This window comes from Podarcis raffonei, chromosome 1 (assembly GCF_027172205.1).
Source record: "Podarcis raffonei isolate rPodRaf1 chromosome 1, rPodRaf1.pri, whole genome shotgun sequence".
Classification (NCBI taxonomy): domain Eukaryota; kingdom Metazoa; phylum Chordata; class Lepidosauria; order Squamata; family Lacertidae; genus Podarcis; species Podarcis raffonei.
The window spans coordinates 131438590-131509771 of record NC_070602.1 but is presented as its reverse complement, the minus strand read 5'-3'; positions in this window follow the sequence as shown (position 1 = coordinate 131509771).

Below are 71182 nucleotides of genomic sequence, written 5' to 3'. Positions count from 1 at the left end.
AAACTATTTTTCCGCCGGTTAAGTTCTCGAGGTCTGATTTCTTGTCCTGTGATAAAAAGCCTTCTGTTTCAATCGCCAAAGCTTTCAGGGGAGCATTTGCAATTGCTGGGCACCATTTTTGAGTGAATTGCCGAAAGTTACATTTTTTCTGAAATTGTGACTCCGGGGCTTAGCGATTTTTCAAAAAAATCTTCTTCCGCCGGTTAAGTTGTCGAGGTCTGATTTCCTGTCCTGTGATAAAAAGCCTTCTGTTTCGACCTCCAAACCTTTCAGGGGAGCATTTGCTACCGTTAGGCACCATTTTGGAGTGAATTGCTGAAAGTCAGATTTTTTCTGAAATTGTGACCCCGGGGCTTAGGGATTTTTTCAAAAAAATGTTTTTCCACCCGTGAAGTTGTCGAGGTCTTATTTCTAGTTCTCTGAAAAAAAGCCTTCTGTTTCGACCGCGAAGCCTTTCAGGGTAGCATTTGCAACCGCTGGGCACAATTTTTGAGTGAATTGCTGAAAGTCAGACTTTTTCTAAAATTGTGACCCCGGGGCTTAGGGATTTTTTCAAAAAACTATTTTTCTGCCCGTTAAGTTCTCGAGGTCTGATTTCTTGTCCTGTGATAAAAAGCCTTCAGATTCAATCGCCAAACCTTTCAGGGGAGCATTTGCCACCGTTGGGCACCATTTTTGAGTGAATTGCCGAAAGTCACATTTTTTCTGAAATTGTGACCCCGGGGCTTAGAGATTTTTTCAAAAAACTATTTTTCTGCCGCTTAAGTTGTCGACGTCTGATTTCTTGTCCTGTGAAAAAAAGCCTTCTGTTTCGACCGCCAAACCTTTCAGGGGAGCATTTGCAACCGCTGGGCACCATTTTTGAGTGAATTGCCGAAAGTCACATTTTTTCTGAAATTGTGACCCCGGGGCTTACAGATTTTTTCAAAAAACTATTTTTCTGCCGGTTAAGTTCTCGAGGTCTGATTTCTTGTCCTGTGATAAAAAGCCTTCTGTTTCCATCGCCAAACCTTTCAGGGGAGCCTTTGCAATTGCTGGGCACCATTTTTGAGTGAATTGCCGAAAGTCACATTTTTTCTGAAATTGTGATTCCGGGGCTTAGCGATTTTTCAAAAAAATCTTCTTCCGCCGGTTAAATTGTCGAGGTCTGATTTCGTGTCCTGTGAAAAAAAGCCTTCTGTTTCGACCGCCAAGCCTTTATGGGGAGCATTTGCAACCGCTGGGCACCATTTTTGAGTGAATTGCCGAAAGTCACATTTTTTTCTGAAATTGTGACCCCGGGGCTTAGACATTTTTTCAAAAAACTATTTTTCTGCCGGTTAAGTTCTCGAGGTCTGATTTCTTGTCCTGTGATAAAAAGCCTTCTGTTTCAATCGCCAAAGCTTTCAGGGGAGCATTTGCAATTGCTGGGCACCATTTTTGAGTGAATTGCCGAAAGTTACATTTTTTCTGAAATTGTGACTCCGGGGCTTAGCGATTTTTCAAAAAAATCTTCTTCCGCCGGTTAAGTTGTCGAGGTCTGATTTCTTGTCCTGTGAAAAAAAGCCTTCTGTTTCAATCGCCAATCCTTTCAGGGGAGCATTTGCCACCGTTGGGCACCATTTTTGAGTGAATTGCCGAAAGTCAGATTTTTTCTGAAATTGTGACCCCGGGGCTTAGGGATTTTTTCAAAAAAATCTTCTTCCGCCGGATAAGTTGTCGAGGTCTGATTTCTTGTCCTGTGGTAAAAAGCCTTCTGTTTCGACCGCCAAACCTTTCAGGGGAGCATTTGCAACCGTTGGGCACCATTTTTGAGTGAATTGCCGAAAGTCAGATTTTTTCTGAAATTGTGACCCCGGGGCTTAGGGATTTTTTCAAAAAAATCTTCTTCCACCGGATAAGTTGTCAAGGTCTGATTTCTTGTCCTGTGATAAAAAGCCTTCTGTTTCAATCGCCAAACCTTTCAGGGGAGCATTTCCAATTGTTGGGCACCATTTTTGAGTGAATTGCCGAAAGTCACATTTTTTTCTGAAATTGTGACCCCGGGGCTTACGGATTTTTTCAAAAAAATCTTCTTCCGCCGGATAAGTTGTCGAGGTCTGATTTCTTGTCCTGTGAAAAAAACCCTTCTGCTTCGACCGCCAAACCTTTCAGGGGAGCATTTGCAACCGTTGGGCACCATTTTTGAGTGAATTGCCGAAAGTCACATTTTTTCTGAAATTGTGACCCCGGGGTTTAGAGATTTTTTCAAAAAACTATTTTTCTGCCGCTTAAGTTGTCGAGGTCTGATTTCTTGTCCTGTGAAAAAAAGCCTTCTGTTTCGACCGCCAAACCTTTCAGGGGAGCATTTGCAACCGCTGGGCACCATTTTTGAGTGAATTGCCGAAAGTCACATTTTTTCTGAAATTGTGACCCCGGGGCTTACAGATTTTTTCAAAAAACTATTTTTCTGCCTGTTAAGTTCTCGAGGTCTGATTTCTTGTCCTGTGATAAAAAGCCTTCTGTTTCCATCGCCAAACCTTTCAGGGGAGCCTTTGCAATTGCTGGGCACCATTTTTGAGTGCATTGCCGAAAGTCACATTTTTTCTGAAATTGTGATTCCGGGGCTTAGCGATTTTTCAAAAAAATCTTCTTCCGCCGGTTAAATTGTCGAGGTCTGATTTCTTGTCCTGTGAAAAAAAGCCTTCTGTTTCGACCGCCAAGCCTTTCAGGGGAGCATTTGCAACCGCTGGGCACCATTTTTGAGTGAATTGCCGAAAGTCACATTTTTTTCTGAAATTGTGACCCCGGGGCTTAGGGATTTTTTCAAAAAACTATTTTTCTGCCGGTTAAGTTCTCGAGGTCTGATTTCTTGTCCTGTGATAAAAAGCCTTCTGTTTCAATCGCCAAAGCTTTCAGGGGAGCATTTGCAATTGCTGGGCACCATTTTTGAGTGAATTGCCGAAAGTTACATTTTTTCTGAAATTGTGACTCCGGGGCTTAGCGATTTTTCAAAAAAATCTTCTTCCGCCGGTTAAGTTGTCGAGGTCTGATTTCTTGTCCTGTGAAAAAAAGCCTTCTGTTTCAATCGCCAAACCTTTCAGGGGAACATTTGCAACCGTTGGGCACCATTTTTGAGTGAATTGCCGAAAGTCAGATTTTTTCTGAAATTGTGACCCCCGGGGCTTAGCGATTTTTTCAAAAAAATCTTCTTCCGCCGGTTAAGTTGTCGAGGTCTGATTTTTTGTCCTGTGATTAAAAGCCTTCTGTTTCAATCGCCAAACCTTACAGGGGAGCATTTGCAAGCATAGGGCACCATTTTTGAGTGAATTGCCGAAAGTCAGATTTTTTCTGAAATTGTGACCCCGGGGCTTAGCGATTTTTTCAAAAAAATATTCTTCCGCCGGTTAAGTTGTCAAGGCCTGATTTCTAGTCCTGTGAAAAAAAGCCTTCTGTTTCGACCGCCAAACCTTACAGGGGAGCATTTGCAACCGCTGGGCACCATTTTTGAGTGAATTGCCGAAAGTCACATTTTTTCTGAAATTGTGACCCAGGGGCTTAGCGATTTTTTCAAAAAAATCTTCTTCTGCCGGTTAATTTGTCGAGGTCTGATTTCTTGTCCTGTGATAAAAAGCCTTCTGTTTCGACCACCAAACCTTTCAGGGGAGCATTTGCAACAGTTGGGCACCATTTTTGGATGAATTGCCGAAAATCACATTTTTTCTGAAATTGTGACCCCGGGGCTTAGGGATTTTTTCAAAAAAAATTTTTTCCACCGGTTAAGTTGTTGAGGTCTGATTTCTAGTCCTGTGAAAAAAAGCCTTCTGTTTCGACCGCCAAACCTTTCAGGGGAGCATTTGTAACCGTTGGGCATCATTTTTGAGTGAATTGCCAAAATTCATTTTTTTTCTGAAATTGTGACCCCGGGGCTTAGGGATTTTTTCAAAAAAAAATTTTTCCACCGATTAAGTTGTCGAGGTCTGATTTCTAGTCCTGTGAAAAAAAGCCTTCTGTTTCGACCGCCAAACCTTTCAGGGGAGCATTTGTAACCGTTGGGCATCATTTTTGAGTGAATTGCCGAAAGTCACATTTTTTCTGAAATTGTGACCCCGGGGCTTAGGGATTTTTTCAAAAAAATATTTTTCCACCGGTTAAGTTGTCGAGGTCTGATTTCTAGTCTTGTAAAAAGAAGCCTTCTGTTTCGACCGCCAAACCTTTCAGGGGAGCATTTGCAACCGCTGGGCACAATTTTTGAGTGAATTGCCGAAAGTCAGACTTTTTCTAAAATTGTGACCCCGGGGCTTAGGGATTTTTTCAAAAAACTATTTTTCTGCCGGTTAAGTTCTCGAGGTCTGATTTCTTGTCCTGTGATAAAAAGCCTTCTGTTTCAATCGCCAAACCTTTCAGGGGAGCATTTGCAATTGCTGGGCACCATTTTTGAGTGAATTGCCGAAAGTTACATTTTTTCTGAAATTGTGACTCCGGGGCTTAGCGATTTTTCAAAAAAATCTTCTTCCGCCGGTTAAGTTGTCGAGGTCTGATTTCTTGTCCTGTGAAAAAAAGCCTTCTGTTTCAATCGCCAAACCTTTCAGGGGAGCATTTGCAACCGCTGGGCACCATTTTTGAGTGAATTGCCGAAAGTCAGATTTTTTCTGAAATTGTGACCCCGGGGCTTAGCGATTTTTTCAAAAAAATCTTCTTCCGCCGGTTAAGTTGTCGAGGTCTGATTTTTTGTCCTGTGATAAAAAGCCTTCTGTTTCAATCGCCAAACCTTACAGGGGAGCATTTGCAAGCATAGGGCACCATTTTTGAGTGAATTGCCGAAAGTCAGATTTTTTCTCAAATTGTGACCCCGGGGCTAGGGAATTTTTCAAAAAAATATTCGTCCGCCAGTTAAGTTGTCAAGGCCTGATTTCTAGTCCTGTGAAAAAAAGCCTTCTATTTCGACCGCCAAACCTTACAGGGGAGCATTTGCAACCGCTGGGCACCATTTTTGAGTGAATTGCCGAAAGTCACATTTTTTCTGAAATTGTGACCCCGGGGCTTAGGGATTTTTTCAAAAAACTATTTTTCTGCCGGTTAAGTTCTCGAGGTCTGATTTCTTGTCCTGTGATAAAAAGCCTTCTGTTTCAATCGCCAAAGCTTTCAGGGGAGCACTTGCAACCGCTGGGCACCATTTTTGAGTGAATTGCCGAAAGTCACATTTTTTTCTGAAATTGTGACCCCGGGGCTTAGGGATTTTTTCAAAAAACTATTTTTCTGCCGGTTAAGTTGTCGAGGTTTGATTTCTTGTCCTGTGGTAAAAAGCCTTCTGTTTCAATTGCCAAACCTTTCAGGGGATCATTTGCAACCGTTGGGCACCATTTTTGAGTGAATTGCCGAAAGTCACATTTTTTTTTGAAATTGCGACCCCGGGGCTTAGGGATTTTTTGAAAAAAATATTTTTCCACCGGTTAAGTTGTCGAGGTCTGATTTCTTGTCCTGTGAAAAAAAGCCTTCTGTTTCGGCCGCCAAACTTTTCAGGGGAGCATTTTCAACCGTTGGGCACCATTTTTGAGTGAATTGCCGAAAGTCACATTTTTTCTGAAATTGTGACCCCGGGGCTTAGGGATTTTTTGAAAAAAATATTTTTCCACCGGTTAAGGTGTCGAGGTCTGATTTCTAGTCTTGTGAAAAAAAGCCTTCTGTTTCGACCGCCAAACCTTTCAGGGGAGCATTTGCAACCGCTGGGCACCATTTTTGAGTGAATTGCCGAAAGTCACCTTTTTTCTCAACTTGTGACCCCGGGGCTAGGGATTTTTTCAAAAAAATAATTTTCCACCAGTTAAGTTTTCGAGGTTTGATTTCTAGTCTTATGAAAAAAAGCCTTCTGTTTCGACCGCCAAACTTTTCAGGGGAGCATTTTCAACCGTTGGGCACCATTTTTGAGTGAATTGCCGAAAGTCACATTTTTTCTGAAATTGTGAACCCGGGGCTTAGGGATTTTTTCAAAAAAATATTTTTCCACCGGTTAAGTTGTCGAGGTCTGATTTCTTGTCCTGTGAAAAAAAGCCTTCTGTTTCGACCGCCAAACCTTTCCGGGGAGCATTTGTAACCGCTGGGCACCTTTTTTTAGTGAATTGCCGAAAATTACATTTTTTTCTGAAATTGTGACCCCGGGGCTTAGAGATTTTTTCAAAAAAATCTTCTTCCGCCGGTTAAGTTGTCGAGGTCTGATTTCTTGTCCTGTGAAAAAAAGCCTTCTGTTTCTACCGCCAAACCTTTCAGGGGAGCACTTGCAACCGCTGGGCACCATTTTTGAGTGAATTGCCGAAAGTCACATTTTTTCTGAAATTGTGACCCCGGGGCTTAGGGATTTTTTCAAAAAACTATTTTTCTGCCGGTTAAGTTGTCGAGGTTTGATTTCTTGTCCTGTGGTAAAAAGCCTTCTGTTTCAATTGCCAAACCTTTCAGGGGATCATTTGCAACCGTTGGGCACCATTTTTGAGTGAATTGCCGAAAGTCACATTTTTTTTTGAAATTGCGACCCCGGGGCTTAGGGATTTTTTGAAAAAAATATTTTTCCACCGGTTAAGTTGTCGAGGTCTGATTTCTTGTCCTGTGAAAAAAAGCCTTCTGTTTCGGCCGCCAAACCTTTCAGGCTAGCATTTTCAACCGTTGGGCACCATTTTTGAGTGAATTGCCGAAAGTCACATTTTTTCTGAAATTGTGACCCCGGGGCTTAGGGATTTTTTGAAAAAAATATTTTTCCACCGGTTAAGGTGTCGAGGTCTGATTTCTTGTCCTGTGAAAAAAAGCCTTCTGTTTCGACCGCCAAACCTTTCAGGGGAGCATTTGTAACCGCTGGGCACCATTTTTGAGTGAATTGCCGAAAGTCAGATTTTTTCTGAAATTGTGACCCCGGGGCTAAGAGATTTTTTCAAAAAACTATTTTTCTGCCGGTTAAGTTCTCCAGGTCTGATTTCTTGTCCTGTGATAAAAGGCCTTCTGTTTCAATCGCCTAACCTTTCAGGGGAGCATTTGCCACCGTTGGGCACCATTTTTGAGTGAATTGCCGAAAGTCAGATTTTTTCTGAAATTGTGACCCCGGGGCTGGGGAATTTTTCAAAAACATCTTCTTCCGCCGGATAAGTTGTCGAGGTCTGATTTCTTGTCCTGTGGTAAAAAGCCTTCTGTTTCAATCGCCAAATCTTTCAGGGGATCATTTGCAACCGTTGGGCACCATTTTTGAGTGAATTGCCGAAAGTCACATTTTTTCTGAAATTGCGACCCCGGGGCTTAGGGATTTTTTGAAAAAAATATTTTTCCACCGGTAAAGTTGTCGAGGTCTGATATCTTGTCCTGTGAAAAAAAGCCTTCTGTTTCAACCGCCAAACCTTTCAGGTGAGCATTTTCAACCGTTGGGCACCATTTTTGAGTGACTTGCCGAAAGTCACATTTTTTCTGAAATTGTGACCCCGGGGCTAAGAGATTTTTTCAAAAAACTATTTTTCTGCCGGTTAAGTTCTCGAGGTCTGATTTCTTGTCCTGTGATAAAAAGCCTTCTGTTTCAATCGCCAAACCTTTCAGGGGAGCATTTCCAATTGCTGGGCACCATTTTTGAGTGAATTGCCGAAAGTTACATTTTTTCTGAAATTGTGACACAGGGGCTTAGGGATTTTTTCAAAAAAATCTTCTTCCGCCGAATAAGTTGTCGAGGTCTGATTTCTTGTCCTGTGGTAAAAAGCCTTCTGTTTCGACAAAACCTGTGAAAAAAAAAATTTCTAAGCCCCGGGGTCACAATTTCAGCAAAAATCAGAAATTCTCCAATTCTCTCAAAAATGGTGCCAAACTGTTGCAAATTATCCCCTGAAAGGTTTCGCGGTGGAAAAAGTAGCCTTTTTATCATAGAAAATGAAATCAGCCCTCGACAACATCACGTGTGAAAAAAAAATTTCTAAGCCCCGGGGTCACAATCTCAGCAAAAATCTGACATTCTCCAATTCTCTCAAAAATGGTGCCAAACTGTTGCAAATTCTCCCCTGAAAGGTTTGGCGGTGGAAACAGAAGGCTTTTTATCATAGGCCAATAAATCAGCCCTCGAAGACATAACCTGTGAAAAAAAAATTTCTAAGCCCCGGGGTCACAATTTCAGCTAAAGTCTGAAATTCTCCAATTCACTCAAAAATGGTGCCAAGCTGTTGCAAATTCTCCCCTGAAAGGTTTGGCGGTGGAAACAGAAGCCTTTTTATCATAGGAAATGAAATCAGCCCTCGACAACTTAACGTGTGAAAAAAAAAATTCTAAGCCCCGGGTCACAATTTCAGCAAAAATCTGAAATTCTCCAATTCTCTCAAGAATGCTGCCAAGCTGTAGCAAATTCTCCCCTGAAAGGTTTGGCGTTGGAAACGGAAGGCTTTTTATCATAGGAAATGAAATCAGCCCTCGACAACGTAACCTGTGAAAAAAATTTTTTCTAAGACACGGGGTCACAATTTCAGCAAAAATCTGAAATTCTCCAATTCTCTCCAAAATGGTGCCAAACTGTTGCAAATTCTCACCTGAAAGGTTTGGCGGTGGAAAAAGAAGCCTTTTTATCATAGGAATTGAAATCAGCCCTCGACAACTTAACGTGTGAAAAAAAAAATTCTAAGCCCCAGGGTCACAATTTCAGCAAAAATCTGAAATTCTCCAATTCTCTACAAAATGGTGCCAAACTGTTGCAAATTCTCCCCTGAAAGGTTTGGCGGTGGAAACAGAAGGCTTTTTTTCATAGGCCAAGAAGTCAGCCCTCGAAGACATAACCTGTGAAAAAATCATTTTCTAAGCCCCGGGGTCACAATTTCAGCAAAAATCTGAAATTCTCCAATTCACTCAAAAATGGTGCCAAGCTGTTGCAAATTCTCCCCTGATAGGTTTGGCGGGGAAAACAAAAGCCTTTTTATCATAGGAAATGAAATCAGCCCTCGAAGACAAAACCTGTGAAAAAAAAAATTTTCTAAGCCCCGGGGTCATAATTTCAGCAAAAATCTGAAATTCTGCAATTCTCTCAAAAATGCTGCCAAGCTGTAGAAAATTCTCCCCTTTAAGGTTTGGCGGTGGATACAGAAGGCTTTTTATCATAGGAAATGAAATCAGCCCTCGAAGACAAAACCTGTGGGGAAAAAAATTTCTAAGCCCCGGGGTCACAATTTCAGCAAAAATCAGAAATTCTCCAATTCTCTCAAAAATGGTGCCAAACTGTTGCAAATTCTCCCCTGAAAGGTTTCGTGGTGGAAAAAGAAGCCTTTTTATCATAGGAAATGAAATCAGCCCTCGACAACATCACGTGTGAAAAAAAAAATTCTAAGCCCCGAAGGGTCACAATTTCAGCAAAAATCTGAAATTCTCCAATACTCTCAAAAATGGTGCCAAACTGTTGCAAATTCTCCCCTGAAAGGTTTGGCGTTGGAAACGAAAGGCTTTTTATCATAGGAAATGAAATCAGCCCTCGACAACGTAACCTGTGAAAAAAAAAATTCTAAGCCCCGGGGTCACAATTTCAGCAAAAATCTGACATTCTCCAATTCTCTCAAAAATGGTGCCAAACTGTTGCAAATTCTCCCCTGAAAGGCTTGGCGGTGGAAACGGAAGGCTTTTTATCATAGGAATTGAAATCAGCCCTCGACAACTTAACGTGTGAAAAAAAAAATTCTAAGCCCCGGGGTCACAATTTCAGCAAAAATCAGAAATTCTCCAATTCACTCAAAAATGGTGCCAAGCTGTTGCAAATTCTTCCCTGAAAGGTTTCGCGGTGGAAACAGAAGCCTTTTTATCATAGGAAATGAAATCAGCCCTCGAAGACAAAACCTGTGGAAAAAAAAATTTCTAAGCCCCGGGGTCACAATTTCAGCAAAAATCTGAAATTCTCCAATTCTCTCAAAAATGGTGCCAAACTGTTGCAAATTCTCCCCTGAAAGGTTTGGCGGTGGAAACAGAAGGCTTTTTATGATAGGAAATGAAATCAGCCCTCGACAACATCACGTGTGAAAAAAAAAATTCTAAGCCCCGAGGGGTCACAATTTCAGCAAAAATCTGAAATTCTCCAATTCTCTCAAAAATGGTGCCAAACTGTTGTAAATTCTCCCCTGAACGGTTTGGCGTTGGAAACGGAAGGCTTTTTATCATAGGAAATGAAATCAGCCCTCGACAACGTAACCTGTGAAAAAAAAATTTTCTAAGACCCGGGGTCACAATTTCAGCAAAAATCTGAAATTCTCCAATTCTCTCCAAAATGGTGCCAAACTGTTGCAAATTCTCCCCTGAAAGGTTTGGCCGTGGAAAAAGAAGCCTTTTTATCATAGGAATTTAAATCAGCCCTCGACAACATCACGTGTGAAAAAAAAAATTCTAAGCCCCGGGGTCACAATCTCAGCAAAAATCTGACATTCTCCAATTCTCTCAAAAATGGTGCCAAACTGTTGCAAATTCTCCCCTGAAAGGTTTCGCGGTGGAAAAAGAAGCCCTTTTATCATAGGAAATGAAATCAGCCCTCTACAACATCACGTGTGAAAAAAAAAATTCTAAGCCCCGGGGGGTCACAATTTCAGCAAAAATCTGAAATTCTCCAATTCTCTCAAAAATGGTGCCAAACTGTTGCAAATTCTCCCCTGAAAGGTTTGGCGGTGGAAAAAGAAGCCCTTTTATCATAGGAATTGAAATCAGCCCTCGACAACTTAACGTGTGAAAAAAAAAATTCTAAGCCCCGGGGTCACAATTTCAGCAAAAATCTCAAATTCTCCAATTCTCTCAAAAATGGTGCGAAGCTCTTGCAAATTCTCCCCTAAAAGGTTTGGCGGTGGAAACAGAAGGCTTTTTATGATAGGAAATGAAATCAGCCCTCGACAACTTAACGTGTGAAAAAAAAATTCTAAGCCCCGGGGTCACAATTTCAGCAAAAATCTGAAATTCTCCAATTCTCTCAAAAATGGTGCTAAGCTCTTGCAAATTCTCCCCTAAAAGGTTTGGCGGTGGAAAAAGAAGCCCTTTTATCATAGGAATTGACATCAGCCCTCGACAACTTAACGTGTGAAAAAAAAAATTCTAAGCCCCGGGGTCACAATTTCAGCAAAAATCTGAAATTCTCCAATTCTCTCAAAAATGGTGCCAAAGTGTTGTAAATTCTCCCCTAAAAGGTTTGGCGTTGGAAACGGAAGGCTTTTTATCATAGGAAATGAAATCAGCCCTCGATAACGTAACCTGTGAAAAAAAAAATTCTAAGCCCCGGGGTCACAATTTCAGCAAAAATCTGAAATTCTCCAATTCTCTCCAAAATGGTGCCAAACTGTTGCAAATTCTCCCCTGAAAGGTTTGGCGGTGGAAAAAGAAGCCCTTTTATCATAGGAATTGAAATCAGCCCTCGACAACTTAATGTGTGAAAAAAAAAATTCTAAGCCCCGGGGTCACAATTTCAGCAAAAATCTGAAATTCTCCAATTCACTCAAAAATGGTGCCAAGCTGTTGCAAATTCTCCCCTGAAAGGTTTGGCGGTGGAAACAGAAGCCTTTTTATCATAGGAAATGAAATCAGCCCTCGACAACTTAACGTGTGAAAAAAAAAATTCTAAGCCCCGGGGTCACAATTTCAGCAAAAATCTGAAATTCTCCAATTCTCTCAAAAATGGTGCCAAACTGTTGTAAATTCTCCCCTGAAAGGTTTGGCGTTGGAAACGGAAGGCTTTTTATCATAGGAAATGAAATCAGCCCTCGACAACGTAACCTGTGAAAAAAAATTTTTCTGAGACCCGGGATCACAATTTCAGCAAAAATCTGAAATTCTCCAATTCTCTCCAAAATGGTGCCAAACTGTTGCAAATTCTCACCTGAAAGGTTTGGCGGTGGAAAAAGAAGCCTTTTTATCATAGGAATTGAAATCAGCCCTCGACAACTTAACGTGTGAAAAAAAAAATTCTAAGCCCCAGGGTCACAATTTCAGCAAAAATCTGACATTCTCCAATTCTCTCAAAAATGGTGCCAAACTGTTGCAAATTCTCCCCTGAAAGGTTTGGCGGTGGAAACAGAAGGCTTTTTATCATAGGCCAATAAATCAGCCCTCGAAGACATAACCTGTGAAAAAAAAATTTCTAAGCCCCGGGGTCACAATTTCAGCAAAAGTCTGAAATTCTCCAATTCACTCAAAAATGGTGCCAAGCTGTTGCAAATTCTCCCCTGAAAGGTTTGGCGGTGGATACAGAAGGCTTTTTATCATAGGAAATGAAATCAGCCCTCGACAACTTCACGTGTGAAAAAAAAATTTCTAAGCCCCGGGGTCACAATTTCAGCAAAAATCTGAAATTCTCCAATTCTCTCCAAAATGGTGCCAAACTGTTGCAAATTCTCACCTGAAAGGTTTGGCGGTGGAAAAAGAAGCCTTTTTATCATAGGAATTGAAATCAGCCCTCAACAACTTAACGTGTGAAAAAAAAATTCTAAGCCCCGGGGTCACAATTTCAGCAAAAATCTGAAATTCTCCAATTCTCTCAAAAATGGTGCTAAGCTCTTGCAAATTCTCCCCTAAAAGGTTTGGCGGTGGAAACAGAAGCCTTTTTATCATAGGAAATGAAATCAGCCCTCGAAGACAAAACCTGTGAAAAAAAAATTTCTAAGCCCCGGGGTCACAATTTCAGCAAAAATCTGAAATTCTCCAATTCTCTCAAAAATGGTGCCAAACTGTTGCAAATTCTCCCCTGAAAGGTTTGGCGGTGGAAACGGAAGCCTTTTTATCATAGGAAATGAAATCAGCTCTCGAAGACAAAACCTGTGGGAAAAAAATCTTCTAAGCCCCGGGGTCACAATTTCAGCAAAAATCTGAAATTCTCCAATTCTCTCAAAAATGGTGCCAAACTGTTGCAAATTCTCCCCTGAAAGGTTTGGCTGTGGATACAGAAGGCTTTTTATCATAGGAAATGAAATCAGCCCTCGAAGACAAAACCTGTGAAAAAAAAATTTTCTAAGCCCCGGGGTCACAATTTCAGCAAAAATCTGAAATTCTCCAATTCTCTCAAAAATGGTGCCAAACTGTTGTAAATTCTCCCCTGAAAGGTTTCGCAGTGGAAAAAGAAGCCTTTTTATCATAGGAAATGAAATCAGCCCTCGAAGCCAAAACCTGTGAAAAAAAAAATTTCTAAGCCCCGGGGTCATAATTTCAGCAAAAATCTGAAATTCTCCAATTCTCTCAAAAATGGTGCCAAGCTGTTGCAAATTCTCCCCTGAAAGGTTTGGCGGTGGATACAGAAGGCTTTTTATCATAGGAAATGAAATCAGCCCTCGAAGACAAAACCTGTGGAAAATAAATTTCTAAGCCCCGGGGTCACAATTTCAGCAAAAATCTGAAATTCTCCAATTCTCTCAAAAATGGTGCCAAACTGTTGCAAATTCTCCCCTGAAAGGCTTGGCGGTGGAAACGGAAGGCTTTTTATCATAGGAATTGAAATCAGCCCTCGACAACTTAACGTGTGAAAAAAAAAATTCTAAGCCCCGGGGTCACAATTTCAGCAAAAATCAGAAATTCTCCAATTCACTCAAAAATGGTGCCAAGCTGTTGCAAATTCTTCCCTGAAAGGTTTCGCGGTGGAAACAGAAGCCTTTTTATCATAGGAAATGAAATCAGCCCTCGAAGACAAAACCTGTGGAAAAAAAAATTTCTAAGCCCCGGGGTCACAATTTCAGCAAAAATCTGAAATTCTCCAATTCTCTCAAAAATGGTGCCAAACTGTTGCAAATTCTCCCCTGAAAGGTTTGGCGGTGGAAACAGAAGGCTTTTTATGATAGGAAATGAAATCAGCCCTCGACAACATCACGTGTGAAAAAAAAAATTCTAAGCCCCGAGGGGTCACAATTTCAGCAAAAATCTGAAATTCTCCAATTCTCTCAAAAATGGTGCCAAACTGTTGTAAATTCTCCCCTGAACGGTTTGGCGTTGGAAACGGAAGGCTTTTTATCATAGGAAATGAAATCAGCCCTCGACAACGTAACCTGTGAAAAAAAAATTTTCTAAGACCCGGGGTCACAATTTCAGCAAAAATCTGAAATTCTCCAATTCTCTCCAAAATGGTGCCAAACTGTTGCAAATTCTCCCCTGAAAGGTTTGGCCGTGGAAAAAGAAGCCTTTTTATCATAGGAATTTAAATCAGCCCTCGACAACTTAACGTGTGAAAAAAAAATTCTAAGCCCCGGGGTCACAATTTCAGCAAAAATCTGAAATTCTCCAATTCTCTCAAAAATGGTGCTAAGCTCTTGCAAATTCTCCCCTAAAAGGTTTGGCGGTGGAAACAGAAGCCTTTTTATCATAGGAAATGAAATCAGCCCTCGAAGACAAAACCTGTGAAAAAAAAATTTCTAAGCCCCGGGGTCACAATTTCAGCAAAAATCTGAAATTCTCCAATTCTCTCAAAAATGGTGCCAAACTGTTGCAAATTCTCCCCTGAAAGGTTTGGCGGTGGAAACGGAAGCCTTTTTATCATAGGAAATGAAATCAGCTCTCGAAGACAAAACCTGTGGGAAAAAAATCTTCTAAGCCCCGGGGTCACAATTTCAGCAAAAATCTGAAATTCTCCAATTCTCTCAAAAATGGTGCCAAACTGTTGCAAATTCTCCCCTGAAAGGTTTGGCTGTGGATACAGAAGGCTTTTTATCATAGGAAATGAAATCAGCCCTCGAAGACAAAACCTGTGAAAAAAAAATTTTCTAAGCCCCGGGGTCACAATTTCAGCAAAAATCTGAAATTCTCCAATTCTCTCAAAAATGGTGCCAAACTGTTGTAAATTCTCCCCTGAAAGGTTTCGCAGTGGAAAAAGAAGCCTTTTTATCATAGGAAATGAAATCAGCCCTCGAAGCCAAAACCTGTGAAAAAAAAAATTTCTAAGCCCCGGGGTCATAATTTCAGCAAAAATCTGAAATTCTCCAATTCTCTCAAAAATGGTGCCAAGCTGTTGCAAATTCTCCCCTGAAAGGTTTGGCGGTGGATACAGAAGGCTTTTTATCATAGGAAATGAAATCAGCCCTCGAAGACAAAACCTGTGGAAAATAAATTTCTAAGCCCCGGGGTCACAATTTCAGCAAAAATCTGAAATTCTCCAATTCTCTCAAAAATGGTGCCAAACTGTTGCAAATTCTCCCCTGAAAGGCTTGGCGGTGGAAACGGAAGGCTTTTTATCATAGGAATTGAAATCAGCCCTCGACAACTTAACGTGTGAAAAAAAAAATTCTAAGCCCCGGGGTCACAATTTCAGCAAAAATCTGAAATTCTCCAATTCACTCAAAAATGGTGCCAAGCTGTTGCAAATTCTTCCCTGAAAGGTTTCGCGGTGGAAACAGAAGCCTTTTTATCATAGGAAATGAAATCAGCCCTCGAAGACAAAACCTGTGGAAAAAAAAATTTCTAAGCCCCGGGGTCACAATTTCAGCAAAAATCTGAAATTCTCCAATTCTCTCAAAAATGGTGCCAAACTGTTGCAAATTCTCCCCTGAAAGGTTTGGCGGTGGAAACAGAAGGCTTTTTATGATAGGAAATGAAATCAGCCCTCGACAACATCACGTGTGAAAAAAAAAATTCTAAGCCCCGAGGGGTCACAATTTCAGCAAAAATCTGAAATTCTCCAATTCTCTCAAAAATGGTGCCAAACTGTTGTAAATTCTCCCCTGAACGGTTTGGCGTTGGAAACGGAAGGCTTTTTATCATAGGAAATGAAATCAGCCCTCGACAACGTAACCTGTGAAAAAAAAATTTTCTAAGACCCGGGGTCACAATTTCAGCAAAAATCTGAAATTCTCCAATTCTCTCCAAAATGGTGCCAAACTGTTGCAAATTCTCCCCTGAAAGGTTTGGCCGTGGAAAAAGAAGCCTTTTTATCATAGGAATTTAAATCAGCCCTCGACAACATCACGTGTGAAAAAAAAAATTCTAAGCCCCGGGGTCACAATCTCAGCAAAAATCTGACATTCTCCAATTCTCTCAAAAATGGTGCCAAACTGTTGCAAATTCTCCCCTGAAAGGTTTCGCGGTGGAAAAAGAAGCCCTTTTATCATAGGAAATGAAATCAGCCCTCTACAACATCACGTGTGAAAAAAAAAATTCTAAGCCCCGGGGGGTCACAATTTCAGCAAAAATCTGAAATTCTCCAATTCTCTCAAAAATGGTGCCAAACTGTTGCAAATTCTCCCCTGAAAGGTTTGGCGGTGGAAAAAGAAGCCCTTTTATCATAGGAATTGAAATCAGCCCTCGACAACTTAACGTGTGAAAAAAAAAATTCTAAGCCCCGGGGTCACAATTTCAGCAAAAATCTCAAATTCTCCAATTCTCTCAAAAATGGTGCGAAGCTCTTGCAAATTCTCCCCTAAAAGGTTTGGCGGTGGAAACAGAAGGCTTTTTATGATAGGAAATGAAATCAGCCCTCGACAACTTAACGTGTGAAAAAAAAATTCTAAGCCCCGGGGTCACAATTTCAGCAAAAATCTGAAATTCTCCAATTCTCTCAAAAATGGTGCTAAGCTCTTGCAAATTCTCCCCTAAAAGGTTTGGCGGTGGAAAAAGAAGCCCTTTTATCATAGGAATTGACATCAGCCCTCGACAACTTAACGTGTGAAAAAAAAAATTCTAAGCCCCGGGGTCACAATTTCAGCAAAAATCTGAAATTCTCCAATTCTCTCAAAAATGGTGCCAAAGTGTTGTAAATTCTCCCCTAAAAGGTTTGGCGTTGGAAACGGAAGGCTTTTTATCATAGGAAATGAAATCAGCCCTCGATAACGTAACCTGTGAAAAAAAAAATTCTAAGCCCCGGGGTCACAATTTCAGCAAAAATCTGAAATTCTCCAATTCTCTCCAAAATGGTGCCAAACTGTTGCAAATTCTCCCCTGAAAGGTTTGGCGGTGGAAAAAGAAGCCCTTTTATCATAGGAATTGAAATCAGCCCTCGACAACTTAATGTGTGAAAAAAAAAATTCTAAGCCCCGGGGTCACAATTTCAGCAAAAATCTGAAATTCTCCAATTCACTCAAAAATGGTGCCAAGCTGTTGCAAATTCTCCCCTGAAAGGTTTGGCGGTGGAAACAGAAGCCTTTTTATCATAGGAAATGAAATCAGCCCTCGACAACTTAACGTGTGAAAAAAAAAATTCTAAGCCCCGGGGTCACAATTTCAGCAAAAATCTGAAATTCTCCAATTCTCTCAAAAATGGTGCCAAACTGTTGTAAATTCTCCCCTGAAAGGTTTGGCGTTGGAAACGGAAGGCTTTTTATCATAGGAAATGAAATCAGCCCTCGACAACGTAACCTGTGAAAAAAAATTTTTCTGAGACCCGGGATCACAATTTCAGCAAAAATCTGAAATTCTCCAATTCTCTCCAAAATGGTGCCAAACTGTTGCAAATTCTCACCTGAAAGGTTTGGCGGTGGAAAAAGAAGCCTTTTTATCATAGGAATTGAAATCAGCCCTCGACAACTTAACGTGTGAAAAAAAAAATTCTAAGCCCCAGGGTCACAATTTCAGCAAAAATCTGACATTCTCCAATTCTCTCAAAAATGGTGCCAAACTGTTGCAAATTCTCCCCTGAAAGGTTTGGCGGTGGAAACAGAAGGCTTTTTATCATAGGCCAATAAATCAGCCCTCGAAGACATAACCTGTGAAAAAAAAATTTCTAAGCCCCGGGGTCACAATTTCAGCAAAAGTCTGAAATTCTCCAATTCACTCAAAAATGGTGCCAAGCTGTTGCAAATTCTCCCCTGAAAGGTTTGGCGGTGGATACAGAAGGCTTTTTATCATAGGAAATGAAATCAGCCCTCGACAACTTCACGTGTGAAAAAAAAATTTCTAAGCCCCGGGGTCACAATTTCAGCAAAAATCTGAAATTCTCCAATTCTCTCCAAAATGGTGCCAAACTGTTGCAAATTCTCACCTGAAAGGTTTGGCGGTGGAAAAAGAAGCCTTTTTATCATAGGAATTGAAATCAGCCCTCAACAACTTAACGTGTGAAAAAAAAATTCTAAGCCCCGGGGTCACAATTTCAGCAAAAATCTGAAATTCTCCAATTCTCTCAAAAATGGTGCTAAGCTCTTGCAAATTCTCCCCTAAAAGGTTTGGCGGTGGAAACAGAAGCCTTTTTATCATAGGAAATGAAATCAGCCCTCGAAGACAAAACCTGTGAAAAAAAAATTTCTAAGCCCCGGGGTCACAATTTCAGCAAAAATCTGAAATTCTCCAATTCTCTCAAAAATGGTGCCAAACTGTTGCAAATTCTCCCCTGAAAGGTTTGGCGGTGGAAACGGAAGCCTTTTTATCATAGGAAATGAAATCAGCTCTCGAAGACAAAACCTGTGGGAAAAAAATCTTCTAAGCCCCGGGGTCACAATTTCAGCAAAAATCTGAAATTCTCCAATTCTCTCAAAAATGGTGCCAAACTGTTGCAAATTCTCCCCTGAAAGGTTTGGCTGTGGATACAGAAGGCTTTTTATCATAGGAAATGAAATCAGCCCTCGAAGACAAAACCTGTGAAAAAAAAATTTTCTAAGCCCCGGGGTCACAATTTCAGCAAAAATCTGAAATTCTCCAATTCTCTCAAAAATGGTGCCAAACTGTTGTAAATTCTCCCCTGAAAGGTTTCGCAGTGGAAAAAGAAGCCTTTTTATCATAGGAAATGAAATCAGCCCTCGAAGCCAAAACCTGTGAAAAAAAAAATTTCTAAGCCCCGGGGTCATAATTTCAGCAAAAATCTGAAATTCTCCAATTCTCTCAAAAATGGTGCCAAGCTGTTGCAAATTCTCCCCTGAAAGGTTTGGCGGTGGATACAGAAGGCTTTTTATCATAGGAAATGAAATCAGCCCTCGAAGACAAAACCTGTGGAAAATAAATTTCTAAGCCCCGGGGTCACAATTTCAGCAAAAATCTGAAATTCTCCAATTCTCTCAAAAATGGTGCCAAACTGTTGCAAATTCTCCCCTGAAAGGCTTGGCGGTGGAAACGGAAGGCTTTTTATCATAGGAATTGAAATCAGCCCTCGACAACTTAACGTGTGAAAAAAAAAATTCTAAGCCCCGGGGTCACAATTTCAGCAAAAATCAGAAATTCTCCAATTCACTCAAAAATGGTGCCAAGCTGTTGCAAATTCTTCCCTGAAAGGTTTCGCGGTGGAAACAGAAGCCTTTTTATCATAGGAAATGAAATCAGCCCTCGAAGACAAAACCTGTGGAAAAAAAAATTTCTAAGCCCCGGGGTCACAATTTCAGCAAAAATCTGAAATTCTCCAATTCTCTCAAAAATGGTGCCAAACTGTTGCAAATTCTCCCCTGAAAGGTTTGGCGGTGGAAACAGAAGGCTTTTTATGATAGGAAATGAAATCAGCCCTCGACAACATCACGTGTGAAAAAAAAAATTCTAAGCCCCGAGGGGTCACAATTTCAGCAAAAATCTGAAATTCTCCAATTCTCTCAAAAATGGTGCCAAACTGTTGTAAATTCTCCCCTGAACGGTTTGGCGTTGGAAACGGAAGGCTTTTTATCATAGGAAATGAAATCAGCCCTCGACAACGTAACCTGTGAAAAAAAAATTTTCTAAGACCCGGGGTCACAATTTCAGCAAAAATCTGAAATTCTCCAATTCTCTCCAAAATGGTGCCAAACTGTTGCAAATTCTCCCCTGAAAGGTTTGGCCGTGGAAAAAGAAGCCTTTTTATCATAGGAATTTAAATCAGCCCTCGACAACATCACGTGTGAAAAAAAAAATTCTAAGCCCCGGGGTCACAATCTCAGCAAAAATCTGACATTCTCCAATTCTCTCAAAAATGGTGCCAAACTGTTGCAAATTCTCCCCTGAAAGGTTTCGCGGTGGAAAAAGAAGCCCTTTTATCATAGGAAATGAAATCAGCCCTCTACAACATCACGTGTGAAAAAAAAAATTCTAAGCCCCGGGGGGTCACAATTTCAGCAAAAATCTGAAATTCTCCAATTCTCTCAAAAATGGTGCCAAACTGTTGCAAATTCTCCCCTGAAAGGTTTGGCGGTGGAAAAAGAAGCCCTTTTATCATAGGAATTGAAATCAGCCCTCGACAACTTAACGTGTGAAAAAAAAAATTCTAAGCCCCGGGGTCACAATTTCAGCAAAAATCTCAAATTCTCCAATTCTCTCAAAAATGGTGCGAAGCTCTTGCAAATTCTCCCCTAAAAGGTTTGGCGGTGGAAACAGAAGGCTTTTTATGATAGGAAATGAAATCAGCCCTCGACAACTTAACGTGTGAAAAAAAAATTCTAAGCCCCGGGGTCACAATTTCAGCAAAAATCTGAAATTCTCCAATTCTCTCAAAAATGGTGCTAAGCTCTTGCAAATTCTCCCCTAAAAGGTTTGGCGGTGGAAAAAGAAGCCCTTTTATCATAGGAATTGACATCAGCCCTCGACAACTTAACGTGTGAAAAAAAAAATTCTAAGCCCCGGGGTCACAATTTCAGCAAAAATCTGAAATTCTCCAATTCTCTCAAAAATGGTGCCAAAGTGTTGTAAATTCTCCCCTAAAAGGTTTGGCGTTGGAAACGGAAGGCTTTTTATCATAGGAAATGAAATCAGCCCTCGATAACGTAACCTGTGAAAAAAAAAATTCTAAGCCCCGGGGTCACAATTTCAGCAAAAATCTGAAATTCTCCAATTCTCTCCAAAATGGTGCCAAACTGTTGCAAATTCTCCCCTGAAAGGTTTGGCGGTGGAAAAAGAAGCCCTTTTATCATAGGAATTGAAATCAGCCCTCGACAACTTAATGTGTGAAAAAAAAAATTCTAAGCCCCGGGGTCACAATTTCAGCAAAAATCTGAAATTCTCCAATTCACTCAAAAATGGTGCCAAGCTGTTGCAAATTCTCCCCTGAAAGGTTTGGCGGTGGAAACAGAAGCCTTTTTATCATAGGAAATGAAATCAGCCCTCGACAACTTAACGTGTGAAAAAAAAAATTCTAAGCCCCGGGGTCACAATTTCAGCAAAAATCTGAAATTCTCCAATTCTCTCAAAAATGGTGCCAAACTGTTGTAAATTCTCCCCTGAAAGGTTTGGCGTTGGAAACGGAAGGCTTTTTATCATAGGAAATGAAATCAGCCCTCGACAACGTAACCTGTGAAAAAAAATTTTTCTGAGACCCGGGATCACAATTTCAGCAAAAATCTGAAATTCTCCAATTCTCTCCAAAATGGTGCCAAACTGTTGCAAATTCTCACCTGAAAGGTTTGGCGGTGGAAAAAGAAGCCTTTTTATCATAGGAATTGAAATCAGCCCTCGACAACTTAACGTGTGAAAAAAAAAATTCTAAGCCCCAGGGTCACAATTTCAGCAAAAATCTGACATTCTCCAATTCTCTCAAAAATGGTGCCAAACTGTTGCAAATTCTCCCCTGAAAGGTTTGGCGGTGGAAACAGAAGGCTTTTTATCATAGGCCAATAAATCAGCCCTCGAAGACATAACCTGTGAAAAAAAAATTTCTAAGCCCCGGGGTCACAATTTCAGCAAAAGTCTGAAATTCTCCAATTCACTCAAAAATGGTGCCAAGCTGTTGCAAATTCTCCCCTGAAAGGTTTGGCGGTGGATACAGAAGGCTTTTTATCATAGGAAATGAAATCAGCCCTCGACAACTTCACGTGTGAAAAAAAAATTTCTAAGCCCCGGGGTCACAATTTCAGCAAAAATCTGAAATTCTCCAATTCTCTCCAAAATGGTGCCAAACTGTTGCAAATTCTCACCTGAAAGGTTTGGCGGTGGAAAAAGAAGCCTTTTTATCATAGGAATTGAAATCAGCCCTCAACAACTTAACGTGTGAAAAAAAAATTCTAAGCCCCGGGGTCACAATTTCAGCAAAAATCAGAAATTCTCCAATTCTCTCAAAAATGGTGCTAAGCTCTTGCAAATTCTCCCCTAAAAGGTTTGGCGGTGGAAACAGAAGCCTTTTTATCATAGGAAATGAAATCAGCCCTCGAAGACAAAACCTGTGAAAAAAAAATTTCTAAGCCCCGGGGTCACAATTTCAGCAAAAATCTGAAATTCTCCAATTCTCTCAAAAATGGTGCCAAACTGTTGCAAATTCTCCCCTGAAAGGTTTGGCGGTGGAAACGGAAGCCTTTTTATCATAGGAAATGAAATCAGCTCTCGAAGACAAAACCTGTGGGAAAAAAATCTTCTAAGCCCCGGGGTCACAATTTCAGCAAAAATCTGAAATTCTCCAATTCTCTCAAAAATGGTGCCAAACTGTTGCAAATTCTCCCCTGAAAGGTTTGGCTGTGGATACAGAAGGCTTTTTATCATAGGAAATGAAATCAGCCCTCGAAGACAAAACCTGTGAAAAAAAAATTTTCTAAGCCCCGGGGTCACAATTTCAGCAAAAATCTGAAATTCTCCAATTCTCTCAAAAATGGTGCCAAACTGTTGTAAATTCTCCCCTGAAAGGTTTCGCAGTGGAAAAAGAAGCCTTTTTATCATAGGAAATGAAATCAGCCCTCGAAGCCAAAACCTGTGAAAAAAAAAATTTCTAAGCCCCGGGGTCATAATTTCAGCAAAAATCTGAAATTCTCCAATTCTCTCAAAAATGGTGCCAAGCTGTTGCAAATTCTCCCCTGAAAGGTTTGGCGGTGGATACAGAAGGCTTTTTATCATAGGAAATGAAATCAGCCCTCGAAGACAAAACCTGTGGAAAATAAATTTCTAAGCCCCGGGGTCACAATTTCAGCAAAAATCTGAAATTCTCCAATTCTCTCAAAAATGGTGCCAAACTGTTGCAAATTCTCCCCTGAAAGGTTTGGCGGTGGAAACAGAAGGCTTTTTTTGATAGGAAATGAAATCAGCCCTCGACAACTTCAGGTGTGAAAAAAATTTTCTAAGCCCCGGGGTCACAATTTCAGCAAAAATCTGACATTCTCCAATTCTCTCAAAAATGGTGCCAAACTGTTGCAAATTCTCCCCTGAAAGGTTTGGCGGTGGATACAGAAGGCTTTTTATCATAGGAAATGAAATCAGCCCTCGACAACATCACGTGTGAAAAAAAAATTTCTAAGCCCCGGGGTCACAATTTCAGCAAAAATCTGAAATTCTCCAATTCTCTCAAAAATGCTGCCAAGCTGTAGCAAATTCTCCCCTGAAAGGTTTGGCGGTGGATACAGAAGGCTTTTTATCATAGGAAATGAAATCAGCCCTCAAAGACAAAACCTGTGAAAAAAAAAATTTCTAAGCCGCGGGGTCACAATTTCAGCAAAAATCTGAAATTCTCCAATTCTCTCAAAAATGGTGCCAAACTGTTGCAAATTCTCCCCTGAAAGGTTTGGCGGTGGAAAAAGAAGCCTTTTTATGATAGGAAATGAAATCAGCCCTCGAAGACATAACCTGTGAAAATAAAAATTCTAAGCCCCGGGGTCACAATTTCAGCAAAAATCTGAAATTCTCCAATTCTCTCAAAAATGGTGCCAAACTGTTGCAAATTCTCCCCTGAAAGGTTTCGCAGTGTAAATAGAAGCCTTTTTATCATAGGAAATGAAATCAGCCCTCGAAGACAAAACCTGTGGGGAAAAAATTTCTAAGCCCCGGGGTCACAATTTCAGCAAAAATCTGAAATTCTCCAATTCTCTCAAAAATGGTGCCAAACTGTTGCAAATTCTCCCCTGAAAGGTTTGGCGGTGGAAAAAGAAGCCCTTTTATCATAGGAAATGAAATCAGCCCTCGACAACTTAACGTGTGAAAAAAAAATTCTAAGCCCCGGGGTCACAATTTCAGCAAAAATCTGAAATTCTCCAATTCTCTCAAAAATGCTGCCAAGCTGTAGCAAATTCTCCCCTGAAAGGTTTGGCCTTGGAAACGGAAGGCTTTTTATCATAGGAAATGAAATCAGCCCTCGACAACGTAACCTGTGAAAAAAAAATTTCTAAGACCCGGGATCACAATTTCAACAAAAATCTGAAATTCTCCAATTCTCTCCAAAATGGTGCCAAACTGTTGCAAATTCTCACCTGAAAGGTTTGGCGGTGGAAAAAGAAGCCTTTTTATCATAGGAATTGAAATCAGCCCTCAACAACTTAACGTGTGAAAAAAAAATTCTAAGCCCCGGGGTCACAATTTCAGCAAAAATCTGAAATTCTCCAATTCTCTCAAAAATGGTGCTAAGCTCTTGCAAATTCTCCCCTAAAAGGTTTGGCGGTGGAAACAGAAGCCTTTTTATCATAGGAAATGAAATCAGCCCTCGAAGACAAAACCTGTGAAAAAAAAATTTCTAAGCCCCGGGGTCACAATTTCAGCAAAAATCTGAAATTCTCCAATTCTCTCAAAAATGGTGCCAAACTGTTGCAAATTCTCCCCTGAAAGGTTTGGCGGTGGAAACGGAAGCCTTTTTATCATAGGAAATGAAATCAGCTCTCGAAGACAAAACCTGTGGGGAAAAAATCTTCTAAGCCCCGGGGTCACAATTTCAGCAAAAATCTGAAATTCTCCAATTCTCTCAAAAATGGTGCCAAACTGTTGCAAATTCTCCCCTGAAAGGTTTGGCTGTGGATACAGAAGGCTTTTTATCATAGGAAATGAAATCAGCCCTCGAAGACAAAACCTGTGAAAAAAAAATTTTCTAAGCCCCGGGGTCACAATTTCAGCAAAAATCTGAAATTCTCCAATTCTCTCAAAAATGGTGCCAAACTGTTGTAAATTCTCCCCTGAAAGGTTTCGCAGTGGAAAAAGAAGCCTTTTTATCATAGGAAATGAAATCAGCCCTCGAAGCCAAAACCTGTGAAAAAAAAAATTTCTAAGCCCCGGGGTCATAATTTCAGCAAAAATCTGAAATTCTCCAATTCTCTCAAAAATGCTGCCAAGCTGTAGCAAATTCTCCCCTGAAAGGTTTGGCGGTGGATACAGAAGGCTTTTTATCATAGGAAATGAAATCAGCCCTCGAAGACAAAACCTGTGAAAAAAAAAATTCTAAGCCCCGGGGTCACAATTTCAGCAAAAATCTGAAATTCTCCAATTCTCTCAAAAATGGTGCCAAGCTGTTTCAAATTCTCCCCTGAAAGGTTTGGCGGTGGATACAGAAGGCTTTTTATCATAGGAAATGAAATCAGCCCTCGAAGACAAAACCTGTGGAAAATAAATTTCTAAGCCCCGGGGTCACAATTTCAGCAAAAATCTGAAATTCTCCAATTCTCTCAAAAATGGTGCCAAACTGTTGCAAATTCTCCCCTGAAAGGTTTGGCGGTGGAAACAGAAGGCTTTTTTTGATAGGAAATGAAATCAGCCCTCGACAACTTCAGGTGTGAAAAAAATTTTCTAAGCCCCGGGGTCACAATTTCAGCAAAAATCTGACATTCTCCAATTCTCTCAAAAATGGTGCCAAACTGTTGCAAATTCTCCCCTGAAAGGTTTGGCGGTGGATACAGAAGGCTTTTTATCATAGGAAATGAAATCAGCCCTCGACAACATCACGTGTGAAAAAAAAATTTCTAAGCCCCGGGGTCACAATTTCAGCAAAAATCTGAAATTCTCCAATTCTCTCAAAAATGCTGCCAAGCTGTAGCAAATTCTCCCCTGAAAGGTTTGGCGGTGGATACAGAAGGCTTTTTATCATAGGAAATGAAATCAGCCCTCGAAGACAAAACCTGTGAAAAAAAAAATTTCTAAGCCGCGGGGTCACAATTTCAGCAAAAATCTGAAATTCTCCAATTCTCTCAAAAATGGTGCCAAACTGTTGCAAATTCTCCCCTGAAAGGTTTGGCGGTGGAAAAAGAAGCCTTTTTATGATAGGAAATGAAATCAGCCCTCGAAGACATAACCTGTGAAAATAAAAATTCTAAGCCCCGGGGTCACAATTTCAGCAAAAATCTGAAATTCTCCAATTCTCTCAAAAATGGTGCCAAACTGTTGCAAATTCTCCCCTGAAAGGTTTCGCAGTGTAAATAGAAGCCTTTTTATCATAGGAAATGAAATCAGCCCTCGAAGACAAAACCTGTGGGGAAAAAATTTCTAAGCCCCGGGGTCACAATTTCAGCAAAAATCTGAAATTCTCCAATTCTCTCAAAAATGGTGCCAAACTGTTGCAAATTCTCCCCTGAAAGGTTTGGCGGTGGAAAAAGAAGCCCTTTTATCATAGGAAATGAAATCAGCCCTCGACAACTTAACGTGTGAAAAAAAAATTCTAAGCCCCGGGGTCACAATTTCAGCAAAAATCTGAAATTCTCCAATTCTCTCAAAAATGCTGCCAAGCTGTAGCAAATTCTCCCCTGAAAGGTTTGGCCTTGGAAACGGAAGGCTTTTTATCATAGGAAATGAAATCAGCCCTCGACAACGTAACCTGTGAAAAAAAAAATTCTAAGCCCCGGGGTCACAATTTCAGCAAAAATCTGAAATTCTCCAATTCTCTCCAAAATGGTGCCAAACTGTTGCAAATTCTCCCCTGAAAGGTTTGGCGGTGGAAAAAGAAGCCCTTTTATCATAGGAATTGAAATCAGCCCTCGACAACTTAACGTGTGAAAAAAAGAATTCTAAGCCCCGGGGTCACAATTTCAGCAAAAATCTGAAATTCTCCAATTCACTCAAAAATGGTGCCAAGCTGTTGCAAATTCTCCCCTGAAAGGTTTGGCGTTGGAAACAGAAGCCTTTTTATCATAGGAAATGAAATCAGCCCTCGAAGACAAAACCTGTGGGGGAAAAAATTTCTAAGCCCCGGGGTCACAATTTCAGCAAAAATCTGAAATTCTCCAATTCTCTCAAAAATAGTGCCAAACTGTTGCAAATTCTCCCCTGAAAGGTTTGGCGGTGGAAACAGAAGGCTTTTTGTCATAGGCCAAGAAATCAGCCCTCGAAGACATAACCTGTGAAAAAAAAAATTCTAAGCCCCGGGGTCACAATTTGAGCAGAAATCTGAAATTCTCCAATTCTCTCCAAAATGGTGCCAAACTGTTGCAAATTCTCCCCTGAAAGGTTTGGCGGTGGGAAAAGAAGGCTTTTTATCATAGGAAATGAAATCAGCCCTCGACAACTTCACGTGTGAAAAAAAAAATTCTAAGCCCCGGGGTCACAATTTCAGCAAAAATCTGACATTCTCCAATTCTCTCAAAAATGGTGCCAAGGTGTTGCAAATTCTCCCCTGAAAGTTTTGGCGGTGGAAACAGAAAGCTTTTTATGATAGGAAATGAAATCAGCCCTCGACAACTTAACGTGTGAAAAAATCATTTTCTAAGCCCCGGGGTCACAATTTCAGCAAAGTCTGAAATTCTCCAATTCACTCAAAAATGGTGCCAAGCTGTTGCAAATTCTCCCCTGAAAGGTTTGGCGGTGGAAACAGAAGCCTTTTTCTCATAGGAAATGAAATCAGCCCTCGAAGACAAAACCTGTGGGGAAAAAATTTTCTAAGCCCCGGGGTCATAATTTCAGCAAAAATCTGAAATTCTCCAATTCTCTCAAAAATGGTGCCAAGCTGTTGCAAATTCTCCCCTGAAAGGTTTGGCGGTGGATACAGAAGGCTTTTTATCATAGGAAATGAAATCAGCCCTCGAAGACAAAACCTGTGAAAAAAAAAATTTCTAAGCCCCGGGGTCACAATTTCAGCAAAAATCTGAAATTCTCCAATTCTCTCAAAAATGGTGCCAAACTGTTGCAAATTCTCCCCTGAAAGGTTTCGCGGTGGAAAAAGAAGCCTTTTTATCATAGGAAATGAAATCAGCCCTCGACAACATCACGTGTGAAAAAAAAAATTCTAAGCCCCGGGGTCACAATTTCAGCAAAAATCTGAAATTCTCCAATTCTCTCAAAAATGGTGCCAAACTGTTGCAAATTCTCCCCTGAAAGGTTTGGTGGTGGATACAGAATGCTTTTTATCATAGGAAATGAAATCAGCCCTCGACAACTTCACGTGTGAAAAAAAAATTTCTAAGCCCCGGGGTCACAATTTCAGCAAAAATCTGAAATTCTCCAATTCTCTCAAAAATGCTGCCAAGCTGTAGCAAATTCTCCCCTGAAAGGTTTGGCGGTGGATACAGAAGGCTTTTTATCATAGGAAATGAAATCAGCCCTCGAAGACAAAACCTGTGAAAAAAAAAAATTTCTAAGCCCCGGGGCCACAATTTCAGCAAAAATCTGAAATTCTCCAATTCTCTCAAAAATGGTGCCAAACTGTTGCAAATTCTCCCCTGAAAGGTTTGGCGGTGGAAACAGAAGGCTTTTTTTTGATAGGAAATGAAATCAGCCCTCGACAACTTCAGGTGTGAAAAAAAAATTTCTAAGCCCCGGGGTCACAATTTCAGCAAAAATCTGACATTCTCCAATTCTCTCAAAAATGGTGCCAAACTGTTCCAAATTCTCCCCTGAAAGGTTTGGCGGTGGAAACAGAAGGCTTTTTATCATAGGAAATGAAATCAGCCCTCGACAACGTAACCTGTGAAAAAAAAATTTCTAAGCCCCGGGGTCACAATTTCAGCAAAAATCTGAAATTCTCCAATTCTCTCAAAAATGGTGCCAAGCTGCTGCAAATTCTCCCCTGAAAGGTTTGGCGGTGGAAAGAGAATCCTTTTTATCATAGGAAATGAAATCAGCCCTCGAAGACAAAACCTGGGGGGGGGGGAATTTCTAAGCCTCGGGGTAACAATTTCAGCAAAAATCAGAAATTCTCCAATTCTCTCAAAAATGGTGCCAAACTGTTGTAAATTCTCCCTTGAAAGGTTTGGCGGTGGAAAAAGTAGCCTTTTTATCATAGGAAATGAAATCAGCCCTCGAAGACAAAACCTGTGAAAAAAAAATTTCTAAGCCCCGGGGTCACAATTTCAGCAAAAATCTGAAATTCTCCAATTCTCTCAAAAATGGTGCCAAACTGTTGCAAATTTTTCCGTGAAAGGTTTGGCGGTGGAAACAGAAGGCTTTTTATGATAGGAAATGAAATCAGCCCTCGACAACTTAACGTGTGAAAAAAAAAATTCTAAGCCCCGGGGTCACAATTTCAGCAGAAATCTGAAATTCTCCAATTCTCTCCAAAATGGTGCCAAACTGTTGCAAATTCTCCCCTGAAAGGTTTGGCGGTGGGAAAAGAAGGCTTTTTATCATAGGAAATGAAATCAGCCCTCGACAACTTCACGTGTGAAAAAAAAAATTCTAAGCCCCGGGGTCACAATTTCAGCAAAAATCTGACATTCTCCAATTCTCTCAAAAATGGTGCCAAGGTGTTGCAAATTCTCCCCTGAAAGGTTTGGCGGTGGAAACAGAAAGCTTTTTATGATAGGAAATGAAATCAGCCCTCGAAGACAAAACCTGTGGGGAAAAAAATTTCTAAGCCCCGGGGTCATAATTTCAGCAAAAATCTGAAATTCTCCAATTCTCTCAAAAATGGTGCCAAGCTGTTGCAAATTCTCCCCTGAAAGGTTTGGCGGTGGATACAGAAGGCTTTTTATCATAGGAAATGAAATCAGCCCTCGAAGACAAAACCTGTGAAAAAAAAAAATTTCTAAGCCCCGGGGTCACAATTTCAGCAAAAATCTGAAATTCTCCAATTCTCTCAAAAATGGTGCCAAACTGTTGCAAATTCTCCCCTGAAAGGTTTCGCGGTGGAAAAAGAAGCCTTTTTATCATAGGAAATGAAATCAGCCCTCGACAACATCACGTGTGAAAAAATTTTTTCTAAGCCCCGGGGTCACAATTTCAGCAAAAATCTGAAATTCTCCAATTCTCTCAAAAATGGTGCCAAACTGTTGCAAATTCTCCCCTGAAAGGTTTGGTGGTGGATACAGAAGGCTTTTTATCATAGGAAATGAAATCAGCCCTCGAAGACAAAACCTGTGAAAAAAAAAATTTCTAAGCCCCGGGGTCACAATTTCAGCAAAAATCAGAAATTCTCCAATTCTCTCAAAAATGGTGCCAAACTGTTGCAAATTCTCCCCTGAAAGGTTTGGCGGTGGAAACAGAAAGCTTTTTATGATAGGAAATGAAATCAGCCCTCGACAACATCACGTGTGAAAAAATCATTTTCTAAGCCCCGGGGTCACAATTTCAGCAAAAATCAGAAATTCTCCAATTCTCTCAAAAATGGTGCCAAGCTGTTGCAAATTCTCCCCTGAAAGGTTTGGCGGTGGATACAGAAGGCTTTTTATCATAGGAAATGAAATCAGCCCTCGACAACTTCACGTGTGAAAAAAAAATTTCTAAGCCCCGGGGTCACAATTTCAGCAAAAATCTGAAATTCTCCAATTCTCTCAAAAATGGTGCCAAACTGTTGTAAATTCTCCCCTGAAAGGTTTGGCGTTCGAAACGGAAGGCTTTTTATCATAGGAAATGAAATCAGCCCTCGACAACTTCACGTGTGAAAAAAAAATTTTCTAAGACCCGGGGTCACAATTTCAGCAAAAATCTGAAATTCTCCAATTCTCTCAAAAATGGTGCCAAACTGTTGCAAATTCTCCCCTGAAAGGTTTGGCGGTGGAAACAGAAGGCTTTTTTTGATAGGAAATGAAATCAGCCCTCGACAACTTCAGGTGTGAAAAAAAAATTTCTAAGCCCCGGGGTCACAATTTCAGCAAAAATCTGACATTCTCCAATTCTCTCAAAAATGGTGCCAAACTGTTCCAAATTCTCCCCTGAAAGGTTTGGCGGTGGAAACAGAAGGCTTTTTATCATAGGAAATGAAATCAGCCCTCGACAACGTAACCTGTGAAAAAAAAATTTCTAAGCCCCGGGGTCACAATTTCAGCAAAAATCTGAAATTCTCCAATTCTCTCAAAAATGGTGCCAAGCTGCTGCAAATTCTCCCCTGAAAGGTTTGGCGGTGGAAAGAGAATCCTTTTTATCATAGGAAATGAAATCAGCCCTCGAAGACAAAACCTGGGGGGGGGGGAATTTCTAAGCCTCGGGGTAACAATTTCAGCAAAAATCAGAAATTCTCCAATTCTCTCAAAAATGGTGCCAAACTGTTGTAAATTCTCCCTTGAAAGGTTTGGCGGTGGAAAAAGTAGCCTTTTTATCATAGGAAATGAAATCAGCCCTCGAAGACAAAACCTGTGAAAAAAAAATTTCTAAGCCCCGGGGTCACAATTTCAGCAAAAATCTGAAATTCTCCAATTCTCTCAAAAATGGTGCCAAACTGTTGCAAATTTTCCCGTGAAAGGTTTGGCGGTGGAAACAGAAGGCTTTTTATGATAGGAAATGAAATCAGCCCTCGACAACTTAACGTGTGAAAAAAAAAATTCTAAGCCCCGGGGTCACAATTTCAGCAGAAATCTGAAATTCTCCAATTCTCTCCAAAATGGTGCCAAACTGTTGCAAATTCTCCCCTGAAAGGTTTGGCGGTGGGAAAAGAAGGCTTTTTATCATAGGAAATGAAATCAGCCCTCGACAACTTCACGTGTTAAAAAAAAAATTCTAAGCCCCGGGGTCACAATTTCAGCAAAAATCTGACATTCTCCAATTCTCTCAAAAATGGTGCCAAGGTGTTGCAAATTCTCCCCTGAAAGGTTTCGCGGTGGAAACAGAAAGCTTTTTATGATAGGAAATGAAATCAGCCCTCGACAACTTAACGTGTGAAAAAATCATTTTCTAAGCCCCGGGGTCACAATTTCAGCAAAAATCTGAAATTCTCCAATTCACTCAAAAATGGTGCCAAGCTGTTGCAAATTCTCCCCTGAAAGGTTTGGCGGTGGAAACAGAAGCCTTTTTCTCATAGGAAATGAAATCAGCCCTCGAAGACAAAACCTGTGGGGAAAAAAATTTCTAAGCCCCGGGGTCATAATTTCAGCAAAAATCTGAAATTCTCCAATTCTCTCAAAAATGGTGCCAAGCTGTTGCAAATTCTCCCCTGAAAGGTTTGGCGGTGGAAAAAGAAGGCTTTTTATCATAGGAAATGAAATCAGCCCTCGAAGACAAAACCTGTGAAAAAAAAAAATTTCTAAGCCCCGGGGTCACAATTTCAGCAAAAATCTGAAATTCTCCAATTCTCTCAAAAATGGTGCCAAACTGTTGCAAATTCTCCCCTGAAAGGTTTCGCGGTGGAAAAAGAAGCCTTTTTATCATAGGAAATGAAATCAGCCCTCGACAACATCACGTGTGAAAAAATTTTTTCTAAGCCCCGGGGTCACAATTTCAGCAAAAATCTGAAATTCTCCAATTCTCTCAAAAATGGTGCCAAACTGTTGCAAATTCTCCCCTGAAAGGTTTGGTGGTGGATACAGAAGGCTTTTTATCATAGGAAATGAAATCAGCCCTCGAAGACAAAACCTGTGAAAAAAAAAATTTCTAAGCCCCGGGGTCACAATTTCAGCAAAAATCAGAAATTCTCCAATTCTCTCAAAAATGGTGCCAAACTGTTGCAAATTCTCCCCTGAAAGGTTTGGCGGTGGAAACAGAAAGCTTTTTATGATAGGAAATGAAATCAGCCCTCGACAACATCACGTGTGAAAAAATCATTTTCTAAGCCCCGGGGTCACAATTTCAGCAAAAATCTGAAATTCTCCAATTCTCTCAAAAATGGTGCCAAGCTGTTGCAAATTCTCCCCTGAAAGGTTTGGCGGTGGAAAAAGAAGCCCTTTTATCATAGGAATTGAAATCAGCCCTCGAAGACAAAACCTGTGGGGGAAAAAATTTCTAAGCCCCGGGGTCACAATTTCAGCAAAAATCTGAAATTCTCCAATTCTCTCAAAAATGGTGCCAAACTGTTGCAAATTCTCCCCTGAAAGGTTTGGCGGTGGGAAAAGAAGGCTTTTTATCATAGGAAATGAAATCAGCCCTCGACAACTTCACGTGTGAAAAAAAAAATTCTAAGCCCCGGGGTCACAATTTCAGCAAAAATCTGACATTCTCCAATTCTCTCAAAAATGGTGCCAAGGTGTTGCAAATTCTCCCCTGAAAGGTTTGGCGGTGGAAACAGAAAGCTTTTTATGATAGGAAATGAAATCAGCCCTCGACAACTTAACGTGTGAAAAAATCATTTTCTAAGCCCCGGGGTCACAATTTCAGCAAAAATCTGAAATTCTCCAATTCACTCAAAAATGGTGCCAAGCTGTTGCAAATTCTCCCCTGAAAGGTTTGGTGGTGGAAACAGAAGCCTTTTTCTCATAGGAAATGAAATCAGCCCTCGAAGACAAAACCTGTGGGGAAAAAAATTTCTAAGCCCCGGGGTCACAATTTCAGCAAAAATCTGAAATTCTCCAATTCTCTCAAAAATGGTGCCAAGCTGTAGCAAATTCTCCCCTGAAAGGTTTGGCGGTGGATACAGAAGGCTTTTTATCATAGGAAATGAAATCAGCCCTCGAAGACAAAACCTGTGGAAAAAAAAAATTCTAAGCCCCGGGGTCACAATTTCAGCAAAAATCTGAAATTCTCCAATTCTCTCAAAAATGGTGCCAAACTGTTGCAAATTCTCCCCTGAAAGGTTTCGCGGTGGAAACAGAAGCCTTTTTCTCATAGGAAATGAAATCAGCCCTCGAAGACAAAACCTGTGGGGAAAAAAATTTCTAAGCCCCGGGGTCACAATTTCAGCAAAAATCTGAAATTCTCCAATTCTCTCAAAAATGGTGCCAAACTGTTGCAAATTCTCCCCTGAAAGGTTTGGCGGTGGATACAGAAGGCTTTTTATCATAGGAAATGAAATCAGCCCTCGACAACTTCACGTGTGAAAAAAAAATTTCTAAGCCCCGGGGTCACAATTTCAGCAAAAATCTGAAATTCTCCAATTCTCTCAAAAATGGTGCCAAACTGTTGTAAATTCTCCGCTGAAAGGTTTGGTGTTCGAAACGGAAGGCTTTTTATCATAGGAAATGAAATCAGCCCTCGACAACTTCACGTGTGAAAAAAAAATTTTCTAAGACCCGGGGTCACAATTTCAGCAAAAATCTGAAATTCTCCAATTCTCTCCAAAATGGTGCCAAACTGTTGCAAATTCTCCCCTGAAAGGTTTGGCGGTGGAAAAAGAAGCCTTTTTATCATAGGAATTGAAATCAGCCCTCAACAACTTAACGTGTGAAAAAAAAATTCTAAGCCCCGGGGTCACAATTTCAGCAAAAATCAGAAATTCTCCAATTCTCTCAAAAATGGTGCCAAACTGTTGCAAATTCTCCCCTGAAAGGTTTGGCGGTGGAAAAAGAAGCCCTTTTATCATAGGAATTGAAATCAGCCCTCGAAGACAAAACCTGTGGGGGGAAAAATTTCTAAGCCCCGGGGTCACAATTTCAGCAAAAATCTGAAATTCTCCAATTCTCTCAAAAATGGTGCCAAACTGTTGCAAATTCTCCCCTGAAAGGTTTGGCGGTGGAAACAGAAGGCTTTTTATGATAGGAAATGAAATCAGCCCTCAACAACTTAACGTGTGAAAAAAAAATTTTCTAAGACCCGGGGTCACAATTTCAGCAAAAATCTGAAATTCCTCAATTCTCTCCAAAATGGTGCCAAACTGTTGCAAATTCTCCCCTGAAAGGTTTGGGGGTGGGAAAAGAAGGCTTTTTATCATAGGAAATGAAATCAGCCCTCGACAACTTTACGTGTGAAAAAAAAAATTCTAAGCCCCGGGGTCACAATTTCAGCAAAAATCTGACATTCTCCAATTCTCTCAAAAATGGTGCCAAGGTGTTGCAAATTCTCCCCTGAAAGGTTTGGCGGTGGAAACAGAAAGCTTTTTATGATAGGAAATGAAATCAGCCCTCGACAACTTAACGTGTGAAAAAATCATTTTCTAAGCCCCGGGGTCACAATTTCAGCAAAAATCTGAAATTCTCCAATTCACTCAAAAATGGTGCCAAGCTGTTGCAAATTCTCCCCTGAAAGGTTTGGCGGTGGAAACAGAAGCCTTTTTCTCATAGGAAATGAAATCAGCCCTCGAAGACAAAACCTGTGGGAAAAAAAATTTCTAAGCCCCGGGGTCACAATTTCAGCAAAAATCTGAAATTCTCCAATTCTCTCAAAAATGGTGCCAAGCTGTAGCAAATTCTCCCCTGAAAGGTTTGGCGGTGGATACAGAAGGCTTTTTATCATAGGAAATGAAATCAGCCCTCGAAGACAAAACCTGTGGGAAAAAAAATTTCTAAGCCCCGGGGTCACAATTTCAGCAAAAATCTGAAATTCTCCAATTCTCTCAAAAATGGTGCCAAACTGTTGCAAATTCTCCCCTGAAAGGTTTCGCGGTGGAAAAAGAAGCCTTTTTATCATAGGAAATGAAATCAGCCCTCGACAACATCACGTGTGAAAAAATGTTTTCTAAGCCCCGGGGTCACAATTTCAGCAAAAATCTGAAATTCTCCAATTCTCTCAAAAATGGTGCCAAACTGTTGCAAATTCTCCCCTGAAAGGTTTGGCGGTGGATACAGAAGGCTTTTTATCATAGGAAATGAAATCAGCCCTCGACAACATCACGTGTGAAAAAAAAATTTCTAAGCCCCGGGGTCACAATTTCAGCAAAAATCTGAAATTCTCCAATTCTCTCAAAAATGCTGCCAAGCTGTAGCAAATTCTCCCCTGAAAGGTTTGGCGGTGGATACAGAAGGCTTTTTATCATAGGAAATGAAATCAGCCCTCGAAGACAAAACCTGTGAAAAAAAAAAATTCTAAGCCCCGGGGTCACAATTTCAGCAAAAATCAGAAATTCTCCAATTCTCTCAAAAATGGTGCCAAACTGTTGCAAATTCTCCCCTGAAAGGTTTGGCGTTGGAAAAAGAAGCCTTTTTATCATAGGAAATGAAATCAGCCCTCGAAGACAAAACCTGTGAAAAAAAAATTTCTAAGCCCCGGGGTCACAATTTCAGCAAAAATCTGAAATTCTCCAATTCTCTCAAAAATGGTGCCAAACTGTTGCAAATTCTCCCCTGAAAGGTTTGGCGGTGGATACAGAAGGCTTTTTATCATAGGAAATGAAATCAGCCCTCGAAGACAAAACCTGTGGGAAAAAAAATTTCTAAGCCCCGGGGTCACAATTTCAGCAAAAATCTGAAATTCTCCAACTCTCTCCAAAATGGTGCCAAACTGTTGTAAATTCTCCCCTGAAAGGTTTGGGGGTGGGAAAAGAAGGCTTTTTATCATAGGAAATGAAATCAGCCCTCGACAACTTCACGTGTGAAAAAAAAAATTCTAAGCCCCGGGGTCACAATTTCAGCAAAAATCTGACATTCTCCAATTCTCTCAAAAATGGTGCCAAGGTGTTGCAAATTCTCCCCTGAAAGGTTTGGCGGTGGAAACAGAAAGCTTTTTATGATAGGAAATGAAATCTGCCCTCGACAACTTAACGTGTGAAAAAATCATTTTCTAAGCCCCGGGGTCACAATTTCAGCAAAAATCTGAAATTCTCCAATTCACTCAAAAATGGTGCCAAGCTGTTGCAAATTCTCCCCTGAAAGGTTTGGCGGTGGAAACAGAAGCCTTTTTCTCATAGGAAATGAAATCAGCCCTCGAAGACAAAACCTGTGGAAAAAACAAATTCTAAGCCCCGGGGTCACAATTTCAGCAAAAATCTGAAATTCTCCAATTCTCTCAAAAATGGTGCCAAACTGTTGCAAATTCTCCCCTGAAAGGTTTCGCGGTGGAAAAAGAAGCCTTTTTATCATAGGAAATGAAATCAGCCCTCGAAGACAAAACCTGTGGAAAAAAAAATTTCTAAGCCCCGGGGTCACAATTTCAGCAAAAATCTGAAATTCTCCAATTCTCTCCAAAATGGTGCCAAACTGTTGCAAATTCTCCCCTGAAAGGTTTGGCGGTGGATACAGAAGGCTTTTTATCATAGGAAATGAAATCAGCCCTCGACAACTTCACGTGTGAAAAAAAAATTTCTAAGCCCCGGGGTCACAATTTCAGCAAAAATCTGAAATTCTCCAATTCTCTCAAAAATGGTGCCAAACTGTTGTAAATTCTCCCCTGAAAGGTTTGGCGTTCGAAACGGAAGGCTTTTTATCATAGGAAATGAAATCAGCCCTCGACAACTTCACGTGTGAAAAAAAAATTTTCTAAGACCCGGGGTCACAATTTCAGCAAAAATCTGAAATTCTCCAATTCTCTCCAAAATGGTGCCAAACTGTTGCAAATTCTCCCCTGAAAGGTTTCGCGGTGGAAAAAGAAGCCTTTTTATCATAGGAATTGAAATCAGCCCTCAACAACTTAACGTGTGAAAAAAAAATTCTAAGCCCCGGGGTCACAATTTCAGCAAAAATCAGAAATTCTCCAATTCTCTCAAAAATGGTGCCAAACTGTTGCAAATTCTCCCCTGAAAGGTTTGGCGGTGGAAAAAGAAGCCCTTTTATCATAGGAATTGAAATCAGCCCTCGAAGACAAAACCTGTGGGGGAAAAAATTTCTAAGCCCCGGGGTCACAATTTCAGCAAAAATCTGAAATTCTCCAATTCTCTCAAAAATGGTGCCAAACTGTTGCAAATTCTCCCCTGAAAGGTTTGGCGGTGGAAACAGAAGGCTTTTTATGATAGGAAATGAAATCAGCCCTCAACAACTTAACGTGTGAAAAAAAAATTTTCTAAGACCCGGGGTCACAATTTCAGCAAAAATCTGAAATTCTCCAATTCACTCAAAAATGGTGCCAAGCTGTTGCAAATTCTCCCCTGAAAGGTTTGGGGGTGGGAAAAGAAGGCTTTTTATCATAGGAAATGAAATCAGCCCTCGACAACTTCACGTGTGAAAAAAAAAATTCTAAGCCCCGGGGTCACAATTTCAGCAAAAATCTGACATTCTCCAATTCTCTCAAAAATGGTGCCAAGGTGTTGCAAATTCTCCCCTGAATGGTTTGGCGGTGGAAACAGAAAGCTTTTTATGATAGGAAATGAAATCAGCCCTCGACAACTTAACGTGTGAAAAAATCATTTTCTAAGCCCCGGGGTCACAATTTCAGCAAAAATCTGAAATTCTCCAATTCACTCAAAAATGGTGCCAAGCTGTTGCAAATTCTCCCCTGAAAGGTTTGGCGGTGGAAACAGAAGCCTTTTTCTCATAGGAAATGAAATCAGCCCTCGAAGACAAAACCTGTGGGGAAAAAAATTTCTAAGCCCCGGGGTCACAATTTCAGCAAAAATCTGAAATTCTCCAATTCTCTCAAAAATGGTGCCAAGCTGTAGCAAATTCTCCCCTGAAAGGTTTGGCGGTGGATACAGAAGGCTTTTTATCATAGGAAATGAAATCAGCCCTCGAAGACAAAACCTGTGGAAAAAAAAATTTCTAAGCCCCGGGGTCACAATTTCAGCAAAAATCTGAAATTCTCCAATTCTCTCAAAAATGGTGCCAAACTGTTGCAAATTCTCCCCTGAAAGGTTTCGCGGTGGAAAAAGAAGCCTTTTTATCATAGGAAATGAAATCAGCCCTCGACAACATCACGTGTGAAAAAATGTTTTCTAAGCCCCGGGGTCACAATTTCAGCAAAAATCAGAAATTCTCCAATTCTCTCAAAAATGGTGCCAAACTGTTGAAATTCCCCCCTGAAAGGTTTGGCGGTGGAAAAAGAAGCCCTTTTATCATAGGAATTGAAATCAGCCCTCGAAGACAAAACCTGTGGGGGAAAAAATTTCTAAGCCCCGGGGTCACAATTTCAGCAAAAATCTGAAATTCTCCAATTCTCTCCAAAATGGTGCCAAACTGTTGCAAATTCTCCCCTGAAAGGTTTGGCGGTGGAAACAGAAGGCTTTTTATGATAGGAAATGAAATCAGCCCTCAACAACTTAACGTGTGAAAAAAAAATTTTCTAAGACCCGGGGTCACAATTTCAGCAAAAATCTGAAATTCCTCAATTCTCTCCAAAATGGTGCCAAACTGTTGCAAATTCTCCCCTGAAAGGTTTGGGGGTGGGAAAAGAAGGCTTTTTATCATAGGAAATGAAATCAGCCCTCGACAACTTCACGTGTGAAAAAAAAAATTCTAAGCCCCGGGGTCACAATTTCAGCAAAAATCTGACATTCTCCAATTCTCTCAAAAATGGTGCCAAGGTGTTCCAAATTCTCCCCTGAAAGGTTTGGCGGTGGAAACAGAAAGCTTTTTATGATAGGAAATGAAATCAGCCCTCGACAACTTAACGTGTGAAAAAATCATTTTCTAAGCCCCGGGGTCACAATTTCAGCAAAAATCTGAAATTCTCCAATTCACTCAAAAATGGTGCCAAGCTGTTGCAAATTCTCCCCTGAAAGGTTTGGCGGTGGAAACAGAAGCCTTTTTCTCAAAGGAAATGAAATCAGCCCTCGAAGACAAAACCTGTGGGAAAAAAAATTTCTAAGCCCCGGGGTCACAATTTCAGCAAAAATCTGAAATTCTCCAATTCTCTCAAAAATGGTGCCAAGCTGTAGCAAATTCTCCCCTGAAAGGTTTGGCGGTGGATACAGAAGGCTTTTTATCATAGGAAATGAAATCAGCCCTCGAAGACAAAACCTGTGGAAAAAAAAATTTCTAAGCGCCGGGGTCACAATTTCAGCAAAAATCTGAAATTCTCCAATTCTCTCAAAAATGGTGCCAAACTGTTGCAAATTCTCCCCTGAAAAGTTTCGCGGTGGAAAAAGAAGCCTTTTTATCATAGGAAATGAAATCAGCCCTCGACAACATCACGTGTGAAAAAATGTTTTCTAAGCCCCGGGGTCACAATTTCAGCAAAAATCTGAAATTCTCCAATTCTCTCAAAAATGGTGCCAAACTGTTGCAAATTCTCCCCTGAAAGGTTTGGCGGTGGAAAAAGAAGCCTTTTTATCATAGGAAATGAAATCAGCCCTCGAAGACAAAACCTGTGAAAAAAAAATTTCTAAGCCCCGGGGTCACAATTTCAGCAAAAATCTGAAATTCTCCAATTCTCTCAAAAATGCTGCCAAGCTGTAGCAAATTCTCCCCTGAAAGGTTTGGCGGTGGATACAGAAGGCTTTTTATCATAGGAAATGAAATCAGCCCTCGAAGACAAAACCTGTGAAAAAAAAAAATTCTAAGCCCCGGGGTCACAATTTCAGCAAAAATCAGAAATTCTCCAATTCTCTCAAAAATGGTGCCAAACTGTTGCAAATTCTCCCCTGAAAGGTTTCGCGTTGGAAAAAGAAGCCTTTTTATCATAGGAAATGAAATCAGCCCTCGAAGACAAAACCTGTGAAAAAAAAATTTCTAAGCCCCGGGGTCACAATTTCAGCAAAAATCTGAAATTCTCCAATTCTCTCAAAAATGGTGCCAAACTGTTGCAAATTCTCCCCTGAAAGGTTTGGCGGTGGATACAGAAGGCTTTTTATCATAGGAAATGAAATCAGCCCTCGAAGACAAAACCTGTGGGAAAAAAAATTTCTAAGCCCCGGGGTCACAATTTCAGCAAAAATCTGAAATTCTCCAATTCTCTCAAAAATGGTGCCAAACTGTTGTAAATTCTCCCCTGAAAGGTTTGGCGTTGGAAACGGAAGGCTTTTTATCATAGGAAATGAAATCAGCCCTCGACAACTTCACGTGTGAAAAAAAAAATTTCTAAGACCCGGGGTCACAATTTCAGCAAAAATCTGAAATTCTCCAATTCTCTCCAAAATGGTGCCAAACTGTTGCAAATTCTCCCCTGAAAGGTTTGGCGGTGGAAAAAGAAGCCTTTTTATCATAGGAATTGAAATCAGCCCTCAACAACTTAACGTGTGAAAAAAAAATTCTAAGCCCCGGGGTCACAATTTCAGCAAAAATCTGAAATTCTCCAATTCTCTCAAAAATGGTGCCAAACTGTTGCAAATTCTCCCCTGAAAGGTTTGGCGGTGGAAAAAGAAGCCTTTTTATCATAGGAAATGAAATCAGCCCTCGAAGACAAAACCTGTGAAAAAAAAATTTCTAAGCCCCGGGGTCACAATTTCAGCAAAAATCTGAAATTCTCCAATTCTCTCAAAAATGCTGCCAAGCTGTAGCAAATTCTCCCCTGAAAGGTTTGGCGGTGGATACAGAAGGCTTTTTATCATAGGAAATGAAATCAGCCCTCGAAGACAAAACCTGTGAAAAAAAAAAATTCTAAGCCCCGGGGTCACAATTTCAGCAAAAATCAGAAATTCTCCAATTCTCTCAAAAATGGTGCCAAACTGTTGCAAATTCTCCCCTGAAAGGTTTCGCGTTGGAAAAAGAAGCCTTTTTATCATAGGAAATGAAATCAGCCCTCGAAGACAAAACCTGTGAAAAAAAAATTTCTAAGCCCCGGGGTCACAATTTCAGCAAAAATCTGAAATTCTCCAATTCTCTCAAAAATGGTGCCAAACTGTTGCAAATTCTCCCCTGAAAGGTTTGGCGGTGGATACAGAAGGCTTTTTATCATAGGAAATGAAATCAGCCCTCGAAGACAAAACCTGTGGAAAAAAAAATTTCTAAGCCCCGGGGTCACAATTTCAGCAAAAATCTGAAATTCTCCAATTCTCTCAAAAATGGTGCCAAACTGTTGTAAATTCTCCCCTGAAAGGTTTGGCGTTGGAAACGGAAGGCTTTTTATCATAGGAAATGAAATCAGCCCTCGACAACTTCACGTGTGAAAAAAAAAATTTCTAAGACCCGGGGTCACAATTTCAGCAAAAATCTGAAATTCTCCAATTCTCTCCAAAATGGTGCCAAACTGTTGCAAATTCTCCCCTGAAAGGTTTGGCGGTGGAAAAAGAAGCCTTTTTATCATAGGAATTGAAATCAGCCCTCAACAACTTAACGTGTGAAAAAAAAATTCTAAGCCCCGGGGTCACAATTTCAGCAAAAATCTGAAATTCTCCAATTCTCTCAAAAATGGTGCCAAACTGTTGCAAATTCTCCCCTGAAAGGTTTGGCGGTGGAAAAAGAAGCCTTTGTATCATAGGAAATGAAATCAGCCCTCGAAGACAAAACCTGTGAAAAAAAAATTTCTAAGCCCCGGGGTCACAATTTCAGCAAAAATCTGAAATTCTCCAATTCTCTCAAAAATGCTGCCAAGCTGTAGCAAATTCTCCCCTGAAAGGTTTGGCGGTGGATACAGAAGGCTTTTTATCATAGGAAATGAAATCAGCCCTCGAAGACAAAACCTGTGAAAAAAAAAAATTCTAAGCCCCGGGGTCACAATTTCAGCAAAAATCAGAAATTCTCCAATTCTCTCAAAAATGGTGCCAAACTGTTGCAAATTCTCCCCTGAAAGGTTTCGCGTTGGAAAAAGAAGCCTTTTTATCATAGGAAATGAAATCAGCCCTCGAAGACAAAACCTGTGAAAAAAAAATTTCTAAGCCCCGGGGTCACAATTTCAGCAAAAATCTGAAATTCTCCAATTCTCTCAAAAATGGTGCCAAACTGTTGCAAATTCTCCCCTGAAAGGTTTGGCGGTGGATACAGAAGGCTTTTTATCATAGGAAATGAAATCAGCCCTCGAAGACAAAACCTGTGGAAAAAAAAATTTCTAAGCCCCGGGGTCACAATTTCAGCAAAAATCTGAAATTCTCCAATTCTCTCAAAAATGGTGCCAAACTGTTGTAAATTCTCCCCTGAAAGGTTTGGCGTTGGAAACGGAAGGCTTTTTATCATAGGAAATGAAATCAGCCCTCGACAACTTCACGTGTGAAAAAAAAAATTTCTAAGACCCGGGGTCACAATTTCAGCAAAAATCTGAAATTCTCCAATTCTCTCCAAAATGGTGCCAAACTGTTGCAAATTCTCCCCTGAAAGGTTTGGCGGTGGAAAAAGAAGCCTTTTTATCATAGGAATTGAAATCAGCCCTCAACAACTTAACGTGTGAAAAAAAAATTCTAAGCCCCGGGGTCACAATTTCAGCAAAAATCTGAAATTCTCCAATTCTCTCAAAAATGGAGCCAAACTGTTGTAAATTCTCCCCTGAAAGGTTTGGCGTTGGAAACGGAAGGCTTTTTATCATAGGAAATGAAATCAGCCCTCGAAGACAAAACCTGTGGGAAAAAAAATTCTAAGCCCCGGGGTCACAATTTCAGCAAAAATCTGAAATTCTCCAATTCTCTCAAAAATGGTGCCAAACTGTTGTAAATTCTCCCCTGAAAGGTTTGGCGGTGGATACAGAAGGCTTTTTATCATAGGAAATGAAATCAGCCCTCGAAGACAAAACCTGTGGAAAATAAATTTCTAAGCCCCGGGGTCACAATTTCAGCAAAAATCTGAAATTCTCCAATTCTCTCAAAAATGGTGCCAAGCTGTAGCAAATTCTCCCCTGAAAGGTTTGGCGGTGGATACAGAAGGCTTTTTATCATAGGAAATGAAATCAGCCCTCGAAGACAAAACCTGTGGAAAAAAAAATTTCTAAGCCCCGGGGTCACAATTTCAGCAAAAATCTGAAATTCTCCAATTCTCTCAAAAATGGTGCCAAGCTGTTGCAAATTCTCCCCTGAAAGGTTTGGCGGTGGATACAGAAGGCTTTTTATCATAGGAAATGAAATCAGCCCTCGAAGACAAAACCTGTGGAAAAAAAAAATTTCTAAGCCCCGGGGTCACAATTTCAGCAAAAATCAGAAATTCTCCAATTCTCTCAAAAATGGTGCCAAACTGTTGCAAATTCTCCCCTGAAAGGTTTCGCGTTGGAAAAAGAAGCCTTTTTATCATAGGAAATGAAATCAGCCATCGACAACATCACGTGTGAAAAAAAAATTTCTAAGCCCCGGGGTCACAATTTCAGCAAAAATCAGAAATTCTCCAATTCTCTCAAAAATGGTGCCAAGCTGTTGCAAATTCTCCCCTGAAAGGTTTGGCGGTGGATACAGAAGGCTTTTTATCATAGGAAATGAAATCAGCCCTCGAAGACAAAACCTGTGGAAAATAAATTTCTAAGCCCCGGGGTCACAATTTCAGCAAAAATCTGAAATTCTCCAATTCACTCAAAAATGGTGCCAAACTGTTGCAAATTCTCCCCTGAAAGGTTTGGCGGTGGAAACAGAAGGCTTTTTTTGATAGGAAATGAAATCAGCCCTCGACAACTTCAGGTGTGAAAAAAAAATTTCTAAGCCCCGGGGTCACAATTTCAGCAAAAATCTGACATTCTCCAATTCTCTCAAAAATGGTGCCAAACTGTTCCAAATTCTCCCCTGAAAGGTTTGGCGGTGGAAACAGAAGGCTTTTTATCATAGGAAATGAAATCAGCCCTCGACAACGTAACCTGTGAAAAAAAAATTTCTAAGCCCCGGGGTCACAATTTCAGCAAAAATCTGAAATTCTCCAATTCTCTCAAAAATGGTGCCAAGCTGCTGCAAATTCTCCCCTGAAAGGTTTGGCGGTGGAAAGAGAATCCTTTTTATCATAGGAAATGAAATCAGCCCTCGAAGACAAAACCTGGGGGGGGGGGAAATTTCTAAGCCTCGGGGTAACAATTTCAGCAAAAATCAGAAATTCTCCAATTCTCTCAAAAATGGTGCCAAACTGTTGTAAATTCTCCCCTGAAAGGTTTGGCGGTGGAAAAAGAAGCCTTTTTATCATAGGAAATGAAATCAGCCCTCGAAGACAAAACCTGTGAAAAAAAAATTTCTAAGCCCCGGGGTCACAATTTCAGCAAAAATCTGAAATTCTCCAATTCTCTCAAAAATGGTGCCAAACTGTTGCAAATTCTCCCCTGAAAGGTTTGGTGGTGGATACAGAAGGCTTTTTATCATAGGAAATGAAATCAGCCCTCGAAGACAAAACCTGTGAAAAAAAAAATTTCTAAGCCCCGGGGTCACAATTTCAGCAAAAATCAGAAATTCTCCAATTCTCTCAAAAATGGTGCCAAACTGTTCCAAATTCTCCCCTGAAAGGTTTGGCGGTGGAAACAGAAGGCTTTTTATCATAGGAAATGAAATCAGCCCTCGACAACGTAACCTGTGAAAAAAAAATTTCTAAGCCCCGGGGTCACAATTTCAGCAAAAATCTGAAATTCTCCAATTCTCTCAAAAATGGTGCCAAGCTGCTGCAAATTCTCCCCTGAAAGGTTTGGCGGTGGAAAGAGAATCCTTTTTATCATAGGAAATGAAATCAGCCCTCGAAGACAAAACCTGGGGGGGGGGAAATTTCTAAGCCTCGGGGTAACAATTTCAGCAAAAATCAGAAATTCTCCAATTCTCTCAAAAATGGTGCCAAACTGTTGTAAATTCTCCCCTGAAAGGTTTGGCGGTGGAAAAAGAAGCCTTTTTATCATAGGAAATGAAATCAGCCCTCGAAGACAAAACCTGTGAAAAAAAAATTTCTAAGCCCCGGGGTCACAATTTCAGCAAAAATCTGAAATTCTCCAATTCTCTCAAAAATGGTGCCAAACTGTTGCAAATTCTCCCCTGAAAGGTTTGGTGGTGGATACAGAAGGCTTTTTATCATAGGAAATGAAATCAGCCCTCGAAGACAAAACCTGTGAAAAAAAAAATTTCTAAGCCCCGGGGTGACAATTTCAGCAAAAATCTGAAATTCTCCAATTCTCTCAAAAATGGTGCCAAACTGTTGCAAATTCTCCCCTGAAAGGTTTCGCGTTGGAAAAAGAAGCCTTTTTATCATAGGAAATGAAATCAGCCATCGACAACATCACGTGTGAAAAAAAAATTTCTAAGCCCCGGGGTCACAATTTCAGCAAAAATCAGAAATTCTCCAATTCTCTCAAAAATGGTGCCAAGCTGTTGCAAATTCTCCCCTGAAAGGTTTGGCGGTGGATACAGAAGGCTTTTTATCATAGGAAATGAAATCAGCCCTCGAAGACAAAACCTGTGGAAAATAAATTTCTAAGCCCCGGGGTCACAATTTCAGCAAAAATCTGAAATTCTCCAATTCACTCAAAAATGGTGCCAAACTGTTGCAAATTCTCCCCTGAAAGGTTTGGCGGTGGAAACAGAAGGCTTTTTTTGATAGGAAATGAAATCAGCCCTCGACAACTTCAGGTGTGAAAAAAAAATTTCTAAGCCCCGGGGTCACAATTTCAGCAAAAATCTGACATTCTCCAATTCTCTCAAAAATGGTGCCAAACTGTTCCAAATTCTCCCCTGAAAGGTTTGGCGGTGGAAACAGAAGGCTTTTTATCATAGGAAATGAAATCAGCCCTCGACAACGTAACCTGTGAAAAAAAAATTTCTAAGCCCCGGGGTCACAATTTCAGCAAAAATCTGAAATTCTCCAATTCTCTCAAAAATGGTGCCAAGCTGCTGCAAATTCTCCCCTGAAAGGTTTGGCGGTGGAAAGAGAATCCTTTTTATCATAGGAAATGAAATCAGCCCTCGAAGACAAAACCTGGGGGGGGGGAAATTTCTAAGCCTCGGGGTAACAATTTCAGCAAAAATCAGAAATTCTCCAATTCTCTCAAAAATGGTGCCAAACTGTTGTAAATTCTCCCCTGAAAGGTTTGGCGGTGGAAAAAGAAGCCTTTTTATCATAGGAAATGAAATCAGCCCTCGAAGACAAAACCTGTGAAAAAAAAATTTCTAAGCCCCGGGGTCACAATTTCAGCAAAAATCTGAAATTCTCCAATTCTCTCAAAAATGGTGCCAAACTGTTGCAAATTCTCCCCTGAAAGGTTTGGTGGTGGATACAGAAGGCTTTTTATCATAGGAAATGAAATCAGCCCTCGAAGACAAAACCTGTGAAAAAAAAAATTTCTAAGCCCCGGGGTCACAATTTCAGCAAAAATCAGAAATTCTCCAATTCTCTCAAAAATGGTGCCAAACTGTTGCAAATTCTCCCCTGAAAGGTTTCGCGTTGGAAAAAGAAGCCTTTTTATCATAGGAAATGAAATCAGCCATCGACAACATCACGTGTGAAAAAAAAATTTCTAAGCCCCGGGGTCACAATTTCAGCAAAAATCAGAAATTCTCCAATTCTCTCAAAAATGGTGCCAAGCTGTTGCAAATTCTCCCCTGAAAGGTTTGGCGGTGGATACAAAAGGCTTTTTATCATAGGAAATGAAATCAGCCCTCGAAGACAAAACCTGTGGAAAATAAATTTCTAAGCCCCGGGGTCACAATTTCAGCAAAAATCTGAAATTCTCCAATTCACTCAAAAATGGTGCCAAACTGTTGCAAATTCTCCCCTGAAAGGTTTGGCGGTGGAAACAGAAGGCTTTTTTTGATAGGAAATGAAATCAGCCCTCGACAACTTCAGGTGTGAAAAAAAAATTTCTAAGCCCCGGGGTCACAATTTCAGCAAAAATCTGACATTCTCCAATTCTCTCAAAAATGGTGCCAAACTGTTCCAAATTCTCCCCTGAAAGGTTTGGCGGTGGAAACAGAAGGCTTTTTATCATAGGAAATGAAATCAGCCCTCGACAACGTAACCTGTGAAAAAAAAATTTCTAAGCCCCGGGGTCACAATTTCAGCAAAAATCTGAAATTCTCCAATTCTCTCAAAAATGGTGCCAAGCTGCTGCAAATTCTCCCCTGAAAGGTTTGGCGGTGGAAAGAGAATCCTTTTTATCATAGGAAATGAAATCAGCCCTCGAAGACAAAACCTGGGGGGGGGGAAATTTCTAAGCCTCGGGGTAACAATTTCAGCAAAAATCAGAAATTCTCCAATTCTCTCAAAAATGGTGCCAAACTGTTGTAAATTCTCCCCTGAAAGGTTTGGCGGTGGAAAAAGAAGCCTTTTTATCATAGGAAATGAAATCAGCCCTCGAAGACAAAACCTGTGAAAAAAAAATTTCTAAGCCCCGGGGTCACAATTTCAGCAAAAATCTGAAATTCTCCAATTCTCTCAAAAATGGTGCCAAACTGTTGCAAATTCTCCCGTGAAAGGTTTGGCGGTGGAAACAGAAGGCTTTTTATGATAGGAAATGAAATCAGCCCTCGACAACTTAACGTGTGAAAAAAAAAATTCTAAGCCCCGGGGTCACAATTTCAGCAAAAATCTGAAATTCTCCAATTCTCTCAAAAATGCTGCCAAGCTGTAGCAAATTCTCGCCTGAAAGGTTTGGCGTTGGAAACGGAAGGCTTTTTATCATAGGAAATGAAATCAGCCCTCGACAACGTAACATGTGAAAAAAAAATTTCTAAGCCCCGGGGTCACAATTTCAGCAAAAATCAGAAATTCTCCAATTCTCTCAAAAATGGTGCCAAACTGTTGCAAATTCTCCCCTGAAAGGTTTGGCGGTGGAAAAAGAAGCCCTTTTATCATAGGAATTGAAATCAGCCCTCGAAGACAAAACCTGTGGGGGAAAAAATTTCTAAGCCCCGGGGTCACAATTTCAGCAAAAATCTGAAATTCTCCAATTCACTCAAAAATGGTGCCAAACTGTTGCAAATTCTCCCCTGAAAGGTTTGGCGGTGGAAACAGAAGGCTTTTTATGATAGGAAATGAAATCAGCCCTCAACAACTTAACGTGTGAAAAAAAAATTTTCTAAGACCCGGGGTCACAATTTCAGCAAAAATCAGAAATTCTCCAATTCTCTCCAAAATGGTGCCAAACTGTTGCAAATTCTCCCCTGAAAGGTTTGGCGGTGGATACAGAAGGCTTTTTATCATAGGAAATGAAATCAGCCCTCGACAACTTCACGTGTGAAAAAAAAAATTCTAAGCCCCGGGGTCACAATTTCAGCATTTTCTGACATTCTCCAATTCTCTCAAAAATGGTGCCAAGGTGTTGCAAATTCTCCCCTGAAAGGTTTGGCGGTGGAAACAGAAAGCTTTTTATGATAGGAAATGAAATCAGCCCTCGACAACTTAACGTGTGAAAAAATCATTTTCTAAGCCCCGGGGTCACAATTTCAGCAAAAATCTGAAATTCTCCAATTCACTCAAAAATGGTGCCAAGCTGTTGCAAATTCTCCCCTGAAAGGTTTGGCGGTGGAAACAGAAGCCTTTTTCTCATAGGAAATGAAATCAGCCCTCGAAGACAAAACCTGTGGGAAAAAAAATTTCTAAGCCCCGGGGTCACAATTTCAGCAAAAATCTGAAATTCTCCAATTCTCTCAAAAATGGTGCCAAGCTGTAGCAAATTCTCCCCTGAAAGGTTTGGCGGTGGATACAGAAGGCTTTTTATCATAGGAAATGAAATCAGCCCTCGAAGACAAAACCTGTGGGAAAAAAAAATTCTAAGCCCCGGGGTCACAATTTCAGCAAAAATCAGAAATTCTCCAATTCTCTCAAAAATGGTGCCAAACTGTTGCAAATTCTCCCCTGAAAGGTTTCGCGGTGGAAAAAGAAGCCTTTTTATCATAGGAAATGAAATCAGCCCTCGAAGACAAAACCTGTGAAAAAAAAATTTCTAAGCCCCGGGGTCACAATTTCAGCAAAAATCTGAAATTCTCCAATTCTCTCAAAAATGGTGCCAAACTGTTGCAAATTCTCCCCTGAAAGGTTTGGCGGTGGATACAGAAGGCTTTTTATCATAGGAAATGAAATCAGCCCTCGACAACTTCACGTGTGAAAAAAAAATTTCTAAGCCCCGGGGTCACAATTTCAGCAAAAATCTGAAATTCTCCAATTCTCTTAAAAATGGTGCCAAACTGTTGTAAATTCTCCCCTGAAAGGTTTGGCGTTGGAAACGGAAGGCTTTTTATCATAGGAAATGAAATCAGCCCTCGACAACTTCACGTGTGAAAAAAAAATTTTCTAAGACCCGGGGTCACAATTTCAGCAAAAATCTGAAATTCTCCAATTCTCTCCAAAATGGTGCCAAACTGTTGCAAATTCTCCCCTGAAAGGTTTGGCGGTGGAAAAAGAAGCCTTTTTATCATAGGAAATGAAATCAGCCCTCAACAACTTAACGTGTGAAAAAAAAATTCTAAGCCCCGGGGTCACAATTTCAGCAAAAATCAGAAATTCTCCAATTCTCTCAAAAATGGTGCCAAACTGTTGCAAATTCTCCCCTGAAAGGTTTGGCGGTGGAAAAAGAAGCCCTTTTATCATAGGAATTGAAATCAGCCCTCGAAGACAAAACCTGTGGGGGAAAAAATTTCTAAGCCCCGGGGTCACAATTTCAGCAAAAATCTGAAATTCTCCAATTCTCTCAAAAATGGTGCCAAACTGTTGCAAATTCTCCCCTGAAAGGTTTGGCGGTGGAAACAGAAGGCTTTTTATGATAGGAAATGAAATCAGCCCTCAACAACTTAACGTGTGAAAAAAAAATTTTCTAAGACCCGGGGTCACAATTTCAGCAAAAATCTGAAATTCCTCAATTCTCTCCAAAATGGTGCCAAACTGTTGCAAATTCTCCCCTGAAAGGTTTGGGGGTGGGAAAAGAAGGCTTTTTATCATAGGAAATGAAATCAGCCCTCGACAACTTCACGTGTGAAAAAAAAAATTCTAAGCCCCGGGGTCACAATTTCAGCAAAAATCTGACATTCTCCAATTCTCTCAAAAATGGTGCCAAGGTGTTGCAAATTCTCCCCTGAAAGGTTTGGCGGTGGAAACAGAAAGCTTTTTATGATAGGAAATGAAATCAGCCCTCGACAACTTAACGTGTGAAAAAATCATTTTCTAAGCCCCGGTGTCACAATTTCAGCAAAAATCTGAAATTCTCCAATTCACTCAAAAATGGTGCCAAGCTGTTGCAAATTCTCCCCTGAAAGGTTTGGCGGTGGAAACAGAAGCCTTTTTCTCATAGGAAATGAAATCAGCCCTCGAAGACAAAACCTGTGGGGAAAAAAATTTCTAAGCCCCGGGGTCACAATTTCAGCAAAAATCTGAAATTCTCCAATTCTCTCAAAAATGGTGCCAAGCTGTAGCAAATTCTCCCCTGAAAGGTTTGGCGGTGGATACAGAAGGCTTTTTATCATAGGAAATGAAATCAGCCCTCGAAGACAAAACCTGTGGAAAAAAAAATTTCTAAGCCCCGGGGTCACAATTTCAGCAAAAATCTGAAATTCTCCAATTCTCTCAAAAATGGTGCCAAACTGTTGCAAATTCTCCCCTGAAAGGTTTCGCGGTGGAAAAAGAAGCCTTTTTATCATAGGAAATGAAATCAGCCCTCGACAACATCACGTGTGAAAAAATGTTTTCTAAGCCCCGGGGTCACAATTTCAGCAAAAATCTGAAATTCTCCAATTCTCTCAAAAATGGTGCCAAACTGTTGCAAATTCTCCCCTGAAAGGTTTGGCGGTGGATAAAGAAGGCTTTTTATCATAGGAAATGAAATCAGCCCTCGACAACATCACGTGTGAAAAAAAAATTTCTAAGCCCCGGGGTCACAATTTCAGCAAAAATCTGAAATTCTCCAATTCTCTCAAAAATGGTGCCAAACTGTTGTAAATTCTCCCCTGAAAGGTTTGGCGGTGGATACAGAAGGCTTTTTATCATAGGAAATGAAATCAGCCCTCGAAGACAAAACCTGTGAAAAAAAAAAATTCTAAGCCCCGGGGTCACAATTTCAGCAAAAATCAGAAATTCTCCAATTCTCTCAAAAATGGTGCCAAACTGTTGCAAATTCTCCCCTGAAAGGTTTCGCGTTGGAAAAAGAAGCCTTTTTATCATAGGAAATGAAATCAGCCCTCGAAGACAAAACCTGTGAAAAAAAAATTTCTAAGCCCCGGGGTCACAATTTCAGCAAAAATCTGAAATTCTCCAATTCTCTCAAAAATGGTGCCAAACTGTTGCAAATTCTCCCCTGAAAGGTTTGGCGGTGGATACAGAAGGCTTTTTATCATAGGAAATGAAATCAGCCCTCGAAGACAAAACCTGTGGGAAAAAAAATTTCTAAGCCCCGGGGTCACAATTTCAGCAAAAATCTGAAATTCTCCAATTCTCTCAAAAATGGTGCCAAACTGTTGTAAATTCTCCCCTGAAAGGTTTGGCGTTGGAAACGGAAGGCTTTTTATCATAGGAAATGAAATCAGCCCTCGACAACTTCACGTGTGAAAAAAAAATTTTCTAAGCCCCGGGGTCACAATTTCAGCAAAAATCTGAAATTCTCCAATTCTCTCCAAAATGGTGCAAAACTGTTGCAAATTCTCACCTGAAAGGTTTGGCGGTGGAAAAAGAAGCCTTTTTATCATAGGAATTGAAATCAGCCCTCAACAACTTAACGTGTGAAAAAAAAATTCTAAGCCCCGGGGTCACAATTTCAGCAAAAATCTGAAATTCTCCAATTCTCTCAAAAATGGAGCCAAACTGTTGTAAATTCTCCCCTGAAAGGTTTGGCGTTGGAAACGGAAGGCTTTTTATCATAGGAAATGAAATCAGCCCTCGAAGACAAAACCTGTGGAAAAAAAAATTCTAAGCCCCGGGGTCACAATTTCAGCAAAAATCTGAAATTCTCCAATTCTCTCAAAAATGGTGCCAAACTGTTGCAAATTCTCCCCTGAAAGGTTTGGCGGTGGATACAGAAGGCTTTTTATCATAGGAAATGAAATCAGCCCTCGAACACAAAACCTGTGGAAAATAAATTTCTAAGCCCCGGGGTCACAATTTCAGCAAAAATCTGAAATTCTCCAATTCTCTCAAAAATGGTGCCAAGCTGTTGCAAATTCTCCCCTGAAAGGTTTGGCGGTGGATACAGAAGGCTTTTTATCATAGGAAATGAAATCAGCCCTCGAAGACAAAACCTGTGGGAAAAAAAATTTCTAAGCCCCGGGGTCACAATTTCAGCAAAAATCTGAAATTCTCCAATTCTCTCAAAAATGGTGCCAAACTGTTGCAAATTCTCCCCTGAAAGGTTTCGCGGTGGAAAAAGAAGCCTTTTTATCATAGGAAATGAAATCAGCCCTCAACAACATCACGTGTGAAAAAATGTTTTCTAAGCCCCGGGGTGACAATTTCAGCAAAAATCTGAAATTCTCCAATTCTCTCAAAAATGGTGCCAAACTGTTGCAAATTCTCCCCTGAAAGGTTTGGCGGTGGATACAGAAGGCTTTTTATCATAGGAAATGAAATCAGCCCTTGACAACATCACGTGTGAAAAAAAAATTTCTAAGCCCCGGGGTCACAATTTCAGCAAAAATCTGAAATTCTCCAATTCTCTCAAAAATGCTGCCAAGCTGTAGCAAATTCTCCCCTGAAAGGTTTGGCGGTGGATACAGAAGGCTTTTTATCATAGGAAATGAAATCAGCCCTCGAAGACAAAACCTGTGAAAAAAAAAAATTCTAAGCCCCGGGGTCACAATTTCAGCAAAAATCAGAAATTCTCCAATTCTCTCAAAAATGGTGCCAAACTGTTGCAAATTCTCCCCTGAAAGGTTTCGCGGTGGAAAAAGAACCCTTTTTATCATAGGAAATGAAATCAGCCCTCGAAGACAAAACCTGTGAAAAAAAAATTTCTAAGCCCCGGGGTCACAATTTCAGCAAAAATCTGAAATTCTCCAATTCTCTCAAAAATGGTGCCAAACTGTTGCAAATTCTCCCCTGAAAGGTTTGGCGGTGGATACAGAAGGCTTTTTATCATAGGAAATGAAATCAGCCCTCGAAGACAAAACCTGTGAAAAAAAAATTTCTAAGCCCCGGGGTCACAATTTCAGCAAAAATCTGAAATTCTCCAATTCTCTCAAAAATGGTGCCAAACTGTTGTAAATTCTCCCCTGAAAGGTTTGGCGTTGGAAACGGAAGGCTTTTTATCATAGGAAATGAAATCAGCCCTCAACAACTTAACGTGTGAAAAAAAAATTCTAAGCCCCGGGGTCACAATTTCAGCAAAAATCTGAAATTCTCCAATTCTCTCAAAAATGGAGCCAAACTGTTGTAAATTCTCCCCTGAAAGGTTTGGCGTTGGAAACGGAAGGCTTTTTATCATAGGAAATGAAATCAGCCCTCGAAGACAAAACCTGTGGGAAAAAAAATTCTAAGCCCCGGGGTCACAATTTCAGCAAAAATCTGAAATTCTCCAATTCTCTCAAAAATGGTGCCAAACTGTTGTAAATTCTCCCCTGAAAGGTTTGGCGTTGGAAACGGAAGGCTTTTTATCATAAGAAATGAAATCAGCCCTCGACAACTTCACGTGTGAAAAAAAATTTTTCTAAGACCCGGGGTCACAATTTCAGCAAAAATCTGAAATTCTCCAATTCTCTCCAAAATGGTGCCAAAACTGTTGCAAATTCTCACCTGAAAGGTTTGACGTGGAAAAAGAAGCCTTTTTATCATAGGAATTGAAATCAGCCCTCAACAACTTAACGTGTGAAAAAAAAATTCTAAGCCCCGGGGTCACAATTTCAGCAAAAATCTGAAATTCTCCAATTCTCTCAAAAATGGAGCCAAACTGTTGTAAATTCTCCCCTGAAAGGTTTGGCGTTGGAAACGGAAGGCTTTTTATCATAGGAAATGAAATCAGCCCTCGAAGACAAAACCTGTGGGAAAAAAAATTCTAAGCCCCGGGGTCACAATTTCAGCAAAAATCTGACATTCTCCAATTCACTCAAAAATGGTGCCAAACTGTTGCAAATTCTCCCCTGAAAGGTTTGGCGGTGGAAACAGAAGGCTTTTTATGATAGGAAATGAAATCAGCCCTCGACAACTTCACGTGTGAAAAAGAATTTTCTAAGCCCCGGGGTCACAATTTCAGCAAAAATCTGACATTCTCCAATTCTCTCAAAAATGGTGCCAAACTGTTACAAATTCTCCCCTGAAAGGTTTGGCGGTGGAAACAGAAGCCTTTTTCTCATAGGAAATGAAATCAGCCCTCGAAGACAAAACCTGTGGGGAAAAAAATTTCTAAGCCCCGGGGTCACAATTTCAGCAAAAATCTGAAATTCTCCAATTCTCTCAAAAATGGTGCCAAGCTGTAGCAAATTCTCCCCTGAAAGGTTTGGCGGTGGATACAGAAGGCTTTTTATCATAGGAAATGAAATCAGCCCTCGAAGACAAAACCTGTGGAAAAAAAAAATTCTAAGCCCCGGGGTCACAATTTCAGCAAAAATCAGAAATTCTCCAATTCTCTCAAAAATGGTGCCAAACTGTTGCAAATTCTCCCCTGAAAGGTTTCGCGGTGGAAAAAGAAGACTTTTTATCATAGGAAATGAAATCAGCCCTCGAAGACAAAACCTGTGAAAAAAAAATTTCTAAGCCCCGGGGTCACAATTTCAGCAAAAATCTGAAATTCTCCAATTCTCTCAAAAATGGTGCCAAACTGTTGCAAATTCTCCCCTGAAAGGTTTGGCGGTGGATACAGAAGGCTTTTTATCATAGGAAATGAAATCAGCCCTCGACAACTTCACGTGTGAAAAAAAAATTTCTAAGCCCCGGGGTCACAATTTCAGCAAAAATCAGAAATTCTCCAATTCTCTCAAAAATGGTGCCAAACTGTTGTAAATTCTCCCCTGAAAGGTTTGGCGTTGGAAACGGAAGGCTTTTTATCATAGGAAATGAAATCAGCCCTCGACAACTTCACGTGTGAAAAAAAAATTTTCTAAGACCCGGGGTCACAATTTCAGCAAAAATCTGAAATTCTCCAATTCTCTCAAAAATGGTGCCAAGCTGTAGCAAATTCTCCCCTGAAAGGTTTGGCGGTGGATACAGAAGGCTTTTTATCATAGGAAATGAAATCAGCCCTCGAAGACAAAACCTGTGGAAAAAAAAAAATTCTAAGCCCCCGGGGTCACAATTTCAGCAAAAATCAGAAATTCTCCAATTCTCTCAAAAATGGTGCCAAACTGTTGCAAATTCTCCCCTGAAAGGTTTCGCGGTGGAAAAAGAAGCCTTTTTATCATAGGAAATGAAATCAGCCCTCGAAGACAAAACCTGTGAAAAAAAATTTTCTAAGACCCGGGGTCACAATTTCAGCAAAAATCTGAAATTCTCCAATTCTCTCAAAAATGGTGCCAAACTGTTGCAAATTCTCCCCTGAAAGGTTTGGCGGTGGATACAGAAGGCTTTTTATCATAGGAAATGAAATCAGCCCTCGACAACTTCACGTGTGAAAAAAAAATTTCTAAGCCCCGGGGTCACAATTTCAGCAAAAATCTGAAATTCTCCAATTCTCTCAAAAATGGTGCCAAACTGTTGTAAATTCTCCCCTGAAAGGTTTGGCGTTGGAAACGGAAGGCTTTTTATCATAGGAAATGAAATCAGCCCTCGACAACTTCACGTGTGAAAAAAAAATTTTCTAAGACCCGGGGTCACAATTTCAGCAAAAATCTGAAATTCTCCAATTCTCTCCAAAATGGTGCCAAACTGTTGCAAATTCTCACCTGAAAGGTTTGGCGGTGGAAAAAGAAGCCTTTTTATCATAGGAATTGAAATCAGCCCTCAACAACTTAACGTGTGAAAAAAAAATTCTAAGCCCCGGGGTCACAATTTCAGCAAAAATCTGAAATTCTCCAATTCTCTCAAAAATGGTGCCAAACTGTTGCAAATTCTCCCCTGAAAGGTTTGGCGGTGGAAAAAGAAGCCCTTTTATCATAGGAATTGAAATCAGCCCTCGAAGACAAAACCTGTGGGGGAAAAAAAATTTTCTAAGCCCCGGGGTCACAATTTCAGCAAAAATCTGAAATTCTCCAATTCTCTCAAAAATGCTGCCAAGCTGTAGCAAATTCTCCCCTGAAAGGTTTGGCGGTGGATACAGAAGGCTTTTTATCATAGGAAATGAAATCAGCCCTCGAAGACAAAACCTGTGAAAAAAAAAAATTCTAAGCCCCGGGGTCACAATTTCAGCAAAAATCAGAAATTCTCCAATTCTCTCAAAAATGGTGCCAAACTGTTGCAAATTCTCCCCTGAAAGGTTTCGCGGTGGAAAAAGAAGCCTTTTTATCATAGGAAATGAAATCAGCCCTCGAAGACAAAACCTGTGAAAAAAAAATTTCTAAGCCCCGGGGTCACAATTTCAGCAAAAATCTGAAATTCTCCAATTCTCTCAAAAATGGTGCCAAACTGTTGCAAATTCTCCCCTGAAAGGTTTGGCGGTGGATACAGAAGGCTTTTTATCATAGGAAATGAAATCAGCCCTCGAAGACAAAACCTGTGAAAAAAAAATTTCTAAGCCCCGGGGTCACAATTTCAGCAAAAATCAGAAATTCTCCAATTCTCTCAAAAATGGTGCCAAACTGTTGTAAATTCTCCCCTGAAAGGTTTGGCGTTGGAAACGGAAGGCTTTTTATCATAGGAAATGAAATCAGCCCTCAACAACTTAACGTGTGAAAAAAAAATTCTAAGCCCCCGGGGTCACAATTTCAGCAAAAATCTGAAATTCTCCAATTCTCTCAAAAATGGAGCCAAACTGTTGTAAATTCTCCCCTGAAAGGTTTGGCGTTGGAAACGGAAGGCTTTTTATCATAGGAAATGAAATCAGCCCTCGAAGACAAAACCTGTGGGAAAAAAAATTCTAAGCCCCGGGGTCACAATTTCAGCAAAAATCTGAAATTCTCCAATTCTCTCAAAAATGGTGCCAAACTGTTGTAAATTCTCCCCTGAAAGGTTTGGCGTTGGAAACGGAAGGCTTTTTATCATAAGAAATGAAATCAGCCCTCGACAACTTCACGTGTGAAAAAAAATTTTTCTAAGACCCGGGGTCACAATTTCAGCAAAAATCTGAAATTCTCCAATTCTCTCCAAAATGGTGCCAAACTGTTGCAAATTCTCACCTGAAAGGTTTGACGTGGAAAAAGAAGCCTTTTTATCATAGGAATTGAAATCAGCCCTCAACAACTTAACGTGTGAAAAAAAAATTCTAAGCCCCGGGGTCACAATTTCAGCAAAAATCTGAAATTCTCCAATTCTCTCAAAAATGGAGCCAAACTGTTGTAAATTCTCCCCTGAAAGGTTTGGCGTTGGAAACGGAAGGCTTTTTATCATAGGAAATGAAATCAGCCCTCGAAGACAAAACCTGTGGGAAAAAAAAATTCTAAGCCCCGGGGTCACAATTTCAGCAAAAATCTGACATTCTCCAATTCACTCAAAAATGGTGCCAAACTGTTGCAAATTCTCCCCTGAAAGGTTTGGCGGTGGAAACAGAAGGCTTTTTATGATAGGAAATGAAATCAGCCCTCGACAACTTCACGTGTGAAAAAGAATTTTCTAAGCCCCGGGGTCACAATTTCAGCAAAAATCTGACATTCTCCAATTCTCTCAAAAATGGTGCCAAACTGTTACAAATTCTCCCCTGAAAGGTTTGGCGGTGGAAACAGAAGCCTTTTTCTCATAGGAAATGAAATCAGCCCTCGAAGACAAAACCTGTGGGGAAAAAAATTTCTAAGCCCCCGGGGTCACAATTTCAGCAAAAATCTGAAATTCTCCAATTCTCTCAAAAATGGTGCCAAGCTGTAGCAAATTCTCCCCTGAAAGGTTTGGCGGTGGATACAGAAGGCTTTTTATCATAGGAAATGAAATCAGCCCTCGAAGACAAAACCTGTGGAAAAAAAAAATTCTAAGCCCCCGGGGTCACAATTTCAGCAAAAATCAGAAATTCTCCAATTCTCTCAAAAATGGTGCCAAACTGTTGCAAATTCTCCCCTGAAAGGTTTCGCGGTGGAAAAAGAAGACTTTTTATCATAGGAAATGAAATCAGCCCTCGAAGACAAAACCTGTGAAAAAAAAATTTCTAAGCCCCGGGGTCACAATTTCAGCAAAAATCTGAAATTCTCCAATTCTCTCAAAAATGGTGCCAAACTGTTGCAAATTCTCCCCTGAAAGGTTTGGCGGTGGATACAGAAGGCTTTTTATCATAGGAAATGAAATCAGCCCTCGACAACTTCACGTGTGAAAAAAAAATTTCTAAGCCCCGGGGTCACAATTTCAGCAAAAATCAGAAATTCTCCAATTCTCTCAAAAATGGTGCCAAACTGTTGTAAATTCTCCCCTGAAAGGTTTGGCGTTGGAAACGGAAGGCTTTTTATCATAGGAAATGAAATCAGCCCTCGACAACTTCACGTGTGAAAAAAAAATTTTCTAAGACCCGGGGTCACAATTTCAGCAAAAATCTGAAATTCTCCAATTCTCTCAAAAATGGTGCCAAGCTGTAGCAAATTCTCCCCTGAAAGGTTTGGCGGTGGATACAGAAGGCTTTTTATCATAGGAAATGAAATCAGCCCTCGAAGACAAAACCTGTGGAAAAAAAAAATTCTAAGCCCCGGGGTCACAATTTCAGCAAAAATCAGAAATTCTCCAATTCTCTCAAAAATGGTGCCAAACTGTTGCAAATTCTCCCCTGAAAGGTTTCGCGGTGGAAAAAGAAGCCTTTTTATCATAGGAAATGAAATCAGCCCTCGAAGACAAAACCTGTGAAAAAAAATTTTCTAAGACCCGGGGTCACAATTTCAGCAAAAATCTGAAATTCTCCAATTCTCTCAAAAATGGTGCCAAACTGTTGCAAATTCTCCCCTGAAAGGTTTGGCGGTGGATACAGAAGGCTTTTTATCATAGGAAATGAAATCAGCCCTCGACAACTTCACGTGTGAAAAAAAAATTTCTAAGCCCCGGGGTCACAATTTCAGCAAAAATCTGAAATTCTCCAATTCTCTCAAAAATGGTGCCAAACTGTTGTAAATTCTCCCCTGAAAGGTTTGGCGTTGGAAACGGAAGGCTTTTTATCATAGGAAATGAAATCAGCCCTCGACAACTTCACGTGTGAAAAAAAAATTTTCTAAGACCCGGGGTCACAATTTCAGCAAAAATCTGAAATTCTCCAATTCTCTCCAAAATGGTGCCAAACTGTTGCAAATTCTCACCTGAAAGGTTTGGCGGTGGAAAAAGAAGCCTTTTTATCATAGGAATTGAAATCAGCCCTCAACAACTTAACGTGTGAAAAAAAAATTCTAAGCCCCGGGGTCACAATTTCAGCAAAAATCTGAAATTCTCCAATTCTCTCAAAAATGGTGCCAAACTGTTGCAAATTCTCCCCTGAAAGGTTTGGCGGTGGAAAAAGAAGCCCTTTTATCATAGGAATTGAAATCAGCCCTCGAAGACAAAACCTGTGGGGGAAAAAAAATTTTCTAAGCCCCGGGGTCACAATTTCAGCAAAAATCTGAAATTCTCCAATTCTCTCAAAAATGGTGCCAAACTGTTGCAAATTCTCCCCTGAAAGGTTTGGCGGTGGAAACAGAAGGCTTTTTATGATAGGAAATGAAATCAGCCCTCAACAACTTAACGTGTGAAAAAAAAATTTTCTAAGACCCCGGGGTCACAATTTCAGCAAAAATCTGAAATTCCTCAATTCTCTCCAAAATGGTGCCAAACTGTTGCAAATTCTCCCCTGAAAGGTTTGGGCGTGGGAAAAGAAGGCTTTTTATCATAGGAAATGAAATCAGCCCTCGACAACTTCACATGTGAAAAAAAAATTCTAAGCCCCGGGGTCACAATTTCAGCAAAAATCTGACATTCTCCAATTCTCTCAAAAATGGTGCCAAGGTGTTGCAAATTCTCCCCTGAAAGGTTTGGCGGTGGAAACAGAAAGCTTTTTATGATAGGAAATGAAATCAGCCCTCGACAACTTAACGTGTGAAAAAATCATTTTCTAAGCCCCGGGGTCACAATTTCAGCAAAAATCTGAAATTCTCCAATTCACTCAAAAATGGTGCCAAGCTGTTGCAAATTCTCCCCTGAAAGGTTTGGCGGTGGAAACAGAAGCCTTTTTCTCATAGGAAATGAAATCAGCCCTCGAAGACAAAACCTGTGGGGAAAAAAATTTCTAAGCCCCGGGGTCACAATTTCAGCAAAAATCTGAAATTCTCCAATTCTCTCAAAAATGGTGCCAAGCTGTAGCAAATTCTCCCCTGAAAGGTTTGGCGGTGGATACAGAAGGCTTTTTATCATAGGAAATGAAATCAGCCCTCGACAACATCACGTGTGAAAAAAAAAATTCTAAGCCCCGGGGTCACAATTTCAGCAAAAATCTGAAATTCTCCAATTCTCTCAAAAATGCTGCCAAGCTGTAGCAAATTCTCCCCTGAAAGGTTTGGCGGTGGATACAGAAGGCTTTTTATCATAGGAAATGAAATCAGCCCTCGAAGACAAAACCTGTGAAAAAAAAAAATTCTAAGCCCCGGGGTCACAATTTCAGCAAAAATCAGAAATTCTCCAATTCTCTCAAAAATGGTGCCAAACTGTTGCAAATTCTCCCCTGAAAGGTTTCGCGTTGGAAAAAGAAGCCTTTTTATCATAGGAAATGAAATCAGCCCTCGAAGACAAAACCTGTGGAAAATAAATTTCTAAGCCCCGGGGTCACAATTTCAGCAAAAATCTGAAATTCTCCAATTCTCTCAAAAATGGTGCCAAGCTGTAGCAAATTCTCCCCTGAAAGGTTTGGCGGTGGATACAGAAGGCTTTTTATCATAGGAAATGAAATCAGCCCTCGAAGACAAAACCTGTGGAAAAAAAAATTTCTAAGCCCCGGGGTCACAATTTCAGCAAAAATCTGAAATTCTCCAATTCTCTCAAAAATGGTGCCAAACTGTTGCAAATTCTCCCCTGAAAGGTTTCGCGGTGGAAAAAGAAGCCTTTTTATCATAGGAAATGAAATCAGCCCTCGACAACATCACGTGTGAAAAAATGTTTTCTAAGCCCCGGGGTCACAATTTCAGCAAAAATCTGAAATTCTCCAATTCTCTCAAAAATGGTGCCAAACTGTTGCAAATTCTCCCCTGAAAGGTTTGGCGGTGGATACAGAAGGCTTTTTATCATAGGAAATGAAATCAGCCCTCGTCAACATCACGTGTGAAAAAAAAATTTCTAAGCCCCGGGGTCACAATTTCAGCAAAAATCTGAAATTCTCCAATTCTCTCAAAAATGCTGCCAAGCTGTAGCAAATTCTCCCCTGAAAGGTTTGGCGGTGGATACAGAAGGCTTTTTATCATAGGAAATGAAATCAGCCCTCGAAGACAAAACCTGTGAAAAAAAAAAATTCTAAGCCCCGGGGTCACAATTTCAGCAAAAATCAGAAATTCTCCAATTCTCTCAAAAATGGTGCCAAACTGTTGCAAATTCTCCCCTGAAAGGTTTCGCGGTGGAAAAAGAAGCCTTTTTATCATAGGAAATGAAATCAGCCCTCGAAGACAAAACCTGTGAAAAAAAAATTTCTAAGCCCCGGGGTCACAATTTCAGCAAAAATCAGAAATTCTCCAATTCTCTCAAAAATGGTGCCAAACTGTTGCAAATTCTCCCCTGAAAGGTTTGGCGGTGGATACAGAAGCCTTTTTATCATAGGAAATGAAATCAGCCCTCGAAGACAAAACCTGTGAAAAAAAAATTTCTAAGCCCCGGGGTCACAATTTCAGCAAAAATCTGAAATTCTCCAATTCTCTCAAAAATGGTGCCAAACTGTTGTAAATTCTCCCCTGAAAGGTTTGGCGTTGGAAACGGAAGGCTTTTTATCATAGGAAATGAAATCAGCCCTCAACAACTTAACGTGTGGAAAAAAAATTCTAAGCCCCGGGGTCACAATTTCAGCAGAAATCTGAAATTCTCCAATTCTCTCAAAAATGGAGCCAAACTGTTGTAAATTCTCCCCTGAAAGGTTTGGTTTTGGAAACGGAAGGCTTTTTATCATAGGAAATGAAATCAGCCCTCGAAGACAAAACCTGTGGAAAAAAAAATTCTAAGCCCCGGGGTCACAATTTCAGCAAAAATCTGAAATTCTCCAATTCTCTCAAAAATGGTGCCAAACTGTTGCAAATTCTCACCTGAAAGGTTTGACGGTGGAAAAAGAAGCCTTTTTATCATAGGAATTGAAATCAGCCCTCAACAACTTAACGTGTGAAAAAAAAATTCTAAGCCCCGGGGTCACAATTTCAGCAAAAATCTGAAATTCTCCAATTCTCTCAAAAATGGAGCCAAACTGTTGTAAATTCTCCCCTGAAAGGTTTGGCGTTGGAAACGGAAGGCTTTTTATCATAGGAAATGAAATCAGCCTTCGAAGACAAAACCTGTGGAAAAAAAAATTCTAAGCCCCGGGGTCACAATTTCAGCAAAAATCTGACATTCTCCAATTCACTCAAAAATGGTGCCAAACTGTTGCAAATTCTCCCCTGAAAGGTTTGGCGGTGGAAACAGAAGGCTTTTTATGATAGGAAATGAAATCAGCCCTCGACAACTTCACGTGTGAAAAAAAATTTTCTAAGCCCCGGGGTCACAATTTCAGCAAAAATCTGACATTCTCCAATTCTCTCAAAAATGGTGCCAAACTGTTGCAAATTCGCCCCTGAAAGGTTTGGCGGTGGATACAGAAGGCTTTTTATGATAGGAAATGAAATCAGCCCTCGACAACTTCACGTGTGAAAAAAAATTATCTAAGCCCCGGGGTCACAATTTCAGCAAAAATCTGAAATTCTCCAATTCTTTCAAAAATGGTGCCAAGCTGTAGCAAATTCTCCCCTGAAAGGTTTGGCGGTGGATACAGAAGGCTTTTTATCATAGGAAATGAAATCAGCCCTCGAAGACAAAACCTGTGGAAAAAAAAAATTCTAAGCCCCGGGGTCACAATTTCAGCAAAAATCTGAAATTCTCCAATTCTCTCAAAAATGGAGCCAAACTGTTGTAAATTCTCCCCTGAAAGGTTTGGCGTTGGAAACAGAAGGCTTTTTATCATAGGAAATGAAATCAGCCCTCGAAGACAAAACCTGTGGAAAAAAAATTCTAAGCCCCGGGGTCACAATTTCAGCAAAAATCTGAAATTCTCCAATTCTCTCAAAAATGGTGCCAAACTGTTGCAAATTCTCCCCTGAAAGGTTTGGCGGTGGATACAGAAGGCTTTTTATCATAGGAAATGAAATCAGCCCTCGAAGACAAAACCTGTGGAAAATAAATTTCTAAGCCCCGGGGTCACAATTTCAGCAAAAATCTGACATTCTCCAATTCACTCAAAAATGGTGCCAAACTGTTGCAAATTCTCCCCTGAAAGGTTTGGCGGTGGAAACAGAAGGCTTTTTATGATAGGAAATGAAATCAGCCCTCGACAACTTCACGTGTGAAAAAAAATTTTCTGAGCCCCGGGGTCACAATTTCAGCAAAAATCTGACATTCTCCAATTCTCTCAAAAATGGTGCCAAACTGTTGCAAATTCTCCCCTGAAAGGTTTGGCGGTGGAAACAGAAGGCTTTTTATCATAGGAAATGAAATCAGCCCTCGACAACGTAACCTGTGAAAAAAAAATTTTCTAAGACCCGGGGTCACAATTTCAGCAAAAATCTGAAATTCTCCAATTCTCTCAAAAATGGTGCCAAACTGTTGCAAATTCTCCCCTGAAAGGTTTGGCGGTGGAAACAGAAGGCTTTTTATCATAGGAAATGAAATCAGCCCTCGACAACGTAACCTGTGAAAAAAAAATTTTCTAAGACCCGGGGTCACAATTTCAGCAAAAATCTGAAATTCTCCAATTCTCTCAAAAATGGTGCCAAGCTGTTGCAAATTCTCCCCTGAAAGGTTTGGCGGTGGAAACAGAAGGCTTTTTATGATAGGAAATGAAATCAGCCCTCGACAACTTAACGTGTGAAAAAAAAAATTCTAAGCGCCACGGTCACAATTTCAGGGAAAATCTGAAATTCTCCAATTCTCTCAAAAATGGTGCCAAGCTGTTGCAAATTCTCCCCTGAAAGGTTTGGCGGTGGAAAGAGAATCCTTTTTATCATAGGAAATGAAATCAGCCCTCAAGACAAAACCTGGGGGGGGGGGAATTTCTAAGCCTCGGGGTAACAATTTCAGCAAAAATCAGAAATTCTCCAATTCTCTCAAAAATGGAGCCAAACAGTTGCAAATTCTCCCCTGAAAGGTTTCGCGGTGGAAAAAGAAGCCTTTTTATCATAGGAAATGAAATCAGCCCTCGACAACATCACGTGTGAAAAAATGTTTTCTAAGCCCCGGGGTCACAATTTCAGCAAAAATCTGAAATCCTCCAATTCTCTCAAAAATGGTGCCAAACTGTTGCAAATTCTCCCCTGAAAGGTTTGGCGGTGGATACAGAAGGCTTTTTATCATAGGAAATGAAATCAGCCCTCGACAACTTCACGTGTGAAAAAAAAATTTCTAAGCCCCGGGGTCACAATTTCAGCAAAAATCTGAAATTCTCCAATTCTCTCAAAAATGCTGCCAAGCTGTAGCAAATTCTCCCCTGAAAGGTTTGGCGGTGGATACAGAAGGCTTTTTATCATAGGAAATGAAATCAGCCCTCGACAACTTCAAGTGTGAAAAAAAAAATTTTCTAAGACCCGGGGTCACAATTTCAGCAAAAATCTGAAATTCTCCAATTCTCTCCAAAATGGTGCCAAACTGTTGCAAATTCTCACCTGAAAGGTTTGGCGGTGGAAAAAGAAGCCTTTTTATCATAGGAATTGAAATCAGCCCTCAACAACTTAACGTGTGAAGAAAAAATTCTAAGCCCCGGGGTCACAATTTCAGCAAAAATCTGAAATTCTCCAATTCTCTCAAAAATGGAGCCAAACTGTTGTAAATTCTCCCCTGAAAGGTTTGGCGTTGGAAACGGAAGGCTTTTTATCATAGGAAATGAAATCAGCCCTCGAAGACAAAACCTGTGGGAAAAAAAATTCTAAGCCCCGGGGTCACAATTTCAGCAAAAATCTGAAATTCTCCAATTCTCTCAAAAATGGTGCCAAACTGTTGTAAATTCTCCCCTGAAAGGTTTGGCGTTGGAAACGGAAGGCTTTTTATCATAGGAAATGAAATCAGCCCTCGACAACTTCACGTGTGAAAAAAAAATTTTCTAACACCCCGGGGTCACAATTTCAGCAAAAATCTGAAATTCTCCAATTCTCTCCAAAATGGTGCCAAACTGTTGCAAATTCTCACCTGAAAGGTTTGGCGGTGGAAAAAGAAGCCTTTTTATCATAGGAATTGAAATCAGCCCTCAACAACTTAACGTGTGAAAAAAAAATTCTAAGCCCCGGCGTCACAATTTCAGCAAAAATCTGAAATTCTCCAATTCTCTCAAAAATGGAGCCAAACTGTTGTAAATTCTCCCCTGAAAGGTTTGGCGTTGGAAACGGAAGGCTTTTTATCATAGGAAATGAAATCAGCCCTCGAAGACAAAACCTGTGGGGAAAAAAATTCTAAGCCCCGGGGTCACAATTTCAGCAAAAATCTGAAATTCTCCAATTCTCTCAAAAATGGTGCCAAACTGTTGCAAATTCTCCCCTGAAAGGTTTGGCGGTGGATACAGAAGGCTTTTTATCATAGGAAATGAAATCAGCCCTCGAAGACAAAACCTGTGGAAAATAAATTTCTAAGCCCCGGGGTCACAATTTCAGCAAAAATCTGACATTCTCCAATTCACTCAAAAATGGTGCCAAACTGTTGCAAATTCTCCCCTGAAAGGTTTGGCGGTGGAAACAGAAGGCTTTTTATGATAGGAAATGAAATCAGCCCTCGACAACTTCACGTGTGAAAAAAAATTTTCTAAGCCCCGGGGTCACAATTTCAGCAAAAATCAGAAATTCTCCAATTCTCTCAAAAATGGTGCCAAACTGTTGCAAATTCTCCCCTGAAAGGTTTCGCGTTGGAAAAAGAAGCCTTTTTATCATAGGAAATGAAATCAGCCCTCGAAGACAAAACCTGTGAAAAAAAAATTTCTAAGCCCCGGGGTCACAATTTCAGCAAAAATCTGAAATTCTCCAATTCTCTCAAAAATGGTGCCAAACTGTTGCAAATTCTCCCCTGAAAGGTTTGGCGGTGGATACAGAAGGCTTTTTATCATAGGAAATGAAATCAGCCCTCGAAGACAAAACCTGTGGGAAAAAAAATTTCTAAGCCCCGGGGTCACAATTTCAGCAAAAATCTGAAATTCTCCAATTCTCTCAAAAATGGTGCCAAACTGTTGTAAATTCTCCCCTGAAAGGTTTGGCGTTGGAAACGGAAGGCTTTTTATCATAGGAAATGAAATCAGCCCTCGACAACTTCACGTGTGAAAAAAAAAATTTCTAAGACCCGGGGTCACAATTTCAGCAAAAATCTGAAATTCTCCAATTCTCTCCAAAATGGTGCCAAACTGTTGCAAATTCTCACCTGAAAGGTTTGGCGGTGGAAAAAGAAGCCTTTTTATCATAGGAATTGAAATCAGCCCTCAACAACTTAACGTGTGAAAAAAAAATTCTAAGCCCCGGGGTCACAATTTCAGCAAAAATCTGAAATTCTCCAATTCTCTCAAAAATGGTGCCAAACTGTTGCAAATTCTCCCCTGAAAGGTTTCGCGGTGGAAAAAGAAGCCTTTTTATCATAGGAAATGAAATCAGCCCTCGACAACATCACGTGTGAAAAAATGTTTTCTAAGCCCCGGGGTCACAATTTCAGCAAAAATCTGAAATTCTCCAATTCTCTCAAAAATGGTGCCAAACTGTTGCAAATTCTCCCCTGAAAGGTTTGGCGGTGGATACAGAAGGCTTTTTATCATAGGAAATGAAATCAGCCCTCGACAACATCACGTGTGAAAAAAAAATTTCTAAGCCCCGGGGTCACAATTTCAGCAAAAATCTGAAATTCTCCAATTCTCTCAAAAATGCTGCCAAGCTGTAGCAAATTCTCCCCTGAAAGGTTTGGCGGTGGATACAGAAGGCTTTTTATCATAGGAAATGAAATCAGCCCTCGAAGACAAAACCTGTGAAAAAAAAAAATTCTAAGCCCCGGGGTCACAATTTCAGCAAAAATCAGAAATTCTCCAATTCTCTCAAAAATGGTGCCAAACTGTTGCAAATTCTCCCCTGAAAGGTTTCGCGGTGGAAAAAGAAGCCTTTTTATCATAGGAAATGAAATCAGCCCTCGAAGACAAAACCTGTGAAAAAAAAATTTCTAAGCCCCGGGGTCACAATTTCAGCAAAAATCTGAAATTCTCCAATTCTCTCAAAAATGGTGCCAAACTGTTGCAAATTCTCCCCTGAAAGGTTTGGCGGTGGATACAGAAGGCTTTTTATCATAGGAAATGAAATCAGCCCTCGAAGACAAAACCTGTGAAAAAAAAATTTCTAAGCCCCGGGGTCACAATTTCAGCAAAAATCTGAAATTCTCCAATTCTCTCAAAAATGGTGCCAAACTGTTGTAAATTCTCCCCTGAAAGGTTTGGCGTTGGAAACGGAAGGCTTTTTATCATAGGAAATGAAATCAGCCCTCAACAACTTAACGTGTGAAAAAAAAATTCTAAGCCCCGGGGTCACAATTTCAGCAAAAATCTGAAATTCTCCAATTCTCTCAAAAATGGAGCCAAACTGTTGTAAATTCTCCCCTGAAAGGTTTGGCGTTGGAAACGGAAGGCTTTTTATCATAGGAAATGAAATCAGCCCTCGAAGACAAAACCTGTGGAAAAAAAAATTCTAAGCCCCGGGGTCACAATTTCAGCAAAAATCTGAAATTCTCCAATTCTCTCAAAAATGGTGCCAAACTGTTGTAAATTCTCCCCTGAAAGGTTTGGCGTTGGAAACGGAAGGCTTTTTATCATAGGAAATGAAATCAGCCCTCGACAACTTCACGTGTGAAAAAAAATTTTTCTAAGACCCGGGGTCACAATTTCAGCAAAAATCTGAAATTCTCCAATTCTCTCCAAAATGGTGCCAAACTGTTGCAAATTCTCACCTGAAAGGTTTGACGGTGGAAAAAGAAGCCTTTTTATCATAGGAATTGAAATCAGCCCTCAACAACTTAACGTGTGAAAAAAAAATTCTAAGCCCCGGGGTCACAATTTCAGCAAAAATCAGAAATTCTCCAATTCTCTCAAAAATGGAGCCAAACTGTTGTAAATTCTCCCCTGAAAGGTTTGGCGTTGGAAACGGAAGGCTTTTTATCATAGGAAATGAAATCAGCCCTCGAAGACAAAACCTGTGGGAAAAAAAATTCTAAGCCCCGGGGTCACAATTTCAGCAAAAATCTGACATTCTCCAATTCACTCAAAAATGGTGCCAAACTGTTGCAAATTCTCCCCTGAAAGGTTTGGCGGTGGAAACAGAAGGCTTTTTATGATAGGAAATGAAATCAGCCCTCGACAACTTCACGTGTGAAAAAAAAATTTCTAAGCCCCGTGGTCACAATTTCAGCAAAAATCTGACATTCTCCAATTCTCTCAAAAATGGTGCCAAACTGTTGCAAATTCTCCCCTGAAAGGTTTGGCGGTGGATACAGAAGGCTTTTTATGATAGGAAATGAAATCAGCCCTCGACAACTTCACGTGTGAAAAAAAATTTTCTAAGCCCCGGGGTCACAATTTCAGCAAAAATCTGAAATTCTCCAATTCTCTCAAAAATGGTGCCAAGCTGTAGCAAATTCTCCCCTGAAAGGTTTGGCGGTGGATACAGAAGGCTTTTTATCATAGGAAATGAAATCAGCCCTCGAAGACAAAACCTGTGGGGAAAAAAATTTCAAAGCCCCGGGGTCACAATTTCAGCAAAAATCTGAAATTCTCCAATTCTCTCAAAAATGGTGCCAAACTGTTGCAAATTCTCCCCTGAAAGGTTTCGCGGTGGAAAAGAAGCCTTTTTATCATAGGAAATGAAATCAGCCCTCGACAACATCACGTGTGAAAAAATGTTTTCTAAGCCCCGGGGTCACAATTTCAGCAAAAATCTGAAATTCTCCAATTCTCTCAAAAATGGTGCCAAACTGTTGCAAATTCTCCCCTGAAAGGTTTGGCGGTGGATACAGAAGGCTTTTTATCATAGGAAATGAAATCAGCCCTCGACAACATCACGTGTGAAAAAAAAATTTCTAAGCCCCGGGGTCACAATTTCAGCAAAAATCTGAAATTCTCCAATTCTCTCAAAAATGCTGCCAAGCTGTAGCAAATTCTCCCCTGAAAGGTTTGGCGGTGGATACAGAAGGCTTTTTATCATAGGAAATGAAATCAGCCCTCGAAGACAAAACCTGTGGAAAAAAAAAAATTCTAAGCCCCGGGGTCACAATTTCAGCAAAAATCAGAAATTCTCCAATTCTCTCAAAAATGGTGCCAAACTGTTGCAAATTCTCCCCTGAAAGGTTTCGCGGTGGAAAAAGAAGCCTTTTTATCATAGGAAATGAAATCAGCCCTCGAAGACAAAACCTGTGAAAAAAAAATTCTAAGCCCCCGGGGTCACAATTTCAGCAAAAATCTGAAATTCTCCAATTCTCTCAAAAATGGTGCCAAACTGTTGCAAATTCTCCCCTGAAAGGTTTGGCGGTGGATACAGAAGGCTTTTTTATCATAGGAAATGAAATCAGCCCTCGACAACATCACGTGTGAAAAAAAAATTTCTAAGCCCCGGGGTCACAATTTCAGCAAAAATCTGAAATTCTCCAATTCTCTCAAAAATGGTGCCAAACTGTTGTAAATTCTCCCCTGAAAGGTTTGGCGTTGGAAACGGAAGGCTTTTTATCATAGGAAATGAAATCAGCCCTCAACAACTTAACGTGTGAAAAAAAAATTCTAAGCCCCGGGGTCACAATTTCAGCAAAAATCTGAAATTCTCCAATTCTCTCAAAAATGGAGCCAAACTGTTGTAAATTCTCCCCTGAAAGGTTTGGCGTTGGAAACGGAAGGCTTTTTTATCATAGGAAATGAAATCAGCCCTCGAAGACAAAACCTGTGGGAAAAAAAATTCTAAGCCCCGGGGTCACAATTTCAGCAAAAATCTGAAATTCTCCAATTCTCTCAAAATGGTGCCAAACTGTTGCAAATTCTCCCCTGAAAGGTTTGGCGGTGGATACAGAAGGCTTTTTATCATAGGAAATGAAATCAGCCCTCGAAGACAAAACCTGTGGAAAATAAATTTCTAAGCCCCGGGGTCACAATTTCAGCAAAAATCTGACATTCTCCAATTCACTCAAAAATGGTGCCAAACTGTTGCAAATTCTCCCCTGAAAGGTTTGGCGGTGGAAACAGAAGGCTTTTTATGATAGGAAATGAAATCAGCCCTCGACAACTTCACGTGTGAAAAAAAATTTTCTGAGCCCCGGGGTCACAATTTCAGCAAAAATCTGACATTCTCCAATTCTCTCAAAAATGGTGCCAAACTGTTGCAAATTCTCCCCTGAAAGGTTTGGCGGTGGAAACAGAAGGCTTTTTATCATAGGAAATGAAATCAGCCCTCAACAACGTAACCTGTGAAAAAAAAATTTTCTAAGACCCGGGGTCACAATTTCAGCAAAAATCTGAAATTCTCCAATTCTCTCAAAAATGGTGCCAAGCTGTTGCAAATTCTCCCCTGAAAGGTTTGGCGGTGGAAACAGAAGCCTTTTTATCATAGGAAATGAAATCAGCCCTCGACAACTTAACGTGTGAAAAAAAAAATTCTAAGCGCCACGGTCACAATTTCAGGGAAAATCTGAAATTCTCCAATTCTCTCAAAAATGGTGCCAAGCTGTTGCAAATTCTCCCCTGAAAGGTTTGGCGGTGGAAAGAGAATCCTTTTTATCATAGGAAATGAAATCAGCCCTCAAGACAAAACCTGGGGGGGGGGAATTTCTAAGCCTCGGGGTAACAATTTCAGCAAAAATCAGAAATTCTCCAATTCTCTCAAAAATGGAGCCAAACAGTTGCAAATTCTCCCCTGAAAGGTTTCGCGGTGGAAAAAGAAGCCTTTTTATCATAGGAAATGAAATCAGCCCTCGACAACATCACGTGTGAAAAAATGTTTTCT